Source organism: Staurois parvus, unplaced genomic scaffold (genome assembly GCF_062004578.1).
Source record: "Staurois parvus isolate SC_StPar_1 unplaced genomic scaffold, SC_StPar_1.0 ptg000292l, whole genome shotgun sequence".
NCBI classification, from domain to species: domain Eukaryota; kingdom Metazoa; phylum Chordata; class Amphibia; order Anura; family Ranidae; genus Staurois; species Staurois parvus.
In genome coordinates, this window is record NW_028318088.1 from 3,246,686 (window position 1) to 3,318,774 (window position 72,089).

A 72,089-nucleotide genomic window follows, 5' to 3' on the forward strand; every position below is an offset into this window, starting at 1 on the left:
TGGTTTCCAAATGAAATGCAAAAGTTGCTCTCATCAGAAAAGAGGACTTTGGACCACTGAGCAACAGACCAGGTCTGTTTATCTTTAGCCCAGGTAAGACTCTTCTGACGTTGTTTGTTGTTCAGGAGCGGCTTGACAAGAGGAATACGACATTTGAAGCCCATGTCCAGGATCCGTCTGTTTGTGGTGGCTCTTGATGCATTGACTCCAGCCTCAGTCCACTCCTTGTGAAAGTCCGTTAGCAACCGCCTGGCAGTACCTCTAGCAGCCCACAGGACAGGATTCCCCAGAACGCGGAGTCTAAGCCCCAGCCTGCTTGTTCACCAGGGCCCCTGATGGTGGGGATGGACTTGGAGCAGACTGGAACCAGGTCGCGGCCCCTGAGTACACCCGTCTGTGGTAGAGGAATCCGCCGGGGGTCTGTGCAGGTGGAGAGCCTGACGTGAAGAGGCAGAAGGCGGAAGCAGGGATGGCTGGATCCGTGCCGGATGGATGGACGGATGAGCATGGTCAGATGGGCCAGGTCGGTAACAGAGAGGTCAGCGTAGTACAAGGCAGCAGGCAGAAGAATAGTCAGGTCACTCGCCTGGGTCGGTACCAGTAGTTCAGATCAGGTAGGAATATCCAAAGAGATGTCAAACGTAGCCAGGGGTCAGAGCAGGAGAAGTCAGCAGAGGTCAGGACCAGGCAGGTCAGCAACGAATCTTAAACAACAGAACACAGGAATCAGATCAGACCATACGGCAACTTGTGTCTGTGCAGGGCTGGTTTAAGTAGCCCGCCCTGTACCTGACAGGTGCAGCCTAGGTCCTAGTGCCTGCCCAGCACCGTCATAGGCGACGGGTGTGCCTGGGTCCTAGTGCCCTGCTGCCTGCATGTCTTGACAGACACCTACGCATGTGCAGACCCATGCGTCGCGATGGTCCCCGACATTGCCCCCCCCCGCTATGGGCATCCTCCGGGTGCCCAACTGATCTCTCCTCCGTGGGTGGCTACGATGGAACTTGGACAAGTCTAGGGGCGTGAACATTTTGAGCCTGCTCCCAGGAATTTTCCTCAGGGCCGTAGCCCTTCCATTTTATCAGGAACTGTATCTGGCCGCCTCTTTTCCTGCAGTCAATGATTGCCTCAACCTCGAATTCCTCCTGCTCGTTGATGGTTATAGGTTCCGGCGGCCTGGACCTTCGGTCCGGGAAGGGATCTGGCATTGCTGGCTTCAGTAGCGACACGTGAAACACTGGGTGAATCTTGAAGGTTCCTGGGAGTATCAACTCGTATGCCAACTCATTGATTCTTCGTTTCACCCGGAATGGGCCCATAAATTTCGGCCCCAGCTTTTTCGAAGGACAAGACAACCTCAAATTGGTAGTGGCTAACCAGACCTGATCCCCTGGTTGCAAGCTTAGCTCCCCTCTTCTCTTTCTGTCGAAGTCCCTCTTACTGTCCTCCTGGGCCTTCGTAATGGCTTCTTGAAGTACCTTGTTGTTGGCTGAGAAGAAATCCAGCATATTCTGTGTAGCCGGAACCGGGCTTTCCGGAATCAGGTCAGGTAAAAACGTGGGGTGAAACCCGTAGTTGGCGAAGAATGGGGATTGCCCCGTAGCCGAATGATTTGCGTTATTATACGCGAACTCCGCCAATGGCAAGAGTGCCAGCCAGTCGTCTTGAAGAAAAGACGTGTAGCACCTCAAGTACTGCTCCAGCGTCTGGTTTGTCTTTTCTGTCTGCCCATTCGTCTGTGGATGGTAGGCCGATGAAAGGGACAGCTTGATCCCCAAGACTTCACATAATGTTCTCCAGACTTTTGAGGTAAATTGGACCCCCCGATCCGAGACGATGTCTTCTGGAATCCCATGAAGCTTGACTACTTCTTTTACGAAGATCTGAGCCATTTCCATAGCCGTAGGCGTACTCTTTAGTGGCAAAAAATGGGCCATTTTTGATAATTGATCAACGATTACAAAAATCGCTGAATGGCCTTGGGATGGTGGGAGCTCCACGATAAAGTCCATCGAGATCATCTGCCATGGTCGATCCAGTATGGGTAATGGTCGTAATAAGCCCCAGGCCTTACTTCTGGTGGGCTTATTCCGCTGACACGTGGCGCAGGTCTTTACGTAACGTTCACAATCTCCTGCCATGTTTGGCCACCAAAATGTCCGCTGGAGTAGTTCCAAGGTTTTTGCAGTTCCAAAATGGCCTGCCAGAGGGTGATCGTGACAATGCCCCAGAACTAGGGTTCGAACCTCCTCAGGTACCACAATTTGCCCTTCTTTCCAGAAGAGACCCTCCTTGCTCTGTAGAGATACCCCGGGTGGGCTTGGCATTCCCATGGATGCAGTCTGTAGTCTAGAGCGGAGTTCTGTTTGGAGGGCGAGAAACTTTCCCGTGGACAGGATAGTGTCGGGTTTGGGGATTCCTTCTGGGTTCTCAAACATACCTGATAGAGCATCGGGCTTTGTATTCTTGGACCCGGGTCTGTACGTGATGTGGAACATGAATCTAGAAAAGAAGAGTGCCCATCTTGCTTGGCGAGGTCTCAGATGTTTGGCGGTCCTCAAGTATTCCAGGTTTTTATGGTCCGTGAAAATCAGGATTGGATGTGTTGCGCCTTCCAGCAGATACCTCCACTCCTCCAGGGCTGTTTTAATAGCCAGGAGTTCCTGGTCTCCGATGTCATAGTTTCTCTCTGCCGGCGTAAGTTTCCTTGAGAAGAAGGCCACTGAGTGCATCAGTTCTTTGGCACCTTTTCTCTGGGATAGAATGGCCCCTACCGCGTTCTCTGAAGCGTCCACCTCCAGGATATAAGGCAGAGAGGAGTCAGGGTGACTAAGGATCGGGGCAGAAGTAAATAGTTCCTTTAAAGTCTCAAAGGCTGCTTGAGCCTCGGGTGTCCACTGGAAACGGGTCCCCTGCTTGGTGAGCTGGGTAATGGGAGACACAAGGCCCGAGAAGTTCTTAATGAACTTCCGGTAAAAGTTTGCAAATCCAATAAAGCGTTGTACGCCTTTCTTGTCCGTAGGTACCGGCCATTCTAAAATTGCCGATACCTTTTGGGGATCCATCGCAACCCCGGTGGTGGAGAGAATCAGACCCAAAAAGGTAATGCTGCGCTGCTCAAAGCTGCACTTGTCAGCTTTAGCATACAACCCATGTTGTCGCAACCGTTCCAATACACGTTTGACATGACCCTTATGGTCATCAAGAGAAGGGGAGAAAATCAGAATGTCATCCAAATAAATCACCACAAAGACGTCCAGATAGTCTCGGAACACGTCATTAATAAAATGTTGGAATCTTGCCGGGGCATTGCACAGTCCGAAGGGCATGACAAGGTACTCGAAGTGCCCAAAACGCGTGCGGAAGGCGGTCTTCCACTCGTCACCCTCCCTTATGCGAACCAAGTTATACGCGCCCCTTAAATCTAGCTTGGTGAATACGACTGCTGTCTTTAGTCTTTGGAGTAGTTCTGGAACCAAGGGAAGGGGGTAACGATTTTTATAGGTAATCTTATTTAGGTCCTGATAGTCGATACAGGGCCTTAGAGACTTATCCTTTTTTTCCACGAAAAAGATTCCTGCTCCGGCCGGTGATGTGGAGGGGCAGATAAACCCCTTCTGGAGGCTATCGTCTAGGTATTCCTTGAGGACCCCCAATTCCCGCTCTGATAGGGGAAATATTCGTCTGAAAGGAATCTTAGATCCAGGTAGGAGGTCGATGGGGCAGTCATAGGTTCCGTGATGAGGGAGAGTGGTAGGCCGGGGGGATGACCTGGATGAGCTCGGTGTCCCCGTCAATACACAGGAGAGATTGGGGAGCCAAGGTGGTCGGGGCGTGACAATGATCCTGGCAGTAGGATGATGGGAACTGGATAGATCCGGTTTCCCAATCAATCTGGGGATTGTGTGCCCATAACCAAGGGAGTCCCAGGATTACTGGGAACAGGGGGGATGCAATGGCATCCAAACGGAGGAACTCCCAATGATGGTTAGCCACCGTGGTACAGATAGGTGGGGTTTCCCGGTCCACTAGCCCTGACTTGATGCGTGACCCATCAGCCAAGAAGATATTAAGCCCCCATTCCTTGGTTTGGAGGGGGATCCTCTGTTGCCACTGCATCAAAGAAGTTGGTCACGGTCTCCAGGTGAGGATCATGGTTCTCCATTAGCTGGTGAGCCCAGGCCTGAGGCTCGTCCTGGAGTAAGGAGATGACAAACCCCACCTTCACCGATTCCGTAGAAAAAGTCCAGGGCTGCAGGCTAAAGTACAGCTGACAGGCATTCTGGAAGGCCCTCAATTTAACTCGATTCCCGTTGAAGCGTTCAGGTAATGGCACACGAGGTTCCAGCGGGGGCAATGTAACTACTGCCCGGTCGAGCGGTCCGGAGGGTTCTCCGTTTGCCGAAGGAGCACCCGAGCCCTGGGATGCGGCTGCTAGTGCGGCCAATGTCTGGATCCGGTCCCCAAGATGTATGTAGCCCTCCTGCGGCGTTTTGACGGCTTGCGTAAGTGCCGTCAACTGCTGACATATGTCTCCGAGTGGGGATGGCCCTCTTCCAGGCTCCGTCATGGCCGTATGGCTCTGTTAGCAACCGCCTGGCGGTACCTCTAGCAGCCCACAGGACAGGATTTCCCAGAGCGCGGAGTCTAAGGCCCAGCCTGCTTGTTCACCAGGGCCCCTGATGGTGGAGATGGACTTGGAGCAGACTGGAACCAGGTCGCGGCCCGAGTACACCCGTCTGTGGTAGAGGAATCCGCCGGGGGGTCTGTGCAGGTGGAGAGCCTGACGTGAAGAGGCAGAAGGCGGAAGCAGGGATGGCTGGATCCGTGCCGGATGGATGGACGGATGAGCGTGGTCAGACGGGCCAGGTCAGTAACAGAGAGGTCAGCATAGTACAAGGCAGCAGGCAGAAGAATAGTCAGGTCACTCGCCGGGGTCGGTACCAGTAGTTCAGATCAGGTAGGAATATCCAAAGAGAGGTCAAACGTAGCCAGGGGTCAGAGCAGGAGAAGTCAGCAGAGGTCAGCAACGAATCTTCAGCAACAGAACACAGGAATCAGATCAGACCATACGGCAACTTGTGTCTGTGCAGGGCTGGTTTAAGTAGCCCACCCTGCACCTGACAGGTGCTGCCTAAGTCCTAGTGCCTGCCCAGCACCATCATAGGCGACGGGTGCACCTGGGTCCTAGTGCCCTGCTGCCTGCATGTCTTGACAGACACCTACGCATGTGCAGACCCATGCGTCGCGATGGTCCCTGACAGTCCCCAACACTTTTGAATGGCCTTTTCCTGACAATCCTCTCCAGGCTGCAGTCATCCCTGCTGCTTGTGCACCTTTTTCTTCCACACTTTTCCCTTTCACATAACTTTCCATTAATGTACTTTGATACAGCACTTTGGGAACATCCAACTTCTTTTGCAATTACCTTTTGAGGCTTTCCCTCCTTATGGAGGGTATCAATGATGGTTTTCTGCACAACTGTCACGGTAGCAGTCTTTCCCATGATTGTGATTCCTACTGAACCAGACTGAGAGACCATTTAAAGGCTCAGGAACCCTTTGCAGGTGTTATGGCTTAATTAGCTGATTAGAGTGGGACACTTTGAGCCTAGAGTATTGCACCTTTTCACAATATACTAATTTTCTGAGATTGTGGATTTGGGGTTTTCATGAGCTGTAAGCCATAATCATCACAATTATGACAAATCACAGCTTGAACTATCTTGCTTTGCATGTAATGAGTCTATCTCATATATTAGTTTCACCTTTTAAGTTGCATTACTGAAATAAATGAACTTTTTCACAATATTAAAATTTTTCGAGTTTCACCTGTATACTGATATGGACTGGGTAATGTGCTAGGAATGTAAGGATGTTCCATCGTTTGATGGAAATGCAAATGATCAACCTACAGAGGACTAAATTCAGACACCCCAAAAATCAAAGTGAAAAAATGATGCAGCATGCTAGTTTATTTTGCTGAAATTTAATTGCAGCAATTCAAAATGGTACTCAGTAGTTTGTATGGCTCCCACATGCTTGTATGCATGCCTGACAACGTTGGGGCATGCTCCTGAGACAACAGATGGTGTCCTGGGGTATTTCCTACCAGATCTAGACCAGGGCATCACTGAGCTCCTAGACAGTCTGAGATACAACCTGACGGCATCAGATGGACTGAACAAGACATCCCAGAATTGTTCTATTGGATTGAGGTCAGGAGAGTGTGGGGGGCATTCAATGGTATCAATTCCTTCATCCTCCAGGAACTGCCTTCATACTCTCACCACTTGAGGCCAGGCATTGTCATGCACCAGGAGGAACCCAGGACCAACTGCACCAGCGTAGGGTCTGACAATGGGTCCAAGCATTTCATTCCGATACCTAATGGCAGTCAGTGTGCCATTGTCTAGCCTGTAGAGGTCTGTGCGTCTTTCCATGGATATGCCTAACCAGATCATCATTGACCACCAAAACGGATATGCTGAATGTTACAAACACCATAACGTTCTCCAGACCCTTTCACATCTGTCACATGTGCGCAGGGTAAACCTGCTCTCATCTGTGCACAGGGCGGTAGTAGCAGACCTGCCAATTCTGGTGTTCAATGGCAAATGCCAATCGAGCTCCATGGGGCCGGGCAGCGAGCACAGGGCCCACTAGAGGACGTCGGGCCCTCAGGAAGTCTGATTTGTCAGATATTCACCCCAGCGCCCTGCTGGAGCTCATGTTGTAGGGCTTTGGCAGTGCACATCCTGTTCCTCTTTACACAAAGGAGCAGATACCGGTCCTTCTACAGCCCTGTTCAGCTCTCCTAGAGTAACTACATCTCCTAGAATCTGCTCCATGCTCGAGACTGTGCTGGCAGACACAGCAAGCCTTCTGGAAATAGCACGTATTGATGTGCCATGCTGTAGGGTCCAGGTATCACTTCATGCTACCAGTAGTAACACTGACCATAGCCAAATGCAAAACTAGTGAAAACCAGTCAGAAAAGATGAGTAAGGGGGGGGGGGGGGGGATGTTAGTGGGCTCCACCTGGAAAACTTTTAGGTAGGTGTCAAGAAATGCTCTAAGAAGGCTTTCAAAAATACTTTTAATTTTTTTTTTTTTTTATCAATTTACAAAATTCATAGTGGGCAAACAGAAGAAAAATCCAAATATCAATATTTTTGTGACTACTTTGTGTAAGTGTAAGAATTGATGGTGATTTTGAAGCCAAAGTCAGAGATTTTGTAGGATTAAATTCAGGTGATTAACACCAATTATACCAAGCAGGGGCTAATGATCAACAATTTCATATGTAAGCTGAAACAGTCATTAACGGAAACAGCTGTGTTGGATGCTTCAGGAACAGCCAAACTCTGCAACTACGGTGAGATTGCGCAGTTATAGACCATGGCAAGAGTTGAGTGCAGCAACAAGACACAAGGTAGTTATACTGCATCAGCAAGGAATTACCCAGGCAAATATTTCAAAGCAGACTGGGGTTTCAAGATGTGCTCTTTTGAAATACAAAGAAGCCAGCAAAGTTGAGGAGTGTAAATGCAGTAGTCAGCTAAGGAACCTAAAGGCCAAGTTCAATTTTGGGAACATGTAACATGTTCCTGGAGCCACCGCCCAATCCTTCCTCCGTGACAGAATACAGGAAGACATTACCTGCACTAGCTCTCACTTTTTAAAAACAGCACAGCTATGCGGGGCTACACCCACATCAGTCACAGTTCTATGAATTATTGGACTACAAGTCCCAACAGCCTTAGCAGTTGTCAGCTTGTAGTTCTCAAACTACCACAGTGCTGTGGAAGTTCATAAATTCTTCCTGTCAGAAGTATCGGCTTGCCCATAGGGGATGTACAAGCAAGCAGATTCACGGACAGTCTTATGGAGATCTGCTTATCGCTGGCATACTTTCCAGGCTTCTACAAAAAATAATAAATGCACTTTTTTTTTTTAACCTGCAAAACAATGTGCATTATTTTTTTTGTAGAAAGGTGAACATATCCTTTCAGAGATATATATTTTTTTTATTATTTATTTTTAAATCATAATAGATACCTGAATGCAGCATCAGTCCAATGCTGCATCTGCCTGAACATACTGCACTCCTGTGATCCACAGAAGTATAGCCAAACCAGCTTTGCCTATACTTCTCTTAATGCAGCAGAAGACAGACACATCATGCTTACTTCCCTTCGACAGTGGAAGATGCTCAGCAGTGCCATCAGCACAGAACTGATGGAAACCAGTGGTACCAAGGGACACTAATCTGCTGTCCGGAGAAGTGTGGCCAGAAGTGGTCTTCATGAAAAAAATTGCAGAAAAAAAAAAAATATCATACCTCCAACGTGGAAACAAGGCTAAGCGACTCAACTCTGCATAAAAACAGAAACTGGGGTGCACAAAATGGCAGAAGGTGCTCTAGACTGATGAATCAAAATCTGAAATATTTGGCTGTAGCAGGAGGCAGTTTGCTTGCCAAACGACTGAAGAGTGATGCAATAATGAGTGTCTGCAGGCAACAGTGAAGCATGGTGGAGGTTCCTTATGAGTTTGGGGCTACATTTCTTCAAATGGAGTTGGAGATTTGGTCAGGATCAATGGTGTCCTCAATGGTGAGAAATACAGGCAGATACTTATACATTTCCTACCATCAGGGAGACATGCGATTGGCCCTAAATTTATTCTAAAGCAACCCCAAACATATAGCCAATGTCATTAAAGTAGAGTCCCAGCTGGGAAAAAAAAAAAAAAAAACTGTAGCTGCTGACTTTTAAAATACAGCCACTTAGCTACCTGTCCCTCAGTCCCGCAGTGTCTTCACCAACACTGGTTTCACCAGCCATCTTCTCGCCCCGGCATCTTCAGTGAGGGCACCCGGCTGTGACAGCTTGCGGCTTCACAGCGGGTGCCCACTGCGCATGCGCTTGAAGTGCTGCGCTTTGTGAATGGCCCCCATAGTTTTCTGGGACCTGTCATGTGTCCCAGAAGACTACGGGGAGAGAGGGGGGGGGGGGGGGGGGGAGGACAACTTACGCTTCTGATCGCCTAGTCAATCGCAGCGGAAGTGGGAGCGGGTTCCCACTCCCCAAAAGGTGCCAATCCTTAATGGGGAGTGCGGGACAAAGCATTAAAGCGGAACTTTCCTTTTTGGGTGGAACTCCGCTTTAACAAACTTCAGAACAAGACAACCTGGAAGTGATTGTTTGCCCCCCACAGAACCTTGATCTCAACATCTTCCCAGTCTGTTTGGGATTACAGGAACAGACAGAAGGATATGAGGCAGCCTAAATCCACTGAAGATCTGTGGTTGGTACAGATGTTTGGAACAACCTACCTGCCAAGTTCCTTCAAAAACTGTCTACAAGTGTACCTAGAAGAATTAATGCGGTTTTGAAAGCAAAGGTTGGTTTGATTTGAATTTCTCTTCTGTTCATTTAGTTTTAAGTTTGTTAATTGATAAATGGTATTAACAATTCTATACCTGCGAGCATTTTTAATTTACAGCTTTTTTTTCACACCTGCCTGAAACGTTTGCACAGTAACGTGCATATACAGTGAGGAACAGAAGTATTTGAACACCCTGCAATTTTGCAAGTTCTCCCACTTAGAAATCATGGAGGGGTCTGAAATTCACATTGTAGGTGCATTCCCACTCTGAGAGACAGAATTTAAAAAAAAAAATTCAGGAAATCACATTGTATGATTTTTAAAGAATTTATTTGTCTTGCACTGCTGAACATAAGTATATGAACACAGAATTCTGGCTCTCAAAGACCTGTTACTGTGCCTTTAAAAAGTCCACCTCTACTCCACTCATTAATCTAACTTAGTAGCACCTGTCTGAGCTCTTTAAAGACACCTGTCCATCCCAGTCAGTCAGACGCCAACTACTACCATGGGCAAGACAAAAGAGCTGTCAAAAGACACCAGAGACAAAATTGTGGACCTCCACAAGGCTAGAAAGGGCTACGGTGCAATTGCCAAGCAGCTTGGTGAAAATAGATCAACTGTTGGAGCAATTGTTAGAAAATGGAAGAGGCTAAAGACGACTGTCATTCTCCCTCGGACTGGGGCTCCATGCAAGATCTCACCTCGTGGGGTATCACTGATAAGAAAGGTGAGGAATCAGCCCAGAACTACAAGGGAGAATCTGGTCAATGACATGAAGAGAGCTGGGACCACAGTTTCAAAGATCACTGTTGGTAGAACACTATGCCGTCATGGTTTCAAAACATGCATTGCATGGAAGGTTCCCCTGCTCAAGTCATCACATGTCCAGGCCCATCTGAAGTTTGCCAATGATCATCTGGATGATCCAGAGGAGGCATGGGAGAAAGTCATGTGGTCAGATGAGACCAAAGTAGAACTTTTTGGTCTAAACTTCACTTGTCATGTTTGGAGGAAAAAGAAGGATGAGTTGCATCCCAAGAACACCATCCCTACTGTGAAGCATGGGGGTGGTAACATCATGCTTTGTGGGTGATTTTCTGCGAAGGGGACAGGACAACTGCACTGTATTAAGGAGAGGATGAATGGGGCCATTTATTGTGAGATTTTGAACAACAACCTTCTTCCCTCAGTCAGAGCATTGAAGATGGGTCGTGGCTGGGTCTTCCAACATGACAACGACCCGAAGCACACAGCCAGGATAACCAAGGAGTGGCTCCGTAAGAAGCACATCAAGGTTCTGGAGTGGCCTAGCCAGTCTCCAGACCTAAATCCAATAGAACATCTTTGGAGGGAGCTGAAACTCTGTGGTGCTCAACAACAGCCCCGAAACCTGACAGATCTAGAGATCTGTGTGGAGGAGTGGGCCAAAATCCCTGTTTCAGTGTGTGCAAACCTGGTCAAGAACTACAGGAAACGTTTGACCTCTGTAATTTTTTTTAAATTTCTGCAAGACAAATAAATTCTTTAAAAATCATACAATGCGATTTCCTGAATTTTTTTTTAAATTCTGTCTCTCAGAGTGGGAATGCACCTACAATGTGAATTTCAGACCCCTCCATGATTTCTAAGTGGGAGAACTTGCAAAATCGCAGGGTGTTCATATATTTCTGTTCCTCACTGTAGTATTGTACTACCAATGCAGATTTATGCTTTTACACTATTACTGCAGTGCATGGCACATATGTTCATTTTGAACACCACCCAACGCACCAGCATTGCAACACATGGTAACATTATGTTGTAGTGGGTTGCAATTGAAAAATGGTGCACGCATGCTTTTGTACATTCCAGTGTGTTAAAGAGCCCATTCACACAAATGGCTACCTTAATGCAATGCACATTACAGCACAACATTAACACACTACACAGATGTACACGGAGCTTCACAGATGAAAACATTCTACCTACTGCAAGAATCAAATGGCTCTGCAGCTCTTTCCTCTTCTGATCAAGTCAAACAGTTATGTCCTGATTAGCAAGTTATATATAGATTATCTTTGTAAGATTTGAGTGAAGATTTGTAAACTATTAAAAACACACCATCAAAACGCAAGTTGGCTATTGACAGACACGAGCCCATTCTATCATAGAAAGCATACAATCAGGTGGAACAGCAAATAATTTTAACCACACACTGTACAAGGAGAACTTTTAATGTTGTGCATATCTTTTTTAGTTTTTGTTTGTTTTTGCCGATTGTCCATCTGTCCATTCGTCCAAAGTATATAAGTGGTACATACACAAATAGTCCTAACAGTTCAATTATATGCCATGCCCTTTAAAAATATCAGAGGATGTGTTGACCTCTCAAGCTCTGTCATGCCAGCTTTATAGCAGAATAACTCTTACAGAATATTTTGCTACAGGGGGATGAAAAGTAAAACAGTGCAAAAACCCTTCTGCCAGCTTCTCACATTAAGCAGCTCATATTGATATGGGTCTGGTTGGCATTAAGTGTTCATTCAGGAGAAGTATAGGGTAAATGAGCTGACAGTAAGAACAGGTTGCACAATGTCATCTGACATGGAAATTAAGTGATCACTGGAAAAAATGTTACTTAAAACACAGCAAGTGGGCTCCATCAAAACCAAAAAAAACATGCAAAGTTGTTTTAAAACCTTTACTGCAATGTAAAAATTGAAGAGAATGAGCAATTAGAAAGCTATCCATTTCAATTAACGGTAAGGAAAAAACAAAACAAAACAAAAAAAAAAAAAAAAAAACACATTGTTTTGTCAGCCAGAACAGAAAGTGGCTACTTCACACCCAATGATCAGGGATTTACTTAAATATATCAGTAAAGATTATTTATTGGAAGAAAGTGCTTCTGAACCCATTTTCACAGCATCTGCCATATACAAAAGGTGTTCTGTGCACTAATTTCAGGCAAATTATCACCTATCTATAGTTTGGCATTTACATTTCATAAGTCTTCCTTAAAGCCCTAAAGTCTTACAAGGTCACAAGCTGGTGCTACTGCGAATTGCAAATACCTCCAATAGCACCAGTTTTTTTCAATACCAAGGTATGTTAGAAAGAAAACGAGAGGCAGGGCATTACACTAAATTTCTGGATCTAAATATACTAGTGAAAAAATAAAATATATGTAAAGTAGCAGATGGTATTCAGAAGGGAAAAATGCTTGCAGAAGCTATATTTTCAAATTTCGTCTTTAATAATCTTTCCCATAACACACAATCATTGCTGCAACTGCTCAATTATAGCAGATTTTTGCATTATATCCTAGCTTTTCCAATATTTCCCTAACCCACCCCCCCCTTGACTATTGTACACCAAATATTGTGGATATGAGCCCAAATCATCCCAGTAAATCCAGTGAGCAAAGTTAGTGTAATGCACTGGTGTGAAGTGAGATAAAAAATAGTCTTTTTCAATCATCATCAAAGTTCTGCTGTAGGAGAAAATTGGCAGCCAGGTTTTCATTCTTCTCACATGCAAAATATGCCTGTATCACCAGTCCCTCAGGAAATCCTAATGCTTTTAGCTGCAAAATAAAAAAGGTAAAAAGCATTGTTAGCAAGTTATACATTGTAGGAAGGAGATAGCAAATGCATTAACACAAACCATATTCTGCAAGACTGAAAAAACACTGTCCGATTATCCATCTCCAGTACTGCAATTTTTGAACTTGTGTCCATTTACTTGGTTTCCATACAGGACAGCAAAGTTACAAATCAACAACAAAGGATCAGAGTGAGCGCACATAAATCATAAATGTAAAAAGCTGCTAGCATAAAAGGAAAAAACCCTTAACCCTCAACAAGCATAATAAAAACAGATATGCAGCGCTACACATGAAATAAAATAAAAAATTGGTAAAAAGTAAAAAAATTAATAAATGCCCTCATAAGGGTAACTGATCTGTATGACACCTTTACACACAGCCATGGACATAGGACTACTGTGAAGACACCAGGGCTTGACAAATTTGTTTTGAATCTAGAAGCCAGCTAAAAAAAGTAAAAACGTTAGAAGCAAGTTTGTTTTTTGTTTCTTTTTAAACAGTTGCATTTATTGAAATCTTACAGAAGTACAAAACAATGTAAGGTACATCAAAACGGTCAACCACGTGGCATACAGTAAATAGCAGTATATACTAACTTCCAAAGCTGAGAATCTTACAGAATCAACCTGGTATCCTGAGCAGACTCAGTAATCGCATACACATTATGGTCTAGCTAGTAACAACCCGCTAAGGGAAGGAGAAGAAAATCATAGAGTGTAAGCTGACGAAGGAGGGAAAAGGGAGTGGGAAAGAGCAAGATGGAAAAGAAAGGGGGAGGGGAAGAAAAAAAAAAAAAAAAGGTGTATAGGAGAGAGACAGATTACACAAATAGCGGCAAATCAGACAAATAATAAAAACTTGTTACAGTCCCAATGTGGAAAGCACCATGGTTTATATCGCAAGGCCCTGTGCCTCCACCCACCCCACCCAAATTTTATCAAAATTTAGCTGGACAATTGTGACTCATATATGTAAGTTTATACAATGGAAGTGCACCATCTTCCAACCCGAGATTGTGGGTGGGATAGACAACTTCCATCCCAACAAACGGTCTCTTATAACATAACAGAGAATAAAAACACAGAGTTTGCTATGCTTAGGAGCTTCTACGAGGTCAGTAAGGCCTAACAACATAATCAGCGGATCCATGGGGACAGTTTACCAACAGCATTATAAGTATCTAATACCCCGGTCCAAAAGGGACACAGCTTCGTACATTCGCAAAACATATGACTAACCGTGCCAACCACCATATCACAACCAGGACATTCATCCGATCTACCAGGATATATCACTACCAGTCACTACGGGGTGTAATATACTCTATGGACAAATTTTAGTTGTATAAAACGATCCCTGGCTAAGATCATAGTAGGGAGGCATTGCAAAAGACAATCCTCCCAATCATCCTCCGACAGGGATGGATGGTCTGCGTGCCATTTACTGTAGAGCGACTGTATTCTAGGGGTAGATAGGTGTAGCAGCAGGGAGTGGAGAGAGGACAGAGGTTTAGGCAAGTCCTCCTCTATCAAACTTTCTAAAGGGTCAATCTGTACAGCAGGAGTAGGAAATTGGGCAGCAAGAGCATGTCGTAATTGAAGAAACTGGAAAAACATCCGATTAGGCAGACCATGGTTGTGTTTAAGGTCATTAAAAGGAAAACAGGACACCACGAGGCATAATATTTCTCAACGTTTTTATGCCATATCGAGCACACACCACTGGATCTGGTATCGTGAGCAAGTGGGGGAGTGTAGGGTTGCCCCAAAGCAGCGTATAAGGGGAGTAGGTATTAAATACGCTGTACTGAACCCTAGCCTGTCTCCACACCTTCAAGGTCGTCAGCATGGGAAAAGTGATGTCTGGGTTGGACTTCGGACCCCTATAAACCAAGTTGCTAAGTTCTGCATAAAAGCCCAATGCAGCCACCTCCAGGATCAGCGCTGCATCATCCCTAGGCCGGGAGAACCACCAGCGCACCGTGACCAAAACAGCAGCCCAATAGTATAAAATCAGCTTAGGTAGTGCCAGGCCACCACGATCAATGGGTAAGTGCAAGGTAGATCGGGAAAGTCTAGGGGCCCTCCCAGCCCAGAGAAACACAGAAACAATACCATCCACTCAACGGAAAAGTGACTACGGAATTTGTACCGGCGTGTCGAAAAAAGTAAAGAAATTTAGGTAGGAATATCATTTTAAAAAGATTCACTCAGCCTATGGTGCTAATAGGAAGGGTAGACCAGGCGCTCCATTTAACTTGAAATTGTTGTAAGAGGATGAAGTTTTTCCGAGAGGTATTTAGTCAGGTCACACTGAACCATCACAACCAAGTATTTAAATTTGGAGTCCAATCAAATAGGGGCAAATGATATATCAGGCAAAGATCCCGATATAAGAGGAAATAGTATTGATTTCTCCCAGTTTACACGTATCCCAGAGTAACTACAAAAGCGATAGATAAGGTCAAGTGCTGCTTTAAGAGACGAATCGCAGTCCCTCAGATATAAAAGTATCATCCACATACAAGGAAACCCTATCCTCCTAATCGCCCACTGGTAGCCTTCACATGGACTTGGAAGAACGAATCATGCAATCCAAAGGCTCAAAAAGCCAGGGCAAACCGACCCAGCGAAAGCAGGCAACCCTGCCGAGTGCCCCTTTGGAGAGCAATAGGGGGAGAAAGGATATTGTTAGTACGGACTCTTGCAAATGGCGCATTGTACAGGCATCTGACCCATGAAATAAAATTGGGGCCAAGTCCGAAATGTCTCACTTTCCCAAAAATACTCCCACTCAACTGAATCGAAGGCCTTTTCGTCGTCCACGGACGGCACCACACCACGGTCGTTGCTGTCCCGAGCCATAGATATATGAGTGAATAGTCTCCGTATCTTGATGTCAGTGACCTTACCTGGCATAAAGCCTGTCTGATCATTGTGTACTAACGTAGTAATAACCGAGCACAGCCTCCCAGCAAGCACCTTAGTGAGTATTTTCACATCAGTGTTCAACAGGGAAATTGGTCAGTAGGAGGAGCAGTGAGTCGGGTCCTTCCCAGGCTTTAAAATCATCACTACCGCCGCTTGGAGCATAGAAGAGGACAAGGTTCCCATCTCGAGTAGTGTATTAAAAAGTGTATGGAAACAGAGGGCCAGTTGTTCAAAATATGTTTTATAGAACTCTATTGGAAAGCCATACGGACCCGGCGTTTTACCGGATTGGAGAGTGGCAATTGCCTGCTGGATTGTCCAAGGAAATCGGAGCCTCCAACTGTCCTCTCTGAACTGGGGAGAGAGAGATGGCAATTCAATATGATCCAATTACTGGGACAGGTCCTGTGGCATATAGGTAGCTTTAGAGGAATATAAATTTGCATAGTAGTCGGCAAAACGATGATTAAGACTGGATGAAGGATCCTAGAACCATCCTCAGCCTGTAGTCAAGGCAGTTTGTTCCTTAGCCAATCAAGCCAACAGACATCCAGCTTTATCCCCCTGTTCAAAAATATGCTGTTTTTGATGGAGCAGCGCCTTCCTGGAGGTCTCCATGCGTAAAAGTAAAGATCCCTAACAGCTAGGTGCAAGTTCTGGTGAGTAAGAGGATCAGGGATAGCCACATAATTGGATTCAGAATCCTGCACCCTTCGATCCACCCTTTCCACTTCCGACCGTCGTCTGACCTGTAACTCCCCAATCAGGGTACAGTATTGTCCTCTAAGGGTAGCCTTACAAGCCTCCCAGTTATTAGTAGGTGCAGTGGAATCCTCATTAGAGACCCAATACTGCTGCAATGCCTTCCCCCATAGAGGGTTCTACCTCCGGGTCAGTAATCCAATAGCCTCCAAATTTTTCCTCCCGGAGCATCAGAAAAAGTGGAGGAGAAGTGATTGGATATCCCCCTAGGAAGGATGGAGATCTCTCAGACCCTCGCTAAGAGTGGAGTCGTAACATAGCAAAGATCAATTCTCAACATTGTTCTATGTGATGCCAGGTGGCAGGTACAGGCCCTGGTCTCAGGACTTTTCCAAAGCCACATGTCCGTGAACTGGTAAAGCCCCACCCACCTGGCCAATTCCGACTCCCCACTAGCGTCAGGATAAAGTTTGTCAACACTAGGATTTGAAGCGAGATTTAAAAAAAAAAAAAAAAAAATCGCCAGCTAGGAGAACGTGGGATATGAGGCCAGGAGCAAAGCTAAAGCAGCCAGAAAGTGTGCAGAAGCAGGAGATGGAAGATAGAGGCCAACAATTACCATTTCAAAACAGTTGATCATCGCATGTATCAAAACGTACTTGCCCTCGGGATCCAGCCTTAGATGGAGAAGGGTGAATGGCAATAATTTATGAATAAGGACACTAACTCCTCGGGCATAGGAAGAATACGTAGCATTATAATAGTGACCAACCCAAGCTCTCTTCAAGCCTAATACTTTACGGCCCATCAAATGGGTTTCTTGCAAAATACAAATATGCGGATTATACAATTTGAGAAATTGGAAGAACAAGGAATGCTTCACGGGGAAATTGAGGCCCCGCACGTTCCAAGAAATACATTTCAAATCAGGGGTCTCCATAATAAAGGTGTTGGAAAACAGTTGCGATCACCCAGGCTGAATCCCGAGAGGAAATCACAGAACTGTAAGACATACATCAGAAAAACTTGTAGATCAGCTTGATACCATACATAAACTGGACCACATGAAATATCAAATGTACAGATGTGTCAGAGAAAAAAAAAAAAAAAAAACTATTAGACTCCCAAAAAAACATAACTGACCACCCCCCCCAAATCGGGAGAGTCATGTTTCCCTGAACAAAATCAGGTAACAAGCCATAGGAATGTCCGTGGAGAGAGTGCAAAAAGTCTGTGGAGCTCACATGTCAGAGATGCCGCCTCATATCTAATGGGGCAGGTCACTCTACTATAGCCGAGGGCACTGGCTTAAAATAAAACTTGATAAACGGATATTCCAGAAGTCCCGATGCAGAGGAGGGACCGGGACAAAGACAGTAGATCGAGTAAACCGTAGTACTCTTCCAGTGGTGAAGCAGGATCAGCGCTGTGGTTGTAGGGTCTCCAACCAGGAAGCTGCCCTCCTCAGGCACAGTAAAGAAACGTGTAGTTTCACCATCTTGAACTCTAAGCTTCACACGGAACAGCATGCCATAGAGAAGGCCTTTTGCAAGCAGTTGGGCCTTGACAGCATCAAAGGATCGACGTTGCCGTCAGGTATCCACTAAGTAGTTGGGAAACATAAGCTTATAGTTTTCATAGCACAGTTCCCCCTGAGCCCTGGCCACCCACAGCGCCAGATCTCGATCACGGTAGTTGAGCAACTTAAAAATAAAGGTGCGGAGCGGACAGCCAGGTGGACCCCAGGCTGCCGGCATCCAATGGGCCCTCTCGACCAAAACAAAATTGTTAGAGAATCTGCGTTTTGCGATTGCAGAGATTCTGCCACAATCCCAAAATGCCCAGGTGTGAATGAAGCTCTCCCCCCCACCCCCAGTTCACACATACACCATTCTGGATGCATTTTCAAACTTAAAGATTTGCACGATAGGCTAGACATCATGTGTTCCAGCATTTTTGCAGTGAAGTCAATGGGAGGCAGTGTGTGAACCCAGGCGCCAGGATGCAATTTCTAGCTGCCATAGCGACCTGGGATTTGTTGAGGCCTTATTTACACATATCTAATATTTCATACTTACCCCATTAGACAAAACTCTTTTTTTGCTTACCTATAAAGTTCATTTCCTGGAGTGCATCACAGGACCAGTAACTTCATTTCCATTACGACAGAGTTATGATCCCACTTTTTTTTTTTTCTTGTTTTGTTCTAGGTGATGGGCACATGTGTGCAGACTCAGCATGAAAATAACTTGAGTCTCAAGATTCCATCTGGGAATGGGAGCACTAGCTTTTCTAGTTCTGTTGCCTATGGCTTCTGCACAGAGGAATGGTATCACATTACCACCTTAAAGGATAAGTTCACCTTTTCCAGCCGTTTTTAGGGTGGAACATGTAACATGCTCTCTGCCCGATCCCCCTAACTCCCCCCCCCCCCCCCCCGTAGTACAGGGAGAAGTTCACTGTAAAAGCTGTCACTTGTTAAAAACATCGTGGCTGTGCGGCAGGACTGTTTACTGTCTGCTATAAAACATATCTGATAATAAAATAGAAAAAAAATCTAATTTCTTCATAAATTATACCAGTAATGGCGGTGATCAGCGACTTATAGTGGCACTGTGATTGTGGCAGGCAATCTGACACTGCGAGGGAACTGTCTGACACTGACATCACCAGTGACACTAACACAGTGATCAGTGATAATTCTATACACGGTCACTATACTACTGACACTGGATGGGAAGGGGTTAAAATCTCGGGGTAATCAAGGGGTGAAGTGTGTGCTTAAAGTGGTTGTAAAGGCTTAAGGTTTTTTACCCTCATGCATTGTAAAAAAAACCTTTAGTGTGAAGTGCCCCCTCCCCCCAATACTCACCTGAGCCCAATTTCAATCCAGCGATGTGCACAGGAGACTCGGCTTTCCCGGGTCTCTCCCTCCTTATTGGCTGAGACATAGCAGCAGGAGCCACTGGATCCTATCAATCATAGCCTGTAAGGAGAAAGCGGGGGTGGGGACAAGTCCCCCTCTGCTGTGCCTTAGGGATGCAGAGAGCAGGGCTCAGGAGCGTGCACATACCAGTGCCTCCCATAGCAGGCTGCTTGCTATGAGGGCACTGCTCAGGGGAGAGAAGCCAGAATCGCTGGCGGGGACCCAAGAAGAGGAGGATCAGGGCTGCTCTGTGCAAAACCACTGCACAGAGCAGATAAATATGATGTGTTTAAAAAAAAAAATCTAATTTCTTCATAAAGTTATACCAGTAATGTCACACGGTATTTGCCTAGCGATTTTTTAAAAGCAGTTTTTGGGGGGAAAAAATACACTTTAATAGTTTACAAAAAGGAGTTATATATTTGTTTTTTTAATTAAAGATGATGTTACGCCGAGTAACTTGATACCCAACATGTCACCACACATGAGGTATCAAGGCAATAACTCAAGTGTGGTTTGAACACTGTTTACATATGTGGGTGTAACCTATGTATGCATTCCCCACCGCAAGAGCATGGGGGGACGGGGGCACTTGAAATTTTTTTTAAATTACTTTTTTTATTTTTATACTGTCCATTATAAAAGAAAAAAAAAAAAAAAAAAAAAAACCACATGTAAACTTCCATTGCATTGTGATAGTATTAAGCAGTGACAGGTTCTCTTTATGGAGAGATCTGGGGTCAATAAGACCACACATCCTCCACAATGTAAAGCATTAGATTGGAAAAAAAAAACAAAAACAAACAGCCTTGTTTACATTAGGCAGGAAGCCCCAAAACCACCAGAAAGCAGCAGGAAGGGGGGGAATGCCCATCTCGCCGCTTCTAAAAGTGATCCAGAAACAAATCCACTGCACGGATAACTTTAAGCAGAAATGGAATCACCAACTGAAAAATATAATACAAGAGTTATCGCACATTGCTGCAGCCATAAGCCTGGTATTCCACTTACAGCCTAAGACGTATTTTGACTATGGGTGGGTTGGGTAAAACTAAGGTCTCTTGACGTTTATCTGAAGCACTGGGCTCTCATCTACTGGAACCATAAAATAGTAAACTGCCAGATCTAGCATAGCAGTACTCCATTTCTAAGCAAAAGCTCTTGACATGGGGTGTTGCAGAGAAAATCGCTTTAGTGAAACAAACCTTGCCAGGGTGAGCCCAATCTGTATATAGTACATCCTTTAAACGTGGATGTACAGGAAAAGATTGAGGATGCTGTGGTGCATGCCATGATCCAAATTCTGTAATCCTCATTGCAGAGGACTCAGCTTTAACTTAGTCTGGACCACTTCCACAAGAAAACCCACAAAAGCATTTTGGTTCTGAGATAAAAAAAAAAAAAAAAAGGGACCATGGGATTTCTCAGATGGGGAGTCTTCCACATCCACCTCACTGGAATTCACTCTTCCTCCTCCATCAATGAGTGAATGAGGAAGAGGGGGTACTCCTGTGTTTGCAACTGATATGGTCCAAACTGGAAAGGGTTCCAGAGAGCTGGTGTTGCAATCCAGCAATAGTAGATGGGAGTTCCTGCCTTGACACAAAGGAAGTGAAGGGAGGTGTACCAGAGATAGTGGAAAGACCAGACAAGTGGGGGTAGTCAGAGCTGCCCGGAATTAACAGATCCCCGGGGGATATATTGCAATGGGAGCAATGTCCAAGTTCCTCCCTGCTTGATCAAGGAATCTTTCCCCTTTGATGCCAACCTTTCCACTGTTGCTTTGACATGGCCTGCTGAAAGGCATGGCCTGCCTGTTGCAACTGGTAGACTGCCTCCCCAGTACGTGATGCGAGTCACCTCTGAATGCATTCACGTAGAGAGGCCATGATGGCAGATGCCCAAATACTCAGTCCCTCTGTGACGCCATTAGTAGTACTACACATGCATATTCTAGTCATCCCAGCCATGAACTGCAGGCATGGGGTGCAGGACTGCTCCACCTTCTTCACGTGGTGCCTAAAGCCTGCCAGACCACCCCTAAACACTGCTACTGCTGTGAAGTGTTTGGGTGGAATCCATACAGGGAAACAGTTAAAAATAAAGGAGGCATAATACATAAATTAGCCCACTCACAGCTAAACTGAAGGATGGGTAGGTCCTAAGTACTGGTGAGACATAGCACCCTGCCAGTCCAAAAGGCAATATATCACTGCACAGGGTCCCATTGGGCAGCCTACAATATTGACAGAAATATTACAGCCTGCCCGTGTGTGTTCAGTGAAGAGACTCAGAAATCCGGTCTACTGTTTCCTAAATGGAGTCTAGAGAATCAAGCTATTTTCTTGCAGAGTCTGCACTTACATGAACATCACTTAAGATGGCAAAAAAAACTGAAGCAATGCCTAGCTAGAAGGGATTATAGGTCTGTGAGGAGATTTGATGTTTTTTTTTTGCCTGTGTCCACTCAGCTGAAGGTGGTGGCATGACCCTATCGTAATGGATGTGAAGGTACCAAATATCCTGGGATGTATGATAAAGAAAAATATTTTTATTTAAGAAACACTTTGGATTTCATTTAACATTCAAATTGCAGAGATATACCTTTGGATTTTTAAAGCTTAATTGAATAAGCTGAAGATAGAAGCTAATCGGTTGCCCGGCATGGCTGCTCCAGATTCAGGATGCTCCAGTTTTGAAAAATACTCTCCAATGTGTGCATGTTAACAAGTACATACCCTTTCAATAGCTTCCTTTTCCTGAGGTGTCACTTGAATATAGTTCATATGACCACTTCCAGCTTCAGCTGCCACTCCCCTTCCTCCTCCCTGACTTCCTGATTCTGGGATTGGATCATTTAACATCTGAATGAACTGCTCTTGGTGTTGACTAATTTGCTGTTAAAGTGTAAGAAACAAAGAAACAAAAAAGGTATAAAAATAGACCAAATATGATACAAAAACTATCCTATAAAGATCAAGGCAAGAAAGCACCAATTAATATAGTATTTGTACACAGTTACTACCAAGTTTAAAAAAACAGAATAAAAAAAACAAACACACAAAAATAAGATCAAATGAGAAAATGACAATATAAATTACTTTAACCGTTTCAATACCGTGTGATTTTATACCTTCCTGCCCAGGCCATTTTTCAGGTTTCAGCGCTCTCACACTTTGAATGACAATTGCGCGGTCATACAACACTGTACCCAAACTAAAATTTTATAATTTTCTTCACACAACTAGAGCTTTCATTTGGTGGTATTTAATCACCGCTGGGGTTTTTATTTTTTGCTAAATTAACAAAAAAAGACCAAAAATTTTGAAAAAAACACACATTTTTCTTTGTTTCTGTTATAAAAGTTTACAAATAAATAATTGTTCTTCATAAATTTAGGCCAAGATGTATTCTGCTACATGTCTTTGGTGAAAATAACCCAAATTAGGATGTATTTTTTAGTTTGTAGGAAAGTTATAGAGTTCACAAACTATGGTATAGATCTGAATATTGATCAATCCTGAAGTACTGACAGCCAATCTAATTTCTTGAGGTCCAAGAATGTCAGAATAGTACAGATATTCCCCAAATGACCCCTTTTTGCAGAGTAGACAGTCCGACGTACTTCATAAGAGGCATGGCGAGTTTTTTGAAGTTGTATTTTTTTGTCATAATTTTTCGGAAAATGAAAAAATTAAAAAAATTATTTTCACCATTTTTTTTTTTTTTACATACGGTCACCAGTGCAGTACAGCGTCTTCATATAACTGGCATGGCGGTGAACAGGGACACTGACTGGTGACAGTATGAAAAAATATATATATATATTTTTTTTTTATTTTTTTATTATATTTAATTTTTTATTACATTTTTTTAAAGATTTTTTTTTCATATTTTACTATGACCAAAGTAGTACAATGTTACCATAGTAACATTGTAGTACTTTGGGGGAGTGATCAGTATTTTTTTTTTTTTTTTTATACACAGTTTGCTTATAGCAAAGAATTACTTTGCTATAAGCAAGCATTTAGCTGAATGAAATCGATTCATTCAGTTTTTTTTTTTTTTTTTTTTTTTGTGCTTAGCTGTGATTTGGTCACAGCTAATCACATGACATGTGCATGTGACCTGCTGTGACCATTCACAGCTAGGCACTAGTATACAATGGATGGCATCATGAATGAAGCCATCCATTGTATACAACTATCATGTGACCTGCTGTGATTGGTCACAGCAGGTCACATGGTACCAGCTACGGGAGCCGGTACTCGGATCTGTCATCGGCCGTGTCCGAGGTGCACGGCCCGTGACAGATCCCGCTGCTGCGCCGCAAACTGTGCATGTGCGGGAGCACGCCAAATGGCGTGCACCCGGAATTTAGGAGCGCATTTCAAGCCGCCAAACGGCCATTGGCCGGGCGGCTAATGGTTAAAAGTCATATTAAAGGCATTTAAAAAAAAAAATTACAAACATGTCATACTTACCCAATCTGTGCAGCAGAGCAGCCCTGATCCTACTTTTCTTGGGTCCCCCACTGGAGCTCCTGGGCCCTCCCTCCTGCTGAGTGCCCCCAATGTAAGCAGCATGCTATGTGGGCATCCATGCAGGACCGCTCCTGAGCTGCTGCCCTGCATGTCCATTCACACAAAGAGCTGCAGCTCAGCCCCCTTTCCTCATCAGCTCACTGACTGTGCCTGACAGCAATGGGAGCCAATGTCTCCAGCTATTGTTTCAGCCAATGAGGGAGAGCCGAGGATCTCGTTTATATCGCTGGACCGCAATGAGGCTCAGGTAAGTGTTGGGGGGGCTGCTGCAGACAGGTGTTTTTTTACCTTCATGGAGAGAATGAGCCTTTACAACCACTTTAAACCCAGCTCCAGCTAAAGTTATTTATGACAGAGTTGAAACTCTAGTCAGGTATTTACTTCTTAGAAATACAGAAAAGAAAAAAAACAAAAGATACATTTAATTGTTGTAAATAGGTCAAATAAAAACCATTTCTCTCACCTGCAGCATACCCTCAGCAAAATCCACTGGACTGATAGCATTATACTCAGATTTACTGCAATTTTACATCCAGGCTAATTTGAAACTTAAGAGAATTTCAAATTTTTACAATCTACTTCTACCATCAAACCCCCAGTCCACCAAACAGTGGACTACTGCACTTCATTGTCTGCTAAAATTCTACAAGTGCATCTCTTATTGGGAATCAACTCAGAAAATTTCCCTACCCAGAGCCGGTGTTGGACTATTTTGCACCCTAGGCAAGACCAGCTACTTAATACCACCCCCACCATCAGGGTTCAGCACAGGATAAAATGTGAAGGGAGTTGAATAAACCATGACCACAAAGATCTATATTAGGACCAGAGATAAACTCTGTTTGTGAATATACAAAAGTAATATTTGTAGTAGTAACTCCCTACTACCAACAATTAAAACTACCTTGGACTCATCAAATTCTTGAGGTGGTGGCAAAGAAAGGCAAGAGAGAGGAGGTAAGCAGTGTATACAGTGAGGGAGCACTGCATACAGGACTCCCTCACTTGCTGCCGCTAAATGTCATTGCCGGTTTTTAAATGCAATTGCCAGCTTTTTTCCCCATCACTTTATAGCTTCGAGAAGAAGCTGTCATTCGCCCTGCCACTAAAGTAAACAGAGGGGCGGAGTCACCAATTGACCTTTTGTTTACTGTAGAGGTGGAGTGAGTGACAGCCCCTTCTTGGAGCTATGAAGTGAAGGAAAAAAAAAAAAGCCGGCAATGAAATTTAAAAACTGGCAATTACATTTTGCAGCAGCAAGTGAGGAAACGGTCAGCACACACTGCCCCACACCACAAAGAGGACCGGTCACTTATATGTTATCACATAGGGGACTATTGGTTTAACTATCACTTTAATATTACCTTTGAGAGATGCCAATATCCTGACTAAATCTCCAGTCATTATACTCTACATGGGTACTAGTGCAGTTTTATGACAAAGGAAATTACCTGCAGTAATGAGGGATTTTCCCTCCCAATTTGTTGTAGAAGTGCCGGCAACAGAGAAGGATTCTGTTGAATAATCTGTCTCATCTGCTGAAACTGAGGTTGATTCTGTAAGAAATCAAGGGGATTTCCTAGAAATAAAATAAATGAAAAATACATATATGTCACCTTGTAAGCTGAAAAATAAAATTCTTTGCTGCCCTGCTGTCAACATGCTGTCTTTTTAAAGTAAACCCAATCTGGCATAGTTTCAACAGTGCTGAAGTACAGGCATCTTGTGGTGGCCTTCACAATGATCTGCGTTGCTTGCAGAGATCCTATGCCCAGCCTGTATGTGGGACCTAAACCCCTGCCCACTTCCACACCTTGCCATTAAACGGTCAAATGCCCAAACTTACGTTGGCTTTAGAGGCATGAAAAGGCAATTTGGTCAGAAGTCAGGGCCCAATGTACAGCCTGGGTATAAAATCCATGGAGGCTTCACAATTGATTTGGAGGCCAACACAGTTGCCTGGCATCTCTTCAGTACTGCTGCGACCTTAAAAACCTATTTGCCCATATCAGGTTCACTTTAAAAATATGCAAAGACATGAGATGACAGTTGTCTGAACTAGCCATTCTAAAAAATCATTTCTATGAGTATCAACAGTTGGGATAAATTAACAGGTTGGAAAAAAACTTGTCTAATCAGCATAGTTTCCCCTAAGACCAGCTTGAGTTAAAGTGGAACTGCACTGTATCTGAGCACCACAAACCAAAAATGCTATTTAATTCATTGTTAATATTCAACGCAAACTCCCCCATCCATCTACTTCTCCATGCTTTATTTTGCTAAGAAATCATTTTGAAAAACATCCCCTGGCATTTCTGGCAGTGGCTATCTTGAGTAAGAGCTGATTTATGTATCAATTACTTCCTGGAATCCATCTGCCCTTAGCTCATACATTGGCTGAGCTGAGAACCCTCCCCTCCTGAAGACTGCTGGGATGTATGACATCTTTTGCCTAGGCATGGAAATCAGAAAGTAACTGAAGAAATTTACCAAAAAGTTTAACACAAGTAAATATGATGTGGAAAACGAGTTGGGGAGACAAGCGGTGGTAATGTCACACTCTCCCCACTGTCCACAGAACACTTTGTATTCATTCAGAAAATGCATTCTCTGAATGGCGCCTGTGCCGAGTGGCAGACCTGTGTTCAGAATGCAGCCCAACAAATGCTCAGTACAGAACCCATAAGCAAGTGGAGATCACTGAAGTAGTGGTGTCTACTTCACCAATTTCCAGCTTTGTTGTATAGGCCAGGTATGATTATTTACACTGTTACAGTGGTACAAGCAGGACCAATGCAACTACGTAAAAAAACATACCATGCCTGCAAATCATCTTTAAGCTACAGCCTACAATGCATATCAGTAGTCACGATTTGACTATGTTACCATTTTGCCAGCAATCGTCCATACAAATTCAAAGCAGCGTCTTCTCAACAGGCATAAACACACATTTACCTCCAGAAGAAGGTGTAGAGGGTGTAGTTGTAGTTGTAGTTGCAGCTGCACCAGCTCCTGCCGACAGAGGTGGGGTAGGACCACTGACTGCTTGGGGAGGATCAGCACCAGCTTGACCTTCTCTGTCTCCTGGGATTCCCTTTAAAAAAAAAAAAAAAAAAAAAAGTGTAAGTTTCTCATATTCACAACCTTCTGAGCATCATTTTACATGATAAATAATACATACATACATTTTATATATTACATATCGAAAAAATAGCTGGTCTTTGAAGTGTTTGAATTTCTTAGACAGCGTAATTTAAGTCACAAATGGCCTTAAAAGATATCATTAGCATATAACTTATGTGTAGACAGCCACCAAATTCCAACCTGCACTGCAAAATGGCCGCAAGAAAAAAAAGGGACTTCAAAATCGGTGGCTTAAGGGCATCAAGGCACAGGTCTAATTTGAAAAGAGCATGACAGATGTCAGAAAGTGGTTAGATGTCAGAAAGACTTGCCTTAATCACTTGCAAGTCACTGAACTGGAACAAGCAAGTTTTTATTCTTCCTTTTCCCACAATCACTTACAAACTGTGTAAGATTATACATACAAACTTTTATCTAACCAGGAGGTATGAACCAACTACCAAGATGGATGCACCGTTCATACAGATCCCTTTTAGACAATTGAAATTATATGGAACCATGATGACAATGTAGTAATTACCTTGCCTCATTTTTTTTCTCTCTTCCATTTCCCTTTCTTTCTCCATCCCCTACCCATCTCTCCTTTGTCACGCCCCAAAATTTCCACACAGGATTAATAAATGGTCATATATGTCGCCTACTCTATCCCTTTCACATCACTTCTGTTCACACAACCCCACCCATCAAAAAGGCAAGGAGCAAAACCACAAAGAACACAAGAAAACTAGTATCTGTATAATAAATTATTCAAGAAACAAATCTCAACAGGTGGGAAGCATGAATCTCTGTTAGGAACTATTTTATGAAGGCTTGTTGATAAATACTTGGCTGTTCTGTTGATTTAAAAATGAATGTAAGCCTTCAGATTTTATTTTCTTAAAAGTGCAATGGTTTTCCAGAGCAGCCCCGATCCTTCTCTTCTCTGATCCCCCTCCAGCACCGTCTGCTCCTCCAACCTGCCGAGTGCCCCCATAGCAAGCCACTTGCAATTGGGGCACTCATGCATGCTCATTACTGAGCTGGCTCTGCCCCTGCTCCCCCCTCACTGGCTGTGAATGATAGCAGCAACAGCCAATAGGTCCTGCTGCTGTCTCTGAGCCAATAAGAAGAGAGAGCCACTGTTCTCATGCACAACGCTGGATCGAGATCAGGTTCAGGTAGGTATAAAGGGGAGAGTCAGAGCAGCACCATGAAGGTTTTTCACCTTAATGCATAGAATGCATTAAGGTAAAAAAAAAACACCCTATCTTTAGAACCACTATAATGCCTTCAATGCAAGTTTCCTTTAAAATAGAGGTGAAATGTACCACTAGTCATGGCCATAGAAAAAATGCATAAGTACACACCTCATATCAAACCCATTTTTATTTTTTATGTGTAGCATGTTCAATTTGTATTGCCCGACGCCCGGGACATATAGTTCCAGGCACCGGGCAGTTTTTTTTAAACCTTTAGCCCTACTGCGGGCAAGTAAAAATATATATATTTTTTAAATTGTAAAAAATTACAGTTACACCCAAGCACATTACACCCCCTCTCCCCCCCCCCCCATTTTTTTTTTAAGGCCCCCCCCCCCCCCCCCAACATGTACACACGTACAAAAGTAAAAGCACACGCCAGGGCACCTATGCATGAAAAAGTTGATTGTGAAACACGTTACATATTGCCGCGCACACCAGAATGAGAGCAATAATTCTAGCACCAGACCTCCTTTGTAGCACTAAACTGGTGACCTATAAGGGGGCTTTAAACTTGTCACCTATAGAAAATAGAGTATTAAAGTTTGTCCCCATTTCAGGAGCACACGTGAAACTCAGTGCACCCTCAACATTTATTTTTTACCGGAAAAAACAAAAAAAAAGGGGTAATTTATTGCTGTTTTGTACCCTAAAATTAAGTATATTTTTTTACCATCTTTGTGGTAATATTGTGTGATATAAATTGGAACTACCATTATTTTACTCTCCAACACCACTGCTTTCCGAAAATATTTTTTGGGGGTTCAAATGTAGTTTTGGTTAAAAAAAAACAAAAACATTTTTTTTTTCCAGGACAAGTAGATTTGGATCCCAATTTAGTCCTTGGACAAGTAGTTTTTAAAAAAAATTTCCACACCCCTGCATGTTACAGTTATGGATACAACTATTGAGTATTGTACAAGAAGAAACTAAAAATAATAGCAATTAAAGCTTTTCACAGGCAGCTGATTCCACTTAAAATTGCTGAATTACAATCTAAAGTACATTTACAATTTTTTTCTTCATCGTTATACTGCTCCCTCTGAGTAGTAATTGCTCCAGAGAAGTAAGAGACATAGCCATAATAGGTGCATATTGGCAATTACTAATAGACAGTACAACTGGAAAAAGATAGAATTAGAAGATATATGCTTACCATAAGGAGATACTCCACAGCCCTGTCAGGGTTGTTAAAGCTGGCTCTAAGGGCAGCAATAACTTGTTCTCGCTCATAGCCCATAGACATAATTTCAGTTACCATATTTTCATATGACTGACCAGTTACTGTTGAAAAAACAAAGGGGGGTTATGCATTGTATACAAAGTACAAGGCTGCCACTCAACGTTACTAAAGAACAAGTGCAAAAAGGCTGGAACTGTGAAAACTGCTGTATGATTAAATAAAATGCACATGTATCTAAACACAAAATACAAGAAAATAACAATAATATACTGCAGCTCACCAGTCCTTAAAGTTGAACTTCAGGAATTTAGCCAATTAGTAAAATGTGCAGGCATACTATGAGTTAAGTCCCGCAAGGTGTATGCCACCTCCTGGACCTCCTTTATTTTTTTACATCTGACAATTTTACAGAGCTTCAGGATAGCCATCGCTACACTCTGGGGCTCAGAGGAGAAACGCTGTCTTCTCACACACAGCAGCTCTGCCTGCCCCTCCCCTTGCTGCCCATAAACTTTGTACTTTGTGAATGAGTTCACATAATACAAAACACTTTATGACTGGGCAGGAGGTGGGAAGGGGTGGGCACAGCAACTGCATGCGACTCCGCAGCTTAAAGAGCTGAGACCGAAAGGTCCAGAGTTGGAGTTACAGAAATATAGAGGTAGAACCATAAAACCATCAGATGTAAATTACAAAGATGAGGCCTTTCGCAAACTAGGTGTTTAGGCCCGTTGCATGACATCCTGCCCTTTTGATGCAGGTAGAAGGCCTGGAATTGTCCACATCCTGCAATAGCTCCCCACCTCCCAAAACTCCAGCACTTTTACTAGGAACAGAAGCTAGCTGTCTTTTTCCAAATTTCAACTACTAGAACAAAATATTATGGTCTTTGTTCCTTTGGGGAAAAAAAAAAAAAAAGAAAATAAAAGAACTTACCAAGTGCGCTAGTTGCATCTTCAAAAAGTGATGGCCGAGAAGAGTCACTGGGTACACTGCAGGGAAAAAAGAAAACAAACAAACAAAAAAAAGCTTTCAGGACTTAGGGCAATGTAATGGCATGGGTCAAAAGGTAGTACTTAAAATGATTTTAAAAAGGTAATTTTTTTTTTACAAAACAAATATGTCATACTTACCTGCTTTGTGCAATGGTTTTGCACAAAGCAACTTAGATCCTCTTCTTTTTGGGTCCGCCGACAGCGGGCTCAGGTAAGTGTAAGGGGGCAGGAGCTGCACCCAGGTTTTTTTTACCTTCATGCGTAGAATCCAAGAAGGTTAAAAAAAAACAAAAAAACCTTCTGCCTTTAGAACCCCTTTAAAGCACTTCCCGACACTTTCAAGACATTTTCCTGAAGCTGTAAAGTGCAGCTTTAGCTTTAAGTGCTCTCTCTCTTCTACTCACCAGGAATTTATAACTTCTTAGCCAAAGGGTGTCAAGAACATACACAGGTCTTTTAGATATGTAACAGTTATGAGTGTGTCTCTTCAGATTTGTAGGACTTTTACATAAAAGCATTTGCACAGTGGTGCAATTGAAAGAAGTCTATGCATTGCATATTATAAGCAATAAAAACTGTACAGAAAGCTCTCAAAGGCGGGCAGTAAATTTTCTGGAAAACATGAGTGAATAACACTTCTAAAATACTAACAAAAAAGTTAGGGCCATGAATAGGCAAGCATGAAAATATTGTTGCATAATTTTAATTGCCTACTATGAAGTTCAAAGTTTCTGCTTACATTGGCTGCACTTTTAAAGAGAATCTGTGATCATGTGTGAGTGCTAAATTTTTGAAAGATGCCCTCTGGGGCTTCCTGGGAACCCCAAAGCTTAGAGAGGTCAAATATGTTCAATTCCTGAAAGTGTGCTCATCTCATCCTAAGTCTCGGTATAGCCTACAACATGGATGGACAGCTTTAATGACCAATAGTGAGGCGCAGTATGGGAGGTCAAATGCAACTTTGAAAACGGAAGTTGACACTTGGATTTTAGAGCTCCCAAATATTTTGGCCTCTTGAGGAGGTCTACAAAATATGAGCATATGTAAGCAGACACGTTCCTAAGGGGCAGTAGGTTTAAAGTGAATATGGACACTTTAAATAGACAATACATATTTAGTGAAGCACATCATCACTTTAAAATCATGCAAATAGAATCATGTACAAAAATGTAATGAATTTCATATACCTGCCCTCCGTTGATGAAGGGCTCACTGTCTCTTCAGGACTTTCTGTCTTCTCTTCAGGTTTCTCTTCTGTACTAGCTGTGGTTGTCTGGGGTTCAGTAGTAACTACTGGACTAGGTAAAGGGATATTAGGTAAGGGGTATGGAAGGGACCCAGGTGCATTGGTTCGGGAAATCGGTGTATATGTCTGTGGTGGTGATGAAGGGGCAGCAGTAGCAGTAGCAGTGCTAACTGGCTGAGTTGGTGCTGGAATTGGTACTGAGGGGGCTGATGCTGGTTTTGGCTAAACAGGAAAAATATAAAGAAATAAATGATCATATATTACTTAGACATAAACAGTAAATACAATAAGACAACCCCACCCAGAATTTATTTCTTGGGCAAGCACCAGTGGATTGAAACTCTAGCTGGCTTCAGACTGATATACAGCACACTGAAGTGCCATTCATTTAAATGGATGGTATCCCAATGCACTAAAAGAGTAGTGGTTAACACATACATCACTTTGCTTTAACTGATTATAAAGTGTAAGTTGCAGTTTTGGCTTCAATTTGTTAGTGGTACTAAATCTTCTAATACATTTAATGTATCTATCTATATATCATAGTGAGCAGTAGTAATCTGTGATGAGCAGTGTTCTCTGGATAGAAAAAAAAAAAAAAATGAATTTCTTGAAAAGGGGGATCCACTGCCAACCAAACTTTCAAATAAAACTGAAAAAAAAAAAAAATCAACTCTGTACTTTAAAAAAAAAAAAAAAAAAAAAAAAAAAGGTACTAGGTGACAAACCCAAATCTACCCAAAATTGTAGGAAATCTAAGATCATAAGTGAAGCTGGGTACACAGGCTGAAAAGAACCGGCTAACTTTCAGTCCACGTGTACAGCTTTCTGTTCTACAGCTTCTGTCAACCGGGCATGATAAAACACGAGCAGCCAATGGCTGCGAGCGCTGAGCAATGTGTTTTGGCAGGGGGAGACACAAAGGCAAAGCGGGGGAGATCGCTGTACTAACGGTTAGTAAGGTGATCTGTCAGTTTTTTCATTCAGCCCACTGAGTTGAACGAAAAAAAAATAAAAAATTTTAGTGTGTACCCAGCTTAAGCCTAGTCTTTTTCCACCGCTAAGTAAAAAAAAAAAAAATGCTTTCCACACCTAAGCATGAATCCTACTAGGAATCTATTAAATATATTTATCCTACAGATAAGTAACTATTTTCTCAGGACACCCTGTTCCTCCTGTCTCCAGACTGTCAGATGACAGAGTTGAGGGCTTGGGTGTACCATAAGACCCTGAGACAGGGCTGTAGCTGAATCTGTGGTACCCCTGGAAGAGAGAGTGACAGAGACAAGGGGGTTGGGTAATCATGGATTTTTCCTCATGCATGTTTTATGAACCGGAGGACATGGGGGAGTGGAACAATAATTTAGCCTATTTTTGGTTTGCACTTTCGTTGAAGGAGAAGCCAATGATCTCAGAGATAGCTGTCCTGGAAAACAATTAGGCAAATACTTCTATATTCAGATCCTTGCATCACCATTTAACACCAAATGTAGCAATGTGGCAGTTTCAAGTTGGCACAGAGGAAGCTGAAATTCTACATGCGGATGGTAACAAGAAAAATGACAATTACCAATATCTACCAAGTTACGTGTTATGAATGGCATGGTAAACATGGAGTTAAAGCAAGCTCACGGCTGCTGCTGTGGTCATGAGCTTGGTTCGGACTTTGAAAGTCGAACTTCGTCTAAAAATGGAAGATTTGCTTCCTCTACAATCCCCCCAAAGATCCCATCAAGACGGAACACAGGGGCCAGCCAGATAACTGCAAAAAGAGGATTTACATTAAAAAAATGTCTACATTTGTAGACCACATAGTGGAAGAAAAAGGGAGCTGCAGAGTTACTAGGTGGGAACATCCACCATTATACTTAGAGGCCTCGATGTTCCCAAACAGATATATTGGCATCTACATAAATAGACCATATATACAGAAGTATCCATGAATCTCTGTCCAGTTTAAAAAGACAACATAGATGAAGAACTAATGAATACATATCTTTTAAGCCCAAAAAAGAGGCATACACATTCCAAATTCCACAGAAGTAGATAAGCTTACTATTAAATATAAGAGTCTATGTAGTGCTTACCATCACAGACAATGTCATGGCATACCCGGTAGTCATAAGAGATCCAAACTGGCACCTCTAAGTAAGGAGTGTCAAATTGTGAAAAGGAAGCCTCAGTTATATTGGGCCCTGATTGAAAGATACTGAAAATGATAACCGCCCCCAAAGGAACTGAGAAAGGAAAATGGAGCCCAACCACAAATCCCACACCTGCTCCATGAGGAACATCACCGGCACCGCCCCCAATGTGTCGGTGCGCGGCGCCACCACGCTACATAGTGCGGAGTGACGCCACACATCGGCGCACTGCCAACACGCTGAGAAGACAGACACAGCCACCAAAGGAAGGGGGAGTGGCAAAGGAAGCCAGTACCCCCAGCTACTTGGGCCACACATTGCTGCACTCACTGGGCCCCAAACGATCTCTTATGACTACCGAGTATGCCATGACATTGTCCGTGATGGTAAGCACTACATAGACTCTTACATTTAATAGTAAGCTTATCTACTTCTGTGGAATTTGGAAGTGTATGCCTCTTTTTTGGGCTTAAAAGATAATTAGTTCCTTCATCTATGTTGTCTTTAAAAAGGACACATGGTGTGACTGGACAGAGATTCATGGATACCTCTGTATATACAGCCTATGGTTTATTTATGTAGATGCCAATATATCCGTTTGGGAACATTGAGACCGATGAAAAGTATAATGGTGGATGTTCCCGCCTAGTCACTCTACGGCTACCTTTTTCTTCCACTATGTGGTCTACATATTAGACATTTTTTATTATGTAAATCCTCTTTTTGTAATGATCTTGCTGGCCCGTGTTCACTCTTGATGGGATCCTTAGGTGCCCAGTGTCCGCAGGTGCCCTGGTCGGGAGGTGCTGACATTTTGGAGTCTGTTTTTTAATACGATTGAAAACTCATACACTTTTTGATCTTCTCATATTGTGAGTGTACCTATACATTTGGAACCATGTAGACACTATTTGCGTGTATACAGTATGTAATAAATAAATGGATTTTCAATCTGACAAACTATATCACCCTTACACAGAGTGTTTGCTATCCCTGAGGAAGGAGTTATATTACTCCAAAACGCGCCAGTTTCCGCAGAATCATCTCTGTAACTAATCAGGACCATTGTTTAACAATTGCATGACATCCTTTCATGGTGATATGATATTATGTATAAAGTAATTGTTTTGTAATATGATGTGTTATGCCATAAATGTTGATAAAATAAAGATTTCACAATTTAAATTTTATGTATGATTCCTTCAAAGTCCCATCTAGTCTAGGGTTTTTTTCTATACATTTATCCAGTTGTATAGGGATGGTGGCAATCAGGAATTTTATCTCATATTTGCGATCAACAGACAAATGGGAGACCTATTTACCAATTTGTTTTCTTTGTTAAAATATGAAGAAAGGGAGTCTTCAGTGAAAAAAATATTAGTCATCTAGCAACAGCTAGACAACAAAATCAGAAAAGAAAATACAAAAAAAAAATATATATATAATATATGATCTAGCCAAGTAAAAGAATATAAAACACTTCTAAAAATTGGGCTTGTGGGGGAAAAGGTTTAAAAAAAAAAAAAAAGAAGAAAAAAAATCCCTTACACTTACTTTTGTAACCATAACCACTACAAAGTTCTTCTCGTCAATTTTGTATTCTTTAAGTGCTGTATCATCATTAAGGATTTTACCTGGCAAGATGTGAAGACTAATATTAAAATTCACTCTATAAACTGGAAAACACATCCTACACAATTAATACATTTTAAACATTTTAAAACTTCCTTTTACCAATTGTAATTCTTACTGCAAGAGTAGATCGGGAAACATCCGTTCACACTGTTTGAGCGCTGAACAAAGTTCCAACGGCTTTTTTTAGAATTCTAATTTAAACCAATATTAAAACACAGCTGTCCAAGCAATATAACCCAACCTTGTGATGTACTTGTGGTGGAAATTACATGTTACCCCATGTGAAGAACAGTACTACATGTTAAAAGAGCTAAAACAAGAATTATCAGTCAACTGCCTGTATATTTAAAAACATTACAGGAATATTTAACCTATTCAAATGATCTCAACGAGTTCAAAAGTAGAAGAATGCTTTTAGTGAAAGTGTACTTTTTTCACTGCCCATTCCCTTTTGTGCAGCCTGCTATGAGAAATACATACCTTACTCACCCTGTTTAAGTGAACCCCACTGTGCAGCATAGCCTTTTAAAATGTCACCCCATTTGCTCATCTTCACAGTGTGCATTTATTCCTATGAGTAAGCAGTTTTCCAGCAGAAGACCAGAAAACAGCTCACCTGTAAGAATTATGTTAACTAGTGCCTCAGCGCCAACCCAAAAATAAAGTGACAAATTAATGTGCTCATTCTCAAATATGTTTACATATACCTAAAATAACGTAAAAGTAAAATACAAGGTGCCTCCCTGTGCACGTACCAAACACATCCAAAGTGCTAGTAATCAAGTAATGAAGCTGAAAGGAGTCACAGCCAGCTGCCCATAGTTAAAGCAGAACTTTACTGACAATCGATCAAAAATAATGTTCTTTAGAAATGAGCATACATTCTATATTAATAATTATGCTACCAAAATGAGTGTGCACTATAAATTGCCTCAAGCTTTGTTCCTGTTTCTTTTTGCTGAAGGCAGCCATTTTGTTGAGCGGCAGTTAAAGCAGAACTAAGCCCTTCTATCCTTTTCAGCCAAGGAAGCTGCCATCTGATCTGCAACTGCCATGGTGCTACATGTGATCATTTATAACTCCACTCATTTCATGGTTTGACAGTTTGGTTGAGCACACAAGCACATGTGACAGTTACATTCCTGGAATGCCAGGAAAGTGGTTTTTTGAAATGGTTAAATAGTCTAAAGGTTTAAGCAGAACTAAACCTGTCAGCAGATCGGCCTCTACAAATTCAGCAGTGCCTAAAGCATAGGCACATACTTTTAATGTTTTACAAAGCTATACCTGCAAAAGGGGCCAGCCTGAAGTGATCTAGCAAGACTTAATTTTCTGACTAAAGTTCCACTTTAAGATGCCGGCACCGGGGACTGAAGACTGGCTAAGAAACCAGCTCTGGCGAGGACAGCACTGGATCCCTGGACAGATGAGGGTCTGTTTATTGAAAGTCAGCAGCTACAGATTTTAAATCTGCTGACCTAAATTTCACACACACATGGCTGAAGCTCCTCTTAAAGTGGTTCTAAATGCTGAAGGTTTTTTACCTTCATGCATTCTATGCATGAAGATAAAAAAACTTTAAGTGTGCAGCTGCCCCCACCCCTTCCCCTTATACCCCCACCTGACCCCAATCCCAAGATATGCATGAGAGCTGACATTCTCCCAGATCTCTGCCTCCTCATTGGAGGCATTGGAGACATAGCAGAGCGAGCTGTCAATCAAAGCCAGTGAGGAGGGCGTGGGGGGCAAGGCCACGTGTCTCTCAGACAGGCAGAGGCAGCTCAGGAGTGAGCACTCACAAGTGCCTCCAGAGCAAGCAGCTTGCTCTGGGGTCATTCAGCGGGGAGAGAGGGGCCTGGAGTTAGACCTTAGAAGAGGACTGTGGCTGCTCTGTGCAAAATCATTACAAAAAGCAGGCAAGTATAACATGTTTGTTATTTAAAAGAAAAAAAAAATCTAAACCTTTACAATCACTAAGTATTTCTCAGGAGGCTGCACTATGAAGGGCAGACAGTAACAAAATACAAGTGTATTTTTACTTAATTTTAACAGCTTAAAATAATCCTGTATATGTAGAAGGAAGAGTCATTTTTTACCAATACAAACTTCCTGATTCGTGGTGCCACAAACTCACTGCAGCTTACCGCTGATACCGACAATGCAAGTCAGAGTCAGCATATTTGTACATTTTGCACTGTCTTTGTGGCTGATCTCTCAACAGTAATTGAGGGAGCATAAATGCACTGAGCAGTTAATCAACAGATCTATATATTCAATATAAAATAATCAATAGTTAAATACTTTGAGGCTTTCTGCTCCATAATTTTGAAATTCTTTTGGATAGAAGTAGTCTATAAGTCTACACACCCCTGTTAAAATGTCAGGTTTCTGTGATGTAAAAACATGAGACAAGGATAAATCATTTCAGAACTTTTTCCACCTTTAATGTGACCTATAAACTGTACAACTCAATTGAAAAACAAACTGAAATCTTTTGGGGGAGGGAGAAAAACTAAAATAATGAGGTTGCATAAGTGTGCACACCCTCTTATAACTGTGGATGTAGCTGTGTTCAGAATTAAGCAATAACATTCAAAATCATGTTAACTAGGCGTCAGTACACATCTGCCATCGTTTACAGTGCCTCTGATTAACCCAAAATAAAGTTCAGCTGTTCTAGTAGGTATTTCCTGACATTTTCTTAGTCGCATCCTACAGCAAGAGCCATGGTTCGCAGAGAGCTTCCAAAGCATCAGAGGGACCTCATTAATAAAAGGTATCAGTCAGAAGAAAGGTACAAAAGAATTTCCAAGGCATTAGATATACCATGGAACACAATTAAGACAGTCATCAGCAAGTGGAGAAAGTATGGTGCAACAGTGACATTACCAAGAACTGGACATCCCCCCAAAATGGATGTAAGATGAGAAGAAAACTGGTCTGGGAGGCTGCCAAGAGGCCTACAGCAACATTAACTGCTTCTGTGCCGTCCTATAGCAGAAATACTGCTACAGGGCAGCACGGGTGTGCAAAATCACAATTTATTTTTTTATATATATATACACACATATACACACACACACACGTGATTTTGCAGTTCCAGGTAGAAGGAGCGAGCGCTGCCATTTGTAAGGCTCTGCATAGAAGTTTTTTTAATTCTTAAAAAATGTAAGTTACACACAAGTAAATAACACCCCCCAAAATGTTTCAAAGCCCCCATACATGTATGTACCAACGTAAAAGTGCTGGGGTGCCTACGCATGAAAACAACGGTTGCGATACACGTTAAATATCGCCGCGCACACCAGAATGAGAGCAATAATTCTAGCACAAGACTTCCATAACACTAAACTGATGACCTATAACTATAGAAAATATAGGGTACTAAAGTTTGTTGCCATTTCACGAGTGCGCACAAATCTAAGGTTTGACATGTTGCATATCTATCCTTGATGCAACCTCGCAGGGGTGTGGAAATTTGTGAAAAAACTACTTGTCCAGGGACTAAATCGGAGCCCCAATATACTTCCTCATGACAATCTACTTGTCCAGATAAAAAAATAACTTTAACCAAAACTGTATTTAAATCGGAGCTGTTATTAGGAATGTCTGGGGCTTTTAAAAACAAAAAAGAGGCTTTATGGCGACTTAAACGTGTAATATTTTTAACACTGCACTGCTTATCTCCTCCTTCCCCCTGCCTGTCTCCAGCACCGCACCTGGGGACTAGCAGGAAGGGGGGAGACCTTACAGTGTGATGAACAACGATTGGCTGCTCATCAGGGCTTATACTTTATCCCTTTCACTGCCAGAGCCGTTTTTGCATTTTTTTGCACACATTTAAAAAATCATTTTAGGCCTGAAGATTACATAAAACCTCCTAACATTATATATTTTCTGAAAGCAGACACCCTAGAGCACAAAAAAACAATAACTTACCCTATTTTCTTATAAAATATAAAAGATGAGGTTGCAGCGAGTAAATAGATATCCAACTTGTCAAACCTTAAATCTATGCACGCTTGTGAAATGGCGATGAACGTCAGTACCCCATATTTTCTATAGGTTGCCATTTTTAAAGCTCCTTCTTATAGGTCACTAGTTTAGTGTTACGGAGGAGGTCTGGTACTAGAATTATTGCTCTCATTCTGGTGTGCACGGCGATATGTGTATCGCAATCGACGGTTTCATGCGTAGGCACCCCAGCGTGGGCTTTTACGTTTGTACGTGCGTATATGTGAGGGTGGGGACCTCCATATTTTTTTGGGGGGGGATATGGTATGTGCTTGGGTGTAACTTTAATTTAAAAAATAAATAAATAAAAAAGGATGGCACTGTGTGGAAGCCGTTACTTCACCTGAAAGGTGAGCCCTTCTGCTTGCCTGCAGCAGGGCTAAAAGGTAGAAAAAAAGCATGTCCCGGGAGATAGGAATCCAACATCCCTGCCTCTTTTATATTTTACAAAAACAAGAAAAAGGATACTATCATGTGACATAAAACATTGGAACTACCCTTATTTTATTTTCTAGGGTCTATGATTTCATAAAATATAGAATGTTGGGAGTTTTGTGTAATCTTCAGGCCTTAAATGATTTTTTAAACGTGTGAAAAACAGCAGCGAAAGGGATAAAGGATAAGTCCAACATTCCCCATTCCTGACGAGCATCCAATCAGAAACTAGTTCCCGGGTGAAGTGCTGGACGCAGGCATGGGAGAAAGAAATATACAGTGCAATGTTAAAAATATAAAAAAAACTTTTAATGTAGCCATAAAGTCCCTTTTGTTTTTAAAAGCCCTAGACATTACTTAAAGCAGATTTAAATACGGTTTTGGTTAAAATTTTTATCAGGACAAGGAGACTGGGATACCGATTTAGTACCTGGACAAGTAGTTTTTTCAAAAATGTCCACACCCCCGTGGCAGAATCATGCTTTGGGGATGTTTTTCTTCTGCTGGAACTGGGGCCTGAGTCAGTCAAGGTAGAGGGAAATATGAACAGTTCCAAATACCAGTCAATATTGGCACAAAACCTTCAGGCTTCTGCTAGAAAGCTGAACATGAAGAGGAACTTCATCTTTCAGCATGACAACGACCCAAAGCATACATCCAAATCGACAAAGGAATGGCTTCACCAGAAGATTAAAGTTTTGGAATGGCCCAGCCAGAGCCCAGACCTGAATCCCATCAAAAATCTGTGGGGTGATCTGAAGAGGGCTGTGCACAGGAGATGGCCTCGTAATCTGATAGATTTAGAATGTTTTTGCAAGGAAGAGTGGACAAATATTGCCAAGCAAGATGTGCCATGCTGATAGACTCATACCCAAAAAGACTGAGTGCTGGAATAAAATCAAAAGGTGCTTCAACAAAGTATTAGTTTAAGGGTGTGCACACTTATGCAACCATATTATTTTAGTTTTTTATTTTACTTCCCTCCACCTAAAAGATTTCAGTTTGTTGTTCAACTGAGTTGTACAGTTTATAGGTTACATTAAAACATGGCTAAAGTTCTGAAATGATTTATCTTTGTCTAATTTTTTTACATCACAGAAACCTGACATTTTAAACAGAGGTGTGTAGACATTTTATATCCACTGTGTATAATTAAAACTGCAATAATTCCATAATATAAGCTCACCAAAATACACTATACTTTCCATCTAACCAAGAATGAACATTGGGAGGGGAGGGAAATTACTAAAACTGCAGCACACAGAGTCTAGCTGTCCATAACACCCAATCAGCTTCCAGGTTTTATTGTCAATGCTTAACTGAAGAAGCTGGCGTTAGATGCTGATTGGTTACTATGCACAGCTGCACCAGATTCTAAGTGCTCCAGTTTTAGTAAATCTCCCACAGGGTGTTTGAGAGCTCGGTTCTCACAAAAGCAAAACAGACAGTCACAAACTGTAGGTTACAGATTGGAAAGATTCTAAGAAGCCATTTTGTTAATAAAATGCCCATGAATTACCTGCATAAATTAATTTTTGGCCGGCAACTGGAAACTGATCCTTCCCCTTCTCAAGTTCAATTTTCTCTTTTAAAGCCTTGACCTGTCAAACAAAACAAGCCACAAAAAGAAAACAGTTGTCAAGCATTTATTCATAAATTTGCAATACAGAACATGAATAGTTTATGAAGAACATTAGTACATCTGATGAGTAGTGCTGCTATGCAGTGCTTGCCAGTATACACAACCGACAAAAACGGCATAGATAAAAATATGTGAGCTACCTATCCTGACCATTTTTTAAATGGCCATGTTCTACAGCCGCTATACCAAAATCAATTGAATAGATGCATGAATGTTCAATTTGTATCGCCCAATATACGTAGTTCCAGGCACCGGGCAGGTAGTTTCTTTTAACCTTCAGCCCTACTGCGGGCAAGCAGCAGGGCTCACCTGTCTGGTGGAAGCATTCGGGCGGCAGTGCTTCCGCATGATTGCTTCCACACAGCACACTATGTTGCCAGCCTAAGCCCTCCCACTATGTATCCAAGGCTCCACTTGTCCATCTGCAGGCCTGGGACTAGTCAGTGGCTGCTGGAGGGTAGTGATGTGGTGTCACTTCCTGGCCAAGAAAGAATGTAATGCGGTGCGATGTTTTTTCAAAAATGTCCACACCCGAGATGCTAGTTATCCTTGAAAGGGGGAGGTGAGCTGGCATGGGGTGGGGATCTGATGTCACACACTGCACAACAAAGCAGGGAGCAGATTGTAATCCGAAACAGTAGAGGGCTGAAATGAAAACCGAAAATAGCTGCTACCAGCTGCCCATGCATGGTTCCACCCTTCTACATTCTTACTGGGGAGACGTGGGTCGCACTGCCCCCTTCTCCTTCAGGGGGGAGGCGCAGCTGCGCAGGGAGGATGCCTTGGCGCATGCTTAATGGTAGTAGCCGCACCCAAGGTACACGAGAGAAGTCCCTGCCTCAGACCTCCCTCAGCCAGCCTCCATCGCCTGATAGCAGCTCTGACACCAAAAAAATTGCCGCTGGACACAGGCCGAAAACTCCAGGAGAATGGCTGCCGTGCCTGACGCTATAGGCTGCCAGCCAAAAACCTCCATGAAAATGACCGCCGTGGCTATAATATCATGGCCGTCGGCCAGGCAAGCCACAAGGCAGCATGGACCACGCCCCCCAAGTCCAGTTAGGCCCACAATCAATAGCAGACACCTACCCCCACAGTAGGACAAAGCCCCCCTAGCCCCAGACTGCACTGCAGGAGGGGAGGACACAGACTGGGAGGGAGCCCACACTACCAGGGGCTTGCCCTTCCCCGGCCTAAGCCCACACCTCCAGTGTGGCTGGCAATGTCCCCACAGCCAGGTCTCCCAGGATGCTGCTGCACAGGGAGTTGGTGATGGGATCGGGGGATGGGTAGGGTGACAGGGGATCCCACAGGACCGACTATCCAAAGGAGAACCCTCGCCCCACAGATTGCACGCAAATATTTATCTGCCCCAAGCACCAGTACAGAGAGTCAGACTATTCAGTATAGCATCTCATATTCTTGATGAGAAGAGGAGTAGTCTCTTCTGTAAGAAAGCGGAGTAACTTTTGTTCTTAAAGCTGGGACGTTAACTTAAATAGAAAGCAGTCCAGTTTTCTATGTTACAATTGTCTAGTTGCATTGCACTAGAAGTTTCAATTAAAGTTGAAATAAGTTTACATAACAGAATAGAGGGTGGGCTCTTTGCTATTTTGTTGGTTAATTCTATTATTATTTTGCACAATTTATTTCAATGAATAGGTTTACATGAAACAGAATAATGGCCTTCTGCTATTCTGCTTTAGTTCTGTTTATTCAGGGCCATGGATAAGGGGGTACCATCAGTCTTCCTGTAGGGGGGCCCAGGCAGTAGGGTGAATCGGATGTGGGCATGGAGGGTGATTGACATGGCGGGGGGGGGGGGAGATTACAGGAACCGAACCCCTGCATGGTTATCTCTGCAGCAGCTAAAAGCACTCTTCTTTCCTCCCTCCCGCAGGCTTTCAGCTGCTGCATAGAGCCATACAGGGGATCGGTTCCAGTAATTGCCCCCCAGAGCACCCATCACACTCCCTGTGCACCATATGTTTCCTCCTGCTGCCCAGGCCCCCCTGTGTGCCCCCAACCCTCGCAGTGCTGCCGGCTTCCTTCCTCTCTTTCCCACCAGCAGCTACAAGCACACAATAGGATCCTTCAGGATGGAGAGTGGGGGGGAGGGTCCAGTAAATGACAAATTTACTAGCCCCCTCCTTTCTTGAATGAACATGAGTGATCGGTGACTGTTTTGTTTTTTTTTGGGGGGGGGGGGGGGCTGTCAGGTTGGCTGTATGAGGCCCTGTGGTTTCTAACAGCAGCCCTGCGTTTATTACTGTTTTGCACAGTAACTTTGCAATTAAAAAGGAAAATAGTTACGATTTTCATTTACATGAGACAAGATTAGAGGCCTTTTGCCATTCTGTTGGGTATTTCTATTTATTGTATTGCACAATAATTAATAAAAAGTGAAAAGTTTACATAAACAGAGGCTCTTTACCATTCTAATGTGGAGCATATTTTTTTTTAATTTTATATTATTTCTCTTTATTTTCTGTCCAATTTTTGTGTGTTACTTCCAATAAAAGGTATTTTACGTTACTGGATTGATTTTGTTTAAATTCATATACATTTAAATTCATGATATTAAATAAAAAGATGAATACACACACACACATTTTTAAAAAATCGTTCACTTTAGTTTTTGGCCAAGTGCATCCTGACTTTTCAGTTTCAGCAGCAGAATTTTCATTTTGGTGCACCAGTAGTACACACTACAGAGGTATATGCTCTGTTCATATATACCAGAGGTTTATAACCACTTAAAGGATGAAGGTCCATTTTAAGTCTGAAACGTGGCAACAATCTTCTGCTGATCATAAAATCTAAAGCAGTCAATTTTTGCTCTTATTTTTTGACACAGACCACAAACTAGAAATCTTTATTTTTCTTAAGGGTTTGTTGATGACAAAAAACAGCCTTTGGAATGCAGAGTAAAAATAAATAATATCAAAACAGTTTTAAATTGGCATACGAATATATATTTGAAATAAAATATTTATTATTTTGAGAAAATACCATGGTGTGTGTGTATTTCTGCCAGTCACAGGCTGAGTCATGCCCCTCCAGCCTGTGTGTTAGAATAAGAGGTGGTAGTGCCTCCATCAATCAAGATGTAATATCCTGTCCTTGTGTTTAGCTGGTTAGTGGGCAGGGAGGAAAAGGAGGAGGAAGGAGTGGGCTGTTATTCACCACTGTGTATACGCCCACATGTGTGACTCTATAGTCACATGTGCTGCTCAGATGTTATGGGTAGCAAATGCTCGACATAGAAACTCAGTGAAAACTGAGAATGTGCAGAGTTGCCACTACAGCTGCAAAATCCCTAGCTGAATTGGGGACATGTACAGAAGGTGGAGACAGAGCAGCAGGATCAACCAGGTTTTTTTTCAGAATACAACAAATCTCATAGTGACTGAGTGGGTATGACCAAACTGGTCCAAACAAACTATGTACTTCACCAAGAGTGAATTCACACATAAAATCCAGTAAATCTCAGAGCAGCCAGAACGAAGCAGTGCTCCAGCCGCTCTGCGTTGCCGGCTGGCCAGGAGGCAATGTGGTCTTTTTTTGTACCAGCTTTATTCGAAGTGTACAAAACGTACACTTCATACATTGCACTGTTAGGTGGCACAATGCTGTGCGTCCCTTTAGTGACAGACGTTCTACAATGCAGTAAAACGTCTGTCATGGCATATAGTGTAAATTTGGGCCTAAGAGTTGCTGTAGCTGGGAGTACTGTATAAATCAGACCTTACCGCCCCATTGCTTATACAAAATGAAACTCGGCCTATTAATGGGAGCCTTGTATTCTGAGGCGGAGCTTGTGACATTGTCAGGCTACCACTGCCAATCAGAGGAAGCTTTGTATTCACAGGAGGGGATGGGAAATTTCTGCAATTCTGTACTGCATGTAACTAAGGCTACATACAGTTTTTACAGCACACACAGCCATTGCAACTGTTAGGGAAGTAAAGAGTTTGGACCAGATGAAATATTTAAAGTTAAATAAAACCTGGATATCAGCTTTAAAATTCAGCTCAGAGAGCTGCTCTCCTATAGAAATAGATGTTCCATAGTTAAACTCACTCCCTGCTTTGAACCCTCATAGGCACTACTCTACATTAGGCGTCATCAACCCACAATTTGCACCAACCTCCATAGCACGAGTCTCACATTGGGGCACGCGTCGACCACCATTTGCGTGATTACAGCAGTACAGCGCCAACCCCTGCACAACCCAGCACACATGCGAGTCACGTGGAGAGTAAGAAATGCAGGCGTTATGCCAACACTACTGCTCCTATGTTTACTATGGCAAGCGATGATCAGTGATACCTCCCACCAGCTGTTCCATCAAGTGTTCTTGTAAGAGAGGGTAAGGCTAAAATAATGGTTTCGAGAAGGTTTAGTACTTACCCCTTTCAAGCCCACTGACCATGTTGTAGTATTTGGACCTCCACCCCCCCCCCCCACCAGGCACACCACTTTTGCTGGGGATTTTCTTTTTTTCCCAATAGCCTTTATCTATGTGTATCTAGGTGTGTTGCTTTGTCACAGCTGTTGCAGTCTCTATGCCAAATGCAGGGCTGACAAGCTTTAAGTGTGGATACATACGCATAAAGTGGAGTACATAAGCATACTTTTTCAGTTCCATGATTTTGTACTTTATGTACTAAATACCTTATTGAATTGCTTTTTATAAATTCTTCCATATTGTTTACACAATCTATATGTATTCATGTATTACTTATGCATTGATTTAAAAGGATTAGACCACTGAATCATTTTGTGGCCCACGGTGTACTGGCCTGGTCCAAGCCAGTTCTGGACCATCGGGGCAGTGGCCCCATTGCATCGGATCACGGGTATGTACATGATCAGACATTTCTAGGTCACGAAGGGTGTAAAATCTGGTGGTAAAAAAGTGGAATCAGCCACAAAATGCATTGACAGGTGCTTATTTAATGTGGCATATGTATTACGTCCCCACAGTCGAATATTTATGAGATGTTACAGTGTACAATACATGTGATTGGTATTTTACAGTAAATCATGGAAGAAACTTTTAACGTTATATACAAATAAATTTATGTTTTTATAAATTTTGTGTTGGAGTCCTTAGTGGCACATGTAAAGTCACTTTCTATCAGAACAGGGAAATAAAGTGAAAAGAGAAGCATGGGTTTTTTTGTTTTTTTTTTAAATCATACTTACCTAGGTGGATACAGCATCGATCAGACACCGATGATCGCTCAGTTCTCCCTGCCACTCTGAGCAATGAGTGGTGACTGTCAGTCACCACTGTCTGCTCTGCCCGTTCCACACCCCAAGCTCTCAATGGAGTGTTGGGCTGTGGAGGGGGCGGAAGCATCTGGCTCAGACTCTCAGCGGCTGAGCCAGGTGCCGGTCCAGGATCCTGACTATATGGCTGGGATCTTTCCCCAGCCTAGACCAGCTGACAGTCAATTTTAGTCTGCTCTCAGATAAAAAAGGGTCACTGAAGTGCAGAATGCACTGCTTTCCTGTGATCCATAGGAGAAATATAGCCAATTTGCTTGGGAGTTTTATCTCTAAGCACCGTCATGATGGAGAAAAATAACACAGAAAATAACGTAGAGCAGCCGCTCTAAAAACACATCTGTTTAACTGCCTTCCAAACCACAAATGTAAACGAGCCCTTACTGTCCTGAGCCCCTTATAAAGCTGCTTTCACACTGATGCATTGTGGTTTATCGGCACTATTAGATTACTCTTGTGGGTGTGGTGTACTGTCTGAAAAGGCACCAGAACTCTTGCATTCAGTTTTGGTGCAGTTTCAGGAAAGCGCACGAAACTTGAAAGATATCATAGAAGTCTATGGCTCAGTGCAGCTAACCCCATATGAAAGCTGCAGGTGCACTGAGCTGCACAAATGGATCACTGTGAAAGCAGCCCAATAGTTCTTAACCCCTTTATAGGTGTCAATATGCCCATTAAAAAAGTGCAATGTACAGTTAGGTCCATATATATTTGGACACAGGCACGACTTTAGATTTTGTTCAGGTATTTACCAAAACATATTCAAGCTATAGTTATATAATGGATATGGGCTGAAAGTGCAAACTCTCAGGTTTAATTTGAGGGTATGTACATCCAAATTGGAGGAAGGGTTTAGGAATTACAGCTCTTAAGAGTAGCCATCCCCCCTTTTTTCAAGGGACCAAAAGTAATTGGACAATTGAATCAAAAGCTGTTTCATGGAGTTTGGAGTTGATTCTAAGTGTGGTACATTCTGAGGAAAGAAGAATGCACTGATGAGCTCAGCAACATAAAAAAGGCACGCCCACGAAAGACAAGTGGTGGATGATCGCAGGATCCTCTATATGGTAAAGAAAAACCCATTCACAACATCCAGACAAGTGAAGGACACTCTCCAGGAGGTGGGCGTATCATTGTCAAAGTCTACAATGAAAAGAAGACTTCACGAGAGCAAATACAGAGGGGTTCACCACAAGGTGCAAACCATTCATAACCCTGGAAAATAGAAAAGCCAGATTAAACTTTGCGAAAAAACATCTGAAAAAGCCAAACGAGTTCTGGAAAAGCATTCTTTGGACGGATGAAACTAAGATTAATCTGTACCAGAATGACGGGAAGAAAAAAGTGTGAAGAAGGCTTGGAACAGGTCATGATCCAAAGCACACAACATCATCTGTAAAACATGGTGGAGGCAGTGTGATGGCATGAGCATGCATGGCTTCCAGTGGCACTGGGTCATTGGTGTTTATTGATGATGTGACAGAAGACAGAAGCAGCCGGATGAATTCTGCAGTGTTTAGAGATATACGGTTAGCCCAGATTCAGCCAAATGCAGCAAAGTTGATTGGACGGCGCTTCACAGTACAGATGGACAATGATCCAAAACACACTGCAAAAGCAACCCAGGAGCTTTTGAAGAAAAAAAAAAGTGGAATATTTTGCAATGGCCAAGTTAATCACCTGATCTCAACCCAATTGAGCATGCATTTCACTTGCTGAAGGCAAAACTAAAAGGCAGAAAGACCCACAAAGAGCAACTGAAGACAGCTGCAGATAGAGCCTGGCAAAGCATCAGAAAGGAGGAAACCCAGTCTTTGGTAATGTCCATGGGCGCCAGACTTCAGGAAGTCATTGCCAGTAAAGCATTCTCAATAAAATATTAAAAATCAACGTTTTATTTATTATATTCATTTGTACAATTACATTTGAGCCCCTGAAAATGGAGGGACTGTGTATAAAAATGGATGCGGTTCCTAAACTTTGTACTTGATATTTATGTTCAACCCCTTGAATTAAAGCTGAAAGTCTGCACTTCAAATTTGGATTGTTTCATTTTAATTTATACCGGTGGCATACAGAGCCAAAAGTATGAAAATTGTGCCTGTGCCCAAATATATAAGGACCTAACTGTATGTGTTTAATACAATTACCCTTTTTTCCTCTTCCAGCTTTTGCTGGCATCGCTCTCAAGGCTGCTAGAAAGGTCCCAGGTGCCCACTTGGCATCAGTCTGCCTGGGACAGAGCCGATGATACAGAGGACGTATCGGCCTATGCAGCTCTTGCTTCCTCCACTGCTGGCGCAATGCACTCTGATGCTCTGTGTTAGTGGGTCGGCAAGCCCAGATAGCAATCAACAGGTTGCATACCCCAGGCATACACTTCCCTGGTTTGAGGTCATGGGTCACATCAGAGGGCTCTGGGTTGAGCACCCCTGCCGTAAGAGAAGCTAATGTGAACAGTCAGGAAGAGTTGTGGGGAAGTGCAGCTGAAGCTACATGCAGTATATACAGCACAGTAAAGGAAACAGTTCGTTTGGAACAGCTATTTAAAGTGAAAGCAAACATGGAAAATCTTAAATTCTTTCCAGTCCAGCTTTGAAGAATTATCAAATGTCCTGCAATGTGAGCAGAGACTTGCCTCCAGACACCACCATATAAATTATTATTATTATTATTATACAGTATTTATAAAGCGCCAATAGTTCACTCAGCGCTGTACATTACAAAGGGGGACAGAACATGTGACAGAACAATACCAATACAATGCAAAACATGAGGGGATTGAGGGCCCTGCTCTTTCGAGCTTACAATCTAGAAGGGATGGGATAGTGGTACAGGAGGAGATAGCTGTGGGGGATGGAGTGGTAGGAAGAGTGGAGGAGGTCAGCAAGTTAGCAGGGGGTGAGGTAGGTAAATGACAGAGTTAGGGCCTATTCACACCAGTGTGTAGCTCCAATGCATGCTACGTGTGTTGGTGCTCTACAGTATCATGCATAGTCAATCAAACGTGTGCCATTTTTGTGTACACAGTTCCGAGTTCTAGCCTATTCATTTGGAATAGGCTGCAACATGTAATTGCAATACACATCACTGTGGTGTCAGCTGACTTTAAAGTGGTTGTAAAGGCTCAAGGTTTTTTACCTTCATACATTCTATGAATGAAGGTAAAAAACCATCTGTGTGCAGAAGTGCCCAGGGCACCCTCAATACTTAACTGAGCCTCATCGCGATCCAGCGATGTGAACGACAGTATCGGCTGTCCCAGGTCGCTGCCTCCTCATTTGCTGAGATAGCAAGCGGGAACCATTGGCTCCCGCTGCTGTCAATCAAAGCCACTCAGCCAATGAGGAGAGAGAGGGGGCAGAGCAAAGACGCAGCTGTGTGTGTAAATGGACATGGAGCAGTGTCTGCCACCATAGCAAGCTTCTTGCTGTGGGGGCACCCGACAGGAGGGAGCGGCCGGGAGAGCCTGCAGGGGACCCAAGAAGAAGAGGTTCCAGGCTGCTCTGTGCAAAACCACTGCACACAGTAAATAAGTATAGCAATCATTGTTATTTTTTATTTTAAATGAACCTTTAGAATCGCTTTAATTGCACAAAGGGCTTATTTACACTTGCAGCACTGACTGCCACTCCTCTGAAAAGCGATCTACACTTAGATCGAGCTTAACAGGCATTTGGGAGGAAGAAAGGAGGTATTTCAACTGCACACAGCCTGTTTTAAAGTGGTTCTAAAGCTAAAACTTTATTACCTTAAAGTGTTACTAAACCCACAACAGTAAAATCAGTCTGTATATGCAGTAAAGCATGCTAGTTATACTCACTGTGGAACCTAAGGGGTTAATCCTCTGCATTGTGTAAAACACGGTTTGATTTTGTTTTCTCTGATTCTCCCCTCCTTCAGTGCCCCCTCTTATCTCCTGATAAGACATATTGTGTGAAGTCACTCTGTACATGCTCAGCTTGGTGTGTATTGCTAGATTCCACCCCCCCATCCTTAGGAGGGTGCACATGATCAGTACAAGACCAATCTGCACTGTCCAGACAAAGGTCAGAGGCTCTGCATCCTCCTAGAGCAAAATAAAAACTACAAGCTTTAACCAGTGCTCTGCTGAATACTGACAGAAGTTGCAAGACTGCTATATACTGCTGATGGGGGAAAAAAAAAGAAAAGGTATTTAGCAGCTTATATTTACTAAAACAATTACATTTCCATGTTGTGTGTACTGTGGGAGACCAAATATAATTAATGCAGGGTCCTGGGTTTAGTAATACTTTAATGCATTATCTCCTTAACCACTTGCCTACTGGGCGCTTATTCCCCCTTCCTGCCCAGGCCAATTTTCAGCTTTCAGCGCTGTCACACTTTGAATGACAATTGCACGGTCATGCAACACTGTACCCATATGAAATTTTTATCATTTTTTTGAGATAGATAGAGCTTTTATTTGGTAGTATTTAACCACCTCTGGGGTTTTTATTTTTTGCTAAACAAACCAAAAACCACTAAAAATGTTGAAAAAAAAAAAACGTTCTTAGTTCATTTTGTACATAAGCGATTTTTCTCCTTCACTGATGTGCGTAATGAGCACTGATGAAGAGGTAGTGGTAGGTGGCACTGATGGGCATTGACAGGCATCACTGATGGGTACTGAAAGGCAGCACTGATATGTGGTACTGACTGGCATTGATAGGTGGCACTGAAAGGCAGCTCAGATGGGCACTGCTATGTGGCATTGATGTGCACTGGTAGGCACTGCTATGTGGCATTGATGTGGCACTGGCAGGTGGCATTGATTAGCACTGACAGGTGGCACTGCTGGGGCTACACTGATCATCAGTGTACATGTCCCCTCCGAGGAATGCCAATTACCGTCTCTTTTCTCCTTTTGAGCTGTCAGCATGACAGCTCGTGGGGAGAGAAATGTTGATAACCAGAATTTCCCTATTTACATGCGATCAGCTGTGATTGGACACAGCTGATCACATGACCGAGCCAACATCTCCGGCTCTTTCCGCTGATCGGTGATCCGTTGTGTCCAAGGGACACAGCGCACCACCGATCACAGCGCTGTGCGATCATATGACATCCTCCCGGAACAAGAGAACCGCCTTGTGCCCCTCATTACCTTATATGGCGGGTGGGTGGCAGTTAAACAGAGTTGTGCCTGGCTGCAGCTCTTCTCTCCCCTCATCCTCATGTCACAGGATACTTGGGCAGAAGCAGGACTCATCGGCTCTGGCTCCTGTCAGTCAAATACTATGGAGGAGGAAGCTTTGGTGTGGCCAAACTGCCTTGTGTGTGTGTCTATGGACGGGACGCACACAGCCTGGCTAAGGAGTGCACCTAAAGCTTGCTATTGTGGCACACTCAGGAGAGGAGTAGTGGACAGCACTGGCACGGGACCCCTGAAGAGAAGAACTGGGGCTGTTACCACTGCACATAGCAGGTAAGTATAAATCAATTATTCATTTTAACCAAAAAAAAAAAGCTTTACAATCACTTTAAAGTGTTACTAAAGACATTTTTTTAAATTAAAATAGTACACAATGTTATACTCCCCTGCTCTGTGCAATGGCACAGAGCAACCCCGAAACACCTCTTTTGGGCTTCCCCACCAAGGTGTTGGCTCTTCCTCTGCTCCTTGTGCCCCCATAGCAAGCTGCTTCCTATGGAGGTACATGTGCATGCTTGCTCCTGAGCTGTGTGACTATGGAGCCATGCTCCAAAAAACAAAGAAAAAAAACAGCGCAGCTTGGCCTTTCCCCCCCCACTACTTCTTCCCAGCATTTGATTGACAGCAGCAGAAGCCAATGGCTCCTGCTGCTGCCCGAGTCCCTCTGTGAAGAGAGAGAGAGGGGAGAGAAGATATGCAGCCGTGCATAGCACTGGATAGATGGAAGACTCAGTTAGGTATTTAGGGAGGTGGAACAGGACAGCAAGCTGTAAAGTGTTTTTTACCTTAATACAGGGAATGCATTAAGGTAAACATTGTTTTGGCTTTAGAACCACTTTAACCCACTAAATGCTGCAACCATGTGCATTGCACAGTTGTGGGGTCGTTGTAGTATGACCCAATTCACTGGAATGTGCACACCACAGGATGCTGTCTTGAAGTGTTACTAAACCCAGGACCCTGCATTCACTATATCTGGTTTCCCACAGTACACAGAACATGGAAATGCAATTATTTTAGTAAATATAAACTGCTAAATACCTTTTCTCATCAGCAGTTAGAGCAGTCTTGTGACATCAGCAGCACTGGTTAAAGCTTGTAGGAGGAGTTTTCTTTCTGCTCTAGGACGATGTGAAACCCTTGACCCTCTGTCTAAGCAGTGCTGATTGGCCCTGTGGTGATCACATGCACTCTCCCAAGAAAAAAAAACCTCTCTAGCAATACATACAAAACTGAGCATGTGCATGAGACTACAAATTCAGTCTGTATCAGCTGGTCATTTCAACAAGAGGAGCAGAGAAGAAATAATCAAACAGCCTTTTTACACTATGTGGAGCGTTAACCCCTTACGTTCCTCAGTGAGTATAACAAACATGCTTTACTGCATATACAGACTGATTTTACTGACGTGGATTTAATAACACTTTAAGGGGAGGTAAAAACCACACGTGGTTTTATCACCCCCAACTGCCAGTGTAACACAGAGCTGCATAGCAAAGGTCATCATCCCTGCTCACTGCCACCACTTTCAGACCAGATGGCTTTCGCTAGAAATGCACAAAATGTAAGGGCTCATTCACAGGGCTGCAGAGGACTATACACTTTCAATAAAAGCATATTTTTCTGTGATTGGGAGTGACAGGTGTGTGCAAACAGCCGCCTATACAAGTCAACGACAGGCTGCATTTATAGGTGTACAGGGATTGACAGATGGATGAACAGCCCTTGGTGCAAACTGAGTCCGGGACACACATATGTCCCTGACATAAACACTCACCAGTGTACAGCCATAGCCTCCTACCAATTTGTACAGGCAGCTGAATGCAAACACCCATCATTCCTAAGGGCAGAAAAACTTTTTTCCACTATGTCCATGTGAACAAGCCCTAAAGGTAAATACCTACAGACCGCTTACGTCAGCTAACTCACCCCGCTATCAGATTAAGGCCTGTTTTTACAGGCATTTGAGTTTTTATTCTGCCTCTAAACAACCCACCATGTTAACCTATTTGTCTGTGCACACTATAATTCAGGGGTACAGAGGAAGCATCTGCTTATGCAGCTCCTGCTCCCTCTGCTGCCGGCTCGATGCACTCTGATGCCCTGGGATGACGAGACGGCAAGCCCAGATCGCGACCAACAGGTTGCTAACCCCAGGTATGCACTTCAGTGCTTTGAGGTCGAGGGCCACAGGTTGAGCACCCTTGCTATAGGTCAGGGTTTGACAAATCCCAGGCGCCAGGTCACCATGGCGACTAGAAATTGCTTCCTGGGCCTTTGTCAGCACATTCACTGTTGGTCTGAATAATGTGTCCGCCTGAAACCCAGAGAAACTATTCAGACAATGTGACTTGGAGCAGGGCCTGGCAAGAAGGTGAGAGAAGCCTGTTGAGTCAGTACCAGCAGGGGACTGCCACTGATGGGAGTGAAGGAAGAGGCAGCAGAGGCATCAAACCTGTGAAGTTGTGTCAGAGTGGATCAGGGTCCCGAGCTGTGATCTTGCTCCACTACATGCAGCTGATGATAGAGCCAGCGAACTGCAAGAAGGTGAGTGGACGCTGTGATATTAGATGAAATCACAAGACGCTGACTTCTTCACCAAGGCTGATGTAGTGGTCAGGGAACCCTGCTGAAGGGATCTGAGTACATTAGAGGCATCGGAAAGCTGTAGAAAATTATACAGGTGTGCATTCAGGGGTCTCCTTGTGTTATGTGTGTGGGATAGGAGAGTCCCCCGCTCTTCTCTCTAACAGCCCCTGCTCTTCCCAGCCTACAACCCTGACATAACAGCGTTAGGGTTATTGGCTGGCTGCTCTGCTGTAAGTTAGGGAGTGCAAATCACTCGCCTTGCCCCAGGCACTGACAACCCACACTATGCTTAAATCCTTGGCGCCTCCCAGCCCTTTAAGGGTGTCAAAACCTGGGCGGCGGGGTCTTAGGGTCATGTGACCACTGTGACAGCGATCACATGATCGGGAAAGGTCCTGATCGAAAGAGGAGATCGGGACCTTTCCATGAGTACCGGACAAGTGTGCTGGGAGTGCGCACTCTCAGCGCGTTTTTCCTAATTGCACGCAAATGTGCGGCCGCTCGGCCTCAAGGCCTAGACGCCGGGAGGCCACACATTTGTGTGTGGTCGGTGCCAAGAGGTTAAAAAAAAAAAAAACACACACTAACATCTAATTTTTTTTTTTGCTGGCTCCTAGATTCAAAGCAAATCTGTAAAGCCCTGCTGTAGGTGCTTAGAGGCAGAAAAATACCAAAGTAGCATTCAGGATAGGAACTTTTAGGCGTAAAAATACATTCTAATGGCCAGAATATATGAATAGTCTGGCTAACAGAATGCATTAGTGCCAGATGTGAACATGCATGCATAAAACACATTTTTACCAAGGTTTTCTGCTGATAAACACCTGTAGAAAAGGCATCATTGAAGTGTCCATGAGGCCTAAGTCTCCCCACAGGCCTGCTACTTCTAACTCTTCCTGTTTCCTAAATAGAAGGCCTTGTTCACACCATAAGTTCAGAAAAACCTGATGGGAACTGATGTACAGCTTTCACTTACAGAGATGTCCGTTTTCATGCGCACTCCAATGCGTTTTATACACTTGCAAATCCCTGCGCAAAAAAAAAAAAATCTGTATATGATACCAGCGGTGTGAACAGGACATATAGAGAACAATTGATTCTGTTGTGCCCTTGCAGAAATGCTGACGTCTCTGCACCATAGTGTGAAGGAGGCCTGAACCTGAAGGGTTACCTTCCTCACAGCACATGGGACGTATTGCTGCATTATAGCCGTGCACACAACACACTGCTGGTCTGTTCTGCACACTCTACTCCTAATAAAGTGTAGGCCCGGCAGCTGACACCAGAGTCAGGCAGCACGAGGTTACAGGCACACAGGCGCTCTCTGGGGCAGGCCGGGGCGGTAAATCCCGCAACAGCTGCAGAGACACCTGAAGCGTGCACGAGCCCTCCGCAAGTGCCCAGCCATTCCCACGTGATGCACGACACCGCGACGCCGCTTGGTCACGTGCTAGAACTTCAACACAAGCGCGAGCACGCGCCTTCACCCCGCCCCCTCCGCTCTCTGTTAACCCTTGTCGGCACACGAGTGTGGTAAATAACCCCGGCGGCCTAGAGGCCGGCCGCTGAGCACCGTGGCTGCCGTGTAGGCCATGCAATAGCAGGGGGACTCAGCTAAGCCGTACGAGCCGGCGGCCGCTAGCTCTCCTCGGTAGAACAAGGCGCTGTAGATGTGGCCTACCGTCTCTTCGCAGTCAATCTCTATCTTGAAGGTTTGCTGCTGCAGCGTCTTCATTGTGATCTGCATGGCGGCTACGAAGTGTGACCCTCCCGGTCCCCCTGTGTCCTGGGTGCAGTGTCGGGATCCGGTCTGTTCCGGCCTCTGATTTATTTGTGACGGACGGGCGGTCCGCTGGATCAGCCTGTGTCCTCCGGCGCTGTCTTGGCGTACCGCGGCGATGCTGCGTCTGTGGAGAGCGCTGTGATAGTGGCCCGGGTGTAAGCTGCTGTAGCGGTCGCCTATTTCGCTGTCTCATCAGCACGGCCTGTCCGCCGCCATCATGACTCCGCTCACTGCCAGGCGCGCGGGCGCTACGACGCATGCGCACGCTCCACACATGGGGAGGGGCCTTGGCCCAGAGTGGGCGGGGACGTGACGAAAGTGGAGCGGTCAGACGGCAGGCATTCTAGGGCGTCTAGACTGGTGTGGAGGATCGGGTGTCAGTGGGCTCCTGGTCACACACACAGCCTCTCCTCTGCTCCAGTGTGCCGGCTCCTCCCGCCTGGAGGCTTGGAATAACGTCCCTGAATGCAGTGTTGCCTTACCTTTACCACAGCAGGGAAAGGTCAGACGTTTTAGTGTGCGTTCCATAGCGTGCACTGCAAAGCTGCTCAGCGTCTTTACTTCAGTGCCAGCCTTTATCACCCCGTTTGACTGGCAATGACTCAGGCATGTAACAATGTGCACAAAATGAAGGTTCCATCCTTTTATTTGGAGACAGCTAGAGCTTTCTTTTGGTGGCATTTTAACCACTTGTGCGCCATGTTTTACCCCCTTCATGATCAGGTGTTTTTTTTGCTATTCAGCACTGTGCTACTTTAACCACTTGCCTTCCAGAGGTTTTACCTCCCTTCCTGACCAGGTCATTTTTTGCGTTACGGCGCTGTTACTTTAACTGACGATTGTGCGATCATGCAACACTGCACCCAAATGAAATTTCTTTCGGTGGTATTTGATCGCTGTGCTTTTTCTTATGTAAAAAAAAATTTACAATTTTGAGAAAAATAACTATTATACAGTATGTATATAGCGCCAACGGTTTGCTCAGCACTGTACATTATAGTGGGGGACAGAACATGAGACAATACAGTACAATACAATATACGAGGGGTTCGAGGGTCCTGCTCCTTGGAGCTTACAATCTAGGAGGGAGGAGATAGTGGTACAGGAGGAAGTGGCTGTGGGGGGAGGAGTGGAGGAGATCGGCTGTTAGGTGAGGGCGGGGTAGGCTTCCCTGAAGAGATGGGTTTTCAGGGTGCGCCTAAAGGTGAGGAGGGTAGGTGATAATCTGATGGATTGGGGTAGTGAGTTCCAGAGGATGGGGGAAGTCCTGGAGAAGTCCTGCAGTCGGGCATGGGAGGAGACCAGGGAACTGGAGAGAAGGAGGTCTTGTGAGGAGTGAAGAGTGCGTTTTGGGTGGTAGATGGATATCAGTTCGGTAATTTGGGGCAGAGTTATAAATGGCTTTGTATGTTAATATTTAGAATTTTATGTGTTGGGCTATCGGAAGCCAGTGGAGGGATTGGCAGAGGGAGGTGGCGGATATGGAGCGGTTGGTAAGGTGGATGAGTTTGGCTGCAGAATTCAGGATAGACTGAAGCGGAGATAGCCTGTGTTGGGGTAGGCCGGCAAGGAGGGAGTTACAGTAGTCAAGTCGTGATATGATAAGGGAGTGGATGAGTTGCTTTGTAGTTTCTGGGGTTAGGAACGGACGTATTTTGGAGATGTTGCGGAGGTGGAGCCTGCATGAATTTGTCAGTGATTGGATCTGGGGCTGGAAAGACAGGTTGGAGTCTAGAATGATACCTAGTACGCTGGCTTGCGTAGTGGGGCTGATGGTGGCGTTGTTGGTCGTGATGGAGAGGTCGGGGGGCGCGGGCTGGGGGGAAAACTAGGAGCTCGGTTTTGGCAAGGTTTAATTTGACACTATTTGACTTATTGCTCTTAAACATGTCCAGTAAAAAAAACAAATTTTGTCAATAACCACTTGCCCTTCAAAGGATTTACCCCCATTTCTGATCTGGCCATTCTTTGCAATATGGCACTGCATTACTTTAACTGACAATTGCGCGGTCATACAATGCTGCACCCAAATTAAATTTACGTCTTTTTTTTTTTTTTCCCCACAAATGGAGCTTTCTTTGGTGGTATTTGATCACCTGTGCGTTTAATTTTTGTGCTATAAAAAAAAATACAAATTTAAAAAAAAAAACAATATTTTGGACTTTTTGCTATTAAACATGTCCAGTGAAAAAAATAAAAAAATCTAATTTGTCATAAATTTAGGACAAAATGTATTCTGCGACATGTATTTGCTAAAAAATTTATTGGTTTATGTGAAAGTTATAGTGTTTACAAATGATGGTATAGATACTGGAATTTTTTTTTTTTTTGTTACTAGTAATGGCGGAGATCAGCGACTTATAGCAAGGACTGTGGCGGACATTGACACTGGGGGGGAACTGACTTTGTGTCACTGACATCCCCAGTGACACAATACAGTGATCAGAGGTAAAAAAAAAAAAAGCACTGACACTACTAATAGCAATGGGCAGGAAAGGGTTAACATGAGGGGCGATCAAAGGGTTAATTGTGTACTGAAAGTGTTTTACATGGGGGGCGGTGTGTGTGTGTTTTACTGTAAGCACACTGCTCTGGATGGCTGTACTGTGCACAGCCATCCAGAGCAGTGTGCCGAGCTGACGGAGGAGGACTGTTAGTAAACAAAGCAACCCTACTCCCTGTCGGAGATGCTCAGTAATCACCAGGCGGCAGCGGGGAATCACTGACCGGGACCTAGTTGGCAACGCAAGTAGGGTGCGCGCACACCCCCTATCTGGAACCACAAAATCACATATATATACGTGATTTTGTGCACCCCTGCCACCCTGTAGCAGTATATCTGCCTTAAGGGCAGTCGGGAAGTCGTTAAAAAAATGTTTTACAGTGTTAAACCTTTTATCCAATTTTATGTGTGTGTGTGTGTTTTATTTATTTTTTTGTTAGTTTACATCTTTCTACCCTGGAAGGAGACTGTCCAGGCTGGACTCTGGACCCTTTGTAAGAGAATGAAGACTTCTTGCTATGCAAGGTGAAGGTTTTTTTACCACAAGTGGAAGAACAATAAAAAGCAGGCTATTGTAACCTCCATGCCTGCTGTCCACTGTCTTTATGCACTGATTACATCCCAAAGACATAAGCTGATATTACGTAAAACATTACAGAGCCAATAAGATGTACACATTTAACGTATGACCAGCTAAAGGCCAGATTAGGCAAATGTTCTGATTAACCAGTAGATATGAACTAACATATGACCAGATAGTGACATTGCAAACAGTAAAGGTTATCTGGACTGTTATCTTAACTGTATAGCCAATGTCCAGGAAAGGATACAATAAAAGGACGTCTTTTAGATCAGAAGATAGTCTTGAGCAAAATGGCAGAGGTAGTCTCTTAAAGTGCTACTAAACCCAGGACCCTGTATTCACTATATCTAGTCTCCCACAGTACACACAACATGGAAATGCAATTATTATAGTAAATATAAACTGCTCTCATCAGCAGATAGAGCAGTCATGTGACTTCTGTCAGCATCCAGCAGAGCACTGGTTAAAGCTTGTAGGAGAAGAGGTTATTCTCCTCTGACTGTCCTATGAGGCTGCATGACCCCTGACCCTCTGGACAATGCTTATTGGCCCTGTGCTGATCACATGCACTCTCCCAAGAAAACAAATCTAGCACTATACACCAAACTAAGCATGTGCAGTTTGCCTCTAAGACTCTGTTTTATCAGCAGATGGATTAAGGAATGTGGAAGAAGGGTAGCATCAGAGAAGACAGCATCAAACAGCCTTTTTAACACAATGTGGAGTGTTAGCCCCATAGGATCCATAGTGAGTATAACAAGTATACTTTATTCATGTACAGACTGATTTTACTGTTGTGGGTTTAGTAACGGTAGTAAGTAGAACAGTAGAAAAGTCTTCCATGTGAGTGCAAAAGCCATAGGTTTCAGCTTGTACAAAATCCACAAGAAAAAGAAACAATGTATCTTTCTGTCCATTCAGAGGTAAAAAAAAAAAAAACCATAAGCTGGCTGCACAGCAGTTGATCCCTGTGATAGTCTCTGGTTGTTAGTACAAGACCCTGTACACCTATATTCAGCCTCTCAGAAAAAGACCCACTTCAGTGAGGCCCCTACAGTATATGTGTACAGGCAGTCGGAAGGGTTTAAAGTTCAGAATCCCTAGCACGTGGCTTGGGATTCAGATCCCCCCCATCTTGGCGCCCAAAGACAGCTGCTTATGCTGGAATTGTCCCTGCTCCAAAGACATGCTGGTAGGTGAATTGGATCCTGTCTAAATTGTCCCTAGTATGTGTATACATGAATGTGAGTTAGGGACCTTAGATTGTACACCCCTTGAGGGTTAGGGACTGATGTGAATGTACAATATATATGTAAAGCGCTGTGTAAATTGACCGTGCTATATAAGTACCTGAAATAGATAAATAAACGGGGGCACAAACAGCATTACAAACTGACAGGAGTTCTAATCCCTCTCCACTCTATCCAAAAGTTTAACAAAATAAGTTTTTCTTTAGTTATATTCTAAGGTTTCTTTCACATGGGTGTTCAGTCTGGATCCATCTGTCAGTTTTTAAGACGGATCCAGACAAAAGCATGATGTACGTTTATGGGTGGGTGGATGTAAACTTGATGATCATCACCTACATCCGGATCTGTTCAGGTCCCTTATTTAACCATTTGCCCTTCGGAAGGATTTACCTCCTTCATGACCAAGCCATTTTTTGCTATTCATCACTGCGCTTCTTTAACTGGTAATTGCTAATTCATTCGACACTGTACCCAAATGAGTATATATGTTTTTTCAAATAAACAGAGCTTTCGTTTGGTGGTATTTAATTATCACTGGGTTTTTTGGTATTTTTTTTATCATACAAACGCAAAAAAAAGACCAAAAAGTTTGAAAAAAACACCCCAATATTTTCTGTTGTAAAACATATCTAATAAAATCCAATTTCTTCATAAATTTAGGCCAAAATGTGTTCTGCTACATATCTTTTGTAAAACAGCCCAATAAGTTTATATTGATTGGCTTGTGTGAAAGTCATAGAGTCTACAAACTATGGTTTATATATTTGAAAATTGATCAATCCTGGTGTGCTGATATCATTTCATTTCTTGAGGCCTTTAAAATGCCAGAACAGTACAGATACCCCTTTTTGGAAAGTTGACAGTCTGGGATATTTAGAAAGAGGCATGGTGAGTTTTTTTTAAATAATTGGTTGTCACAAAATTTTAGAAAATTACCAAATTAAATAAAATTTGGGGTTTTTTTTACAGTTTTTTTTTTTTTCTCACATACTGTCACCAGTGCAGTACATCGTCATCCTATGACTGGTGTGGCAGCGATCAGGGATACTGAATAGTGACAGTATGTTTTTTACACTTTGCTGCTACAGTGATGATCACTGTAACAGCAATGCTTTGAACTGTAATGAATGAGTTTCATTCATAACAGCTGTGCTTCGTATTATGATCACATGGTACAGGGTGCTGTGATTGGCACACTGTACCATGTGATAGCTGTGGGCCAATCACAGCAAACAATACTAAACACAACTAATATGCATGAAACCCATTCATAGTAGTTGTGTTGACACTGAGATTATGTGATTCAAAATGGGATTTGCTGTAAGCGGCCAGTTACCGTGATCCTTAAGATGATGTGCCCAGTGGACACAGTAGTTGCGTGAGTGGCTTGCTGCATGCCCCAGTGTGCATGTGCGAAGAGACGTATGGGTACATCACTTAGCCTGTCTGTGCTTCCTGCCCGCAGTATATGTTCTGTGGACAGGCAGGAAATGGTTAAACAGAAGAAGGTTGCATCCTTTTCTGTTTACTCAGATTTCTTTAGTATGCTCTCTCCTCCCTCCAACAGCAGCCTCCTGTGGGGAGAGGACAGCAGGCACCCACTGCAAACACAGCTCTGTCCAGGCAGAGCACTGGTGGGGAGTGAGAGCAGGCTGCCCTTCTTCCTTGGGAGGAGAAGCTGCCTTCTCTTCTTGCAGGCATCATACTGAGGAAGTTGTGTGAACTGAGTTAGTACACAGAGGGTTAGGGGACAACTCAGCCCCAGAGCTCCCCTCTCTTCCTCAGCACCCTCCAGGAGCCCCATTTTTCCTCTTGGCAACATCACCGACACAGGGACATTTTTTTCAGTGCCACCACTAGACGTGCAATTTATTTTCATTACAAATTGAAATTCGGACACATTTTCATTATTCAGAGATTCAGATGTATCTGAATTTCCAAATCACTATACAATAGTAATGAATTTCAACAAATCCAAAATAAATTTGAAAGGAGTTATCCAAATTCTAAAATGAATTTTAATTCTAAATGAATTTATATTGCAAATAATCCAGTAAGGTATAAAAGTGAAATAGGATAATTCCTACTTAGGCTGCTTTATAGACTATAGGAACAACACTGGGGTGCGCTATACCCATGTACCAAACCCACTATGACCTAAAACGTCACTTTTATTGGCAACTGGCTAAAACCTATAATGTAGAAAAGGAAAGGAAGTTATAAGGCTGTCAGGTGCATAACCTTATAGGGCAACGTGGAATTAATGCAAAACTACAAAATTATGAAACTTTTATACAGTACAACTGTCTTCATAATAGGGAGATAACAACCAAACAGGAAGTATGTCTTTAGCTGCGGTTGGTCAATTTTTCAGTCTGAGTAGAGATGTGTATAGGGTAGGGTCAGTGTCCTAGACACATACCACAACCCAAAGGCATGGATTGATACTTAGGGTTACTGTGATTACTAGAAGGCTCAACTGCCCATCAAAATCAAATATATCATAGTACCCTTCCAGCCTGGGAAAAGTGCACTTCTGTCAATCCACTATCTCCACCAGTCCAGAAAAATCTCTTTTTCTCCCACAATGCTCCAATAAATCTAAGTGTCCACAGTGGCTAAATGGTTAGCACTTCCATCTGGCAGCACTAGGGTCATAGGTTCAAATCCCAACCACGGCATCACCTGCCTGGAGTTTGCATGTTCTCCCTGTGTCTGCGTGGGTTTCCTCTGGGTACTCCAGTTTCCTCCCACACTCCAAAGACATGCTGTTCGGTTAATTGGATCCTGTGTAAATTGGCCCTGGTATGTGTATGTATAAATGTGAGTTGGGGACCTTAGATTGTACACCCCTTGAGGGTTAGGGACTGATGTGAATGTACAATATATATGTAAAGCGCTGCATAAATTGACGGCGCTATATAAGTACCTGAAATAAATAAATAAATAATGAAAACTAAATAAACATTAAAAACCACAAAAATCCCTTAACCCAACACGTTTATCCTTAAAACAAGGCTTCATCAGGGGTGTACAGTGTAAAAAGTGTGTTTAAGAAAAGCACATGGCCATCTTTATAAGGTTATACACCTGGCATCCTTTTGACTTCATTTTCTACATTAGGAGTTGTAGACCGCTATGAATAAAAGTGAAGTTTTAGGTAATATAGGGTTTGGTGTGTGGGTACAGTGCACCCCTGCTGTTGTTTCTCTATTAATATTTCCCACGTAAAGACCAATCTTACAGTATAATTATACATCAGGTTGTTTTTTGTTTGTTTTGAATTTTTGCTTTATAGAAAAGAATAAAATAGAACAGAATAGGAATAAAAGAAAAGAACAGAATAAAACAATAGAATATAAAAGAATAGAATAAAACAGAACAGAATAGAGTAGACATTACAAAAATAGAATTAATAAAACAGAATAGAATAATATTGAATGGAAAATAAAAGAATAGAATATAAAGGAATAGAATAGAAAATAATAGAATAGAAAATGAATAGAAAAGAAAATATAACCATCTCCCGAAATTCAAAATTAGAATTTCACATTCTGAATAGAATAAAAATATAGCCGTCTTCTGAAATTTGAATCCATTCGTAAATAACAAGTATACGAAACAAATCCAATTAAATGAATTCCGAAAATGAATCATTCTAACATAGCGAATATGACGAAATCAAATTATTTACCTAAAGTGATACTAAATGCTCATTTTAAATTTTTTTTAAAATAAACATTTTATGCTCCCCTGCTGCTGTTATGCTCACCTTCTTGGGTCCCCCGCTGGCACTTTTGGCTCCCCCCCTCTGAGCAGTGTCCCCATAGTAAGCTGCTTGCTATGGGGGCACTGGTACATGCTCTGTCCCAAGCCCTGCTCTCTGTGTCCATAAGACACAGCAGAGCACAGCTCGGCCCCACTACCTCCTCACTGGCTGTGATTGACAGAAGCAGGAGCCAATGTCTCATCCAATGAGGAGGAAGAGACCCAGGAGAGCCATGGCTCCCGTGCTTATTGCTGGACCGAAATTGGGCTCAGGTGAAAATTAGGGGGAGCTGTGGAGGGAGCTGCGCACTGAAGGTTTTTTACTTTCATGCATAGAATGGATGAAGTTAAAAAAACCTTCAGGGTTTAAAACCACTTTAACTAGTTGCCGACCGCAGATAGCCGAATGACGGCTGCACTGCTGCCGGCCAGTTCTGGGTGGACGTCATATGACGTCCTCCCAGAACGCGCTCTCCTGCGCGCCCCAGGGGGCGCGTACCCGGAGATCTCCGTGATCGCTGTGTCCTACGGACACAGCTGATCACATGATGTGGTAAAAGGCCAATCACAGCGGCCTTTTACCACGTGATCAGCCGTGTCCAATGACACGCCCGATCACCGGGAAATTCAATTGCCAGTTCTCGGCTGCACTTTCCTCACGCTGTCAGATCGTGAGGAAAGTACTGCCGAGAACCGGCAGTTGTCAGAGCGGGGATCGGCACCGATCATCAGGGCACTGATGATCAGTGCCCTGATGATCGGTGCCCAGCAGTGCCACCCACAAGTTCCACCCACCTGTGCCCAGCAGTGCGCCCACTAGCTCCGCCCACCTGTGCCCAGCAGATCATCCACCTGTGCCCAGCAGTGCACCGACCTGTGCCACTTTGCAGTGTCACACACCTGTGCCCAGAAGTGCCACCTACCTGTGCCACCCACCTGTGCCCACCCACCAGTGCAGCCCAGCAGTGCTGCCAGTCAGTGCCACCAGTCAGTGCCCAGCGGTTGTGCCAGTCAGTGCCCAGGAGTGATGCCAGTCAGTGCCGTCTATCAGTACCCATCATCAGTGTCACCTATCAGTGCTGCATATTAGTGCCGCCTATCCGTGACACCTCATTAGTGCTGCCTATCAGTGCCACCTCATTAGTGCTGCCTATCAGTGCCCTTCAGTGCTGCCTATCAGTGCCCATCAGTGCCGCCTATCAACGCCCATCAGTGAAGGAGAAAAATTACCTGTTTGAAACATTTTATAATAGAAACAAAGAAACTTTTTTTTTTTTTCAAATTTTTTGCAAATTTTTTTGTTTATAGCGCAAAAAGTAAAGCGCCCAGTGGCGATTAAATACCACCAAAAGAAAGCTCTATTTGTGAGAAAAAAAAGATCAAAATTTCATATGGGTACAATGTTGCATGACCGCGCAATTGTCAATCAAAGTGCGGCAGCGCTGAAAGCTGAAAATTGGCCTGGTAAATAAGGGGGTATAAGTGCCAGGTAGGCAAGTGGTTAAAGATCAAATGCGAAATTAAATAAATGTTTCACTATTAGCCCCATCTCCTTCTTCAATGGTTTGCCATCCTTGTTGTGGGCACTGGATGACCTGGATGACTAACCATTAGCATTCATGTTCACACAAATAGGGGGATATTTTAAAAATTCAGATTATGCATTTTGAAAAATATACCAATGCATGTGGAAATGCTAGTTCCGATGGTTACATGTGTATAGCTGCACACATTGTTTTCTGTTATGCATCTCAATGGAGAAAGATACATTGCAGCTGTGACTCCCAAGCACCACAACCACAAATGTAGTTTGCTCTGTGCAACCATGAGTCATAATAACCAGGTTTTTTCCTATTTAAAGGAATTTTCTTTTTAAAAAACGTTTTGTTTTTTTTTTTGTTTTCATAAGTTTTTATGAAAAGATTTTTTAAGCATACCATGACAGTAAGCACAATTCCAGTCAAAGAGGGGTACATACTTAAAAATCAGTGTACAGGACAATAATAGTATGGGGCTGAGAAAGCCTCTGCTTTAATCCAGAATTTTGGTACCCTCCAATGGAGAGTCAAATAAAACACCTTAGCTGTGCTATAGTAAAGGAAAACGAGAGGAGAACACACTTGGGTGACAAGGTAGGTGGGAGATAGAGAGGGTGAAGTCTGCTGGGAATGGATATGAGTTTCTCATTGACCTAGCAGGATGGCCTCGCTAATCAGATTAGATTGTAGTGAGTGATCAGTCCGTAAGTAAATAAAGTTCAATCCAGGGTTATGGAATATAACTTCTATGTACAAAGATTTGTTGCACAGGAACAGTTTGACCCTTGCTGACTCTCCAGTGGAGATATGCAGTGCTTCCTTTTTCTTAAATATAGACCTCCTACAAGGGAATGTCAGAGACTATCCCCTGTAAAAATTCTGAAGGACCCTCAGCACACTGGTATATACCCTTTCAAACAGACTTTGCAATAAATAGGGATATTTGGTTCACAAATATTGCAATACATGTTTAAGCTGGCCAACTGCGTCAAAGTAATCCCTCTATGGCCAGTCCTACTCTGCTCTGCCTAGACTATCCCCTGTGACACGGGCCATCCTGAGGCAGTGTAATTGGCTATAATTCCAGGATAAATTACTTTACGGCAAGCCTGCATTCCCTCTGACCAGCAAGATATTCTTCAGGCCGTGGTCCCCCAATCACATATCCTGTAAGTCTGCCAACTGCTTCATACCGCAGGTGGATATTTTGGGTGGACTGGATGGAGGCGCTAGTTTGGAGATACTTCTTTTGCCCCCATCTGTCCCACTGGGTACATAAAGTCTGCCTAGGGTGCGAGAGTTGTACCATCCACAAGGCTCTCCCTGAGAAGGTGCCAGCCATAACCATCACCACCTTCAAGCTTTTTTAGTTGGTGACCTTGGACTTCCTCACAATCTCCAGTGCACCCATAGACTACCAGTACATCCTAGTGTTCATTGATCACTTCTCTAAATTTGCAGTGGTGGTGCTTTCCAAGGACCAAACTGCTGCCACCACAGCTAGATTCTTTTGGGAGCACCTTATCCAGCCTTACAGATGTCCTAAACAGATCCTTTCAGACCAGGGCCCAAACTCGAGTCTGTTGTCATGACAGAACTGTGCCGCCGGAGCGGTATCTGAAGTCACACACCACACTCTATCATCTTTCGGGTAATGGGGCCTATGAGCGGTTCCACGGTACACTACTTGGCATGCTAAGGACTTTGGAACTGAGTTACCAAGACTGGTGCTATCAGCATGCGAGGGCCCTGGTGTGGGCCTAAAACAACACGGTTCATAGATCTACTGGGCACACACCCTTTTACCTTATGTGTGGGTGGTATGGTCACATGCCTATAGACCTCCTGTTGGATACCCCTGAGAGACTCACACCCTCAGTACCTGGAGCATTGGGAACAAATGCAATGAGCTAAACAACTGGTGTTAGACACAAAGACATAGCTCTGGAATCAGCCCTCAAGACACTACCATTGCTAATGGGGACTGGGTGCTAGTGAAGAATACAAAACACACCAGGGGTAGTAAGCTGGAGTCTAAGTGAGAATGCACCCCATACTAAGTGGTGGGACAACCATTCCTGCCTACCCCTGTCTATGACCTGGTCTCTGAGGGGCCCGACTCTGTTAAGAATTGTTTGCATCGCAATATGTTGAGGCCTTGTGTACTGGGTGGCAAGTGTTCCGAGGAGTCTGTTGAGGACCCAAAAGCTTTCGACCCTGCTGACCTCCCACCGGTGCAAGAAGCACCCCTGGACTGGTTCTTGCCACCCCTTGAGCTTGAACCTCCAGTCCCCAGTGACCCTGAACCTCAAGGCTCTGGAGCTGAGAATCCTGCTGAACCAGCCACCCTGGCTAGTACCTCAGACTGTACTGGTCCAGAGGAAAATCCCATGTGTAGCCCAGGTGAAGAGCAGCTAGAGGACATCAACAACACCTTAGCACGTGTGCTAAGTCCGAGTCACTACACCGAGATTAATTTTTACCAAGTGACTTCAATGAGAGCCCAGCCATCAGCCTCCCTGTGCGGCCTAATCGTGGGCAACAATCTGCAAGATTCATTGATTATGTTGTTTAACTGTGTTTACCAGTTCTGTCTTCACTTGTTTTGATTGTGTGCTGTTGACATTTTATTGTATTGGCAGGTGTGGTTTGTTTTCTGCACTCCAGGTAGCGCTCAAATCGAGTGCCACCTCAGCCTTGAGAAAAAGTTCAAGAGAAACAACCTTCCTAGGTCAATGAAGCAGTGTTCCAGTTGGCTACGCTGTGGCCATCTTAGGTCAGCAGGGTTTATGTAAGTCCATGCCCCCGGGTTTTGGTGCTTCTGGCGTATGGCTAAAGTAGGGAAAGAGACTCTGCAGTAACTAGCAGAAGGGAAAGGTTCCTGACAAGGAGGGAATGATTAGGAACTCGCTATCCAGGAAAGGAGCTTCCCTTTTGGGACTAGACCAGTCAGGCTGTGCTTCACCTGAAACAGACAATGTCAACACCTCTCCTCTACATCTGTCCAATTTTAACTGAGTTATTTCCTTTGCAGTGATCTCCTGCCTGGGTGTTTGTAATGTTGGCATTCTGTTTAATACAAGTTCCAACCAGACTGTGTATTTACAGCTTGCACCGCGCTTCACCTCCCCACATACAGGCGAGAAGGGGGAATTGAAAGGGTTAAAATATAAGCCCACAATCTCAATCTCCCACTTACCCAGAATCTGCTGCTGCTTGTGCTCTTGAATTAACGAATGATCATTCATTCATTAGCTCTTCCGTTATGAGAGGAAGTGGCCGCCTCTCTGGTACTGTTTACATTTGTGATCTCTGTGATAGGTCATCACAGCAATCACAAGGCACAGCCATTTGGATTGCGATGTTTTGGTCACAGCAAAAATGGCACTCCCTGTTGGGTTCGGCAGGCAGTGCTGCCACCGAACATGACCTATTCAAGTAACTAGGGCTACACTGCTACTGCCCTGCCACTGCTTGCAATGCATGTGGTTGTGGTGCAGACTTTTCAGGATTAAAACATATGTCTTCCAGCTCCCATATCATCTCCAAGCTGTTAACCACTTGCCTACCGGGCACTTTACTCCCTTCCTGCCCAGACTAATTTTCAGCTTTCAGTGCTGTCACACGTTGAATGACAATTTTGCGGTCATGCAACACTTTACCCAAACAAAATTTGTATAATTTTTTTGAGACAGATAGAACTTTTGGTGGTATTTAATCACCACTGGGTGTTATTTTTGACTAAACAAATTAAAAAAAATTGAAAAAAAAAAAATTTCCCTTAGTTTCTATTTTATCTAATTTTTCACAAAGGTAATTTTTCTTGCAAACAAACAAAGGATTTCCCAGCAACACTTTCCGGCCAGCCTGCAAAACAACCAATTTGGCCCTGTCTAACAGTTTGCGTTAAAAACAGAGTTTTGTTTGCACACATTTGCAAATATATGCATAAGCCCAGGGGCGGACTGACAACCCATGGGGCCCCCGGGCAATAGGGGATCATGGGGCCCGTGTCCTTGCCCAAACTCAAAAAAGCCTATGAAAAAGGTACCAGGGGCATCTCATGGGGCCCCCTACTGACCTCGGGCCCTCGAGCAGTGCCCGAGTTTCCAAATGGTCAGTCCGCCCCTGCGTAAGCCACAGTTCCACATCAAGGGTCCTCTGTATACTGTGGAACTAACTAAAATTTCCAAAGCCTTCATAGTAGGAGCACATGTATAAATGGATACAGTAGGTTAAGAGCAGATGTGCCTGAAGGAAATTTGGTTGTTTCGCAGGCTGGCTGGTAAGTGTTGATGGAAAATCCTTTGTTTGCGATGTGCATTGCCCTTTCATGTGCACCTTACTGCTAAGGCTGGTTATAAGTTGGGACGGTTGCCATTATTTTGGTGTAATTGGCTAATTTTTCTCCTTCACTGATGTGCACTGATGAGGCTGCACTGAAGGTCACTGGTGCTCTGATGGGCACTGACTGGCAGCACTCAAACTTAAAAAAAATTCTGACAGGCAGGATTTTTATGACATAGACTCTGTGCCCAAGGAAGAGGCCCTTAGTGGCCTTGAAACATTGCTAATTTCTGTTAATGACATTAAAATTTCCTGTTTATTTATATGAACATGGTGTGCTGGTGATATTTTGGATTAGAAGGCCCAAGGCACAAAATCCAAGGAGTTGCTTTGTCATTACCAGAGTTCCTGCAGCTGAGGATGGGTTTTGTTCCAGACAACTCCCAGGTTGTGGCCCTTTGACTTACCCAAGCAGGCAGCTACTAAGAACTGTGAGCAGGTATGCAGGAAAGAGTCCCTTGCAGTACTGAGATGTTGGAATCATATGTCAGTAGGTAACAGCCCAAGCTGGTAAGAGTGCACAGAAAAACAGAGGTACTGGGAGTGAGTAGAATGCATGTAGAAATACAGAGCCATGGGAGTGGGAGGGTGACCACATAGACACACAAAGGTGCTTTGGAATACAAGTAGACACAACAGAGAGAGTTTTATGCTGGAGTGCATAGGGTCACACTGGAGTTGCAGACTGAAGAGCATAGGGACACAAAGGAGCTGAATGCAGGCTGGAGAAACAGAGAGAACCCAGGGCATGGCAGCAGGCACACAGGAGCTGGGAACATGCAGAATGACAATCGGAACACTGAAGGAACACCAGAAGCCATTTGGAGACACTTGAGAGGTCAAAAAAGGAAACATGAGGAGTCCGGATGCTAGTGTGTTGCCTAGCAACCTGCATGATAGCCCTTTAAGATTATGTCCCCTCTGTGAGTGGTTGTGGTGCTAGCAGGTGCACATAGAGCACTGGAGTGTGGAATAGGTGAGTGTGATACCCTCAAAAGGGGGGTTGTCTTGTTTCAGGACTTCATAAACCTCTGTACTAGGTGGGGAGCAGTGACTTGAGACCTTTCTTTGGGGTCAAAACTATTTCACCCTTAAGTAATGGAGTTTCACATGGAATTCAGGATTTGGTGCACCTATTATTCTAAGGATGGGCTGGCAAAAGGGGTAAACAAGGAAGAAAAACCAGAAAAAATTGTTTAGGATCAATGGCTTAAGCTGTGATACATGGAAAGAGTTCAGAATCTTATAGAATATGTTACTCCAACATTTCATATTCCTGATATGTGCCTGTTGTACCATGTACTGTACTTATGTTAAAAAGAATCATGTTCTTTTTGCATTTCTTCCTCGTGAAATCCCTGGTGTTCCTTTCAGTCCCCTTGCTTTCCTATTTCAAACTGACCATGCTAGGCATAGAAGCACATTTGTCCCAGCATGGTCAATTTTCCGGCTGTGAAGGGAGCACAGCCTGCCTGTCCTCCAATGGCCAAGACTTGTG

General features: G+C 43.6%; 1 protein-coding gene across 1 annotated transcript; it reads right to left on the minus strand.

Annotated features, from left to right (window-relative positions):
• Window positions 1-11,587: 11,587 nt before the first annotated feature.
• RAD23B (RAD23 nucleotide excision repair protein B) lies at window positions 11,588-56,868 on the minus strand. The gene is made up of 10 exons (XM_089682606.1): window positions 56,501-56,868; window positions 41,637-41,718; window positions 35,588-35,667; window positions 31,831-32,111; window positions 30,585-30,640; window positions 29,622-29,749; window positions 27,039-27,177; window positions 25,535-25,662; window positions 22,278-22,436; window positions 11,588-12,960 (listed from the first exon to the last, which is right to left on the minus strand). Exons 1-10 carry the CDS (start codon window positions 56,564-56,566, stop codon window positions 12,847-12,849), a joined length of 1,233 nt encoding a protein of 410 aa, XP_089538732.1. The 5' UTR covers window positions 56,567-56,868; the 3' UTR covers window positions 11,588-12,846.
• Window positions 56,869-72,089: the final 15,221 nt, after the last annotated feature.

Coding starts and splice junctions, on each gene's coding strand:
- RAD23B (XM_089682606.1), bottom strand. CDS start 56,566: ATGCAGATCACAATGAAGACGCTGCAGCAGCAAACCTTCAAGATAGAG. Junction 27,178..29,621: donor CTGTGGAGTATCTCCTTATG/GTAAGCATATAT, acceptor TTTTTTTTAAAG/GGAATCCCAGGAGACAGAGA. Junction 25,663..27,038: donor CTCTACACCTTCTTCTGGAG/GTAAATGTGTGT, acceptor TTTTATTTCTAG/GAAATCCCCTTGATTTCTTA.